General features: G+C 34.5%; 2 protein-coding genes across 4 annotated transcripts; one reads left to right on the forward strand and one right to left on the reverse strand.

Annotated features, from left to right (window-relative positions):
• Window positions 1-3,687: 3,687 nt before the first annotated feature.
• On the reverse strand, window positions 3,688-23,595 carry Slc35a5 (solute carrier family 35 member A5). 3 transcript variants are annotated; one of them, XM_076867599.1, is made up of 7 exons: window positions 23,374-23,595; window positions 22,416-22,564; window positions 20,946-21,044; window positions 19,555-19,688; window positions 16,349-16,416; window positions 8,774-9,554; window positions 3,688-5,146 (listed from the first exon to the last, which is right to left on the reverse strand). In XM_076867599.1, the coding sequence occupies exons 2-7, from the start codon at window positions 22,543-22,545 to the stop codon at window positions 5,081-5,083; spliced, it is 1,278 nt and encodes a 425-aa protein (XP_076723714.1). In that variant the 5' UTR covers window positions 22,546-22,564; window positions 23,374-23,595; the 3' UTR covers window positions 3,688-5,080. The 3 variants fall into 3 exon arrangements, with proteins under 3 accessions (XP_076723714.1, XP_076723713.1, XP_076723711.1); XM_076867598.1 differs by lacking the exon at window positions 23,374-23,595 and adding an exon at window positions 23,142-23,256; XM_076867596.1 differs by lacking the exon at window positions 23,374-23,595 and having other exon boundaries at window positions 22,416-22,587.
• A 143-nt stretch (window positions 23,596-23,738) lies between these two features.
• On the forward strand, window positions 23,739-49,135 carry Atg3 (autophagy related 3). The gene is made up of 12 exons (XM_076867906.1): window positions 23,739-24,178; window positions 26,924-26,965; window positions 30,553-30,602; window positions 33,341-33,411; window positions 34,617-34,724; window positions 38,195-38,244; window positions 41,158-41,239; window positions 45,282-45,316; window positions 45,558-45,713; window positions 46,868-46,995; window positions 47,480-47,548; window positions 48,861-49,135. The coding sequence occupies exons 1-12, from the start codon at window positions 24,107-24,109 to the stop codon at window positions 48,940-48,942; spliced, it is 945 nt and encodes a 314-aa protein (XP_076724021.1). The 5' UTR covers window positions 23,739-24,106; the 3' UTR covers window positions 48,943-49,135.
• The last annotated feature ends 22,954 nt before the right edge of the window (window positions 49,136-72,089 follow it).

A 72,089-nucleotide genomic window follows, 5' to 3' on the forward strand; every position in this document is an offset into this window, starting at 1 on the left:
GGACTTAAATAGGCATTTCTCCAAGACATACAATGGCCAATTAGCACACGAAAAAATGATTACCATCACTAATACTAGGAAAAAGCAAGTCAAATTTATAAGGAAATGCCATCTTATACTCATTAGGATGGCTATTATTAAAAAAAACTAACATCAGAAAACAAGTGTCAGTGAGAATATGGAGAAACTGGAACATTATTGGTAGCAATGTAAAATGGTATAGCCTCCATGGAAAAACAGTGTGGAAATTCCTCAAAATGTTAAAAATAGAAAGAATCACCACATGATATAGCAATTCTACTTCTAGGTCTACATTCAGGAACTGATAGTAGGGTCTTGAAGAAACATGTATACCCCCATGTTAACAGTAGCATTATTTACAAGAGTCAAAATATGAAAGCAATCCACCAACAGATAGATAAGCAAAATGTGGTCTATACAAATAAGGGAACAGATAGCCTTAAAAGCAAGAAAATTCTGACATGCTACCACATAGTAATTGAAATAAGTCAATCACAAAAGACAAATATTATAAAATTTCAATTATATAAAATACATAAGAGCAGTCAGACTCATACAGACAGAACTAAAATGGAAGTTGCAAGGGCTAAGGGGACAGGTATTGGGGAATTATTCTTTAATTGATGTAAAGTTTCAATTTTGCAAGAAGAAAAGCATTCTAGAGATGGAAATGATATTCTACAATATGAAAATGTACTTGGTACCATTGAACTATACACTTAAAAATGTTAAGATACTAAATTTTATATTATATATATTTTGCCACAGTAAAAAGTCTGGAAAAAATTAAATAGAAATAACTAACATAAAAATAGATAAACCGATAAAAAAATAAACCATTCATATGTAAGACTAAGAAAGAAAATACCAGCAATAGAGGAAATTAAAGAAATTAAGAGACTGATTTGCAGCAACTAAGTCATTCAGGGTTACCCCAGTAAATTGGGTTGGCACGAAGTAATCACATCGAGACAGGGAAAATACCTTTTTCTTGGGATTCTTTAGCGATGACCCCTCTGCTCCAGCTCCCACAATGGTCTGAAGCCCCTTTTTATTGAGGGAAGACACTGGAGAAAGTTCCACCCCAATGAGGGGGGTCTGGTTTCATGGGGTTGAGTCTAGCTTCCTGATGTCTAGTGGTCAGCAGATAGACATCTCAGAAGGCCACGCCCATCTGGTGCTGTGTGGGGATCATAGGCAGAGCTATCCCACACAGAGAGGCAACATCAGTCCAGTCCCCTCATGTACTAATGCTCATAGTTCACACACACATAGCCCATGGCTGACCAGCGACAATGATTCATACATTCTTATTAAAATAAATTTAAAAATCTGATTGGTTAGTTTGCAAAATATAAATGACTTAAGAGTAAACCAAGAAGAGGATAAGAGATAATGTTGTATGTGTGTGTGTTGGGGGGGAAGTACTCCTCCTTAAAAATAAAAATGTAAACCCAGGCAATTTTACTGGTGAGTTCTTTCAGAACATCAGGGAACACATAAAGCTAATGTTTTAAAAACCTTTCCAGCACTCAGGCCAGTAGGAATTGGCAGCCTGGCCATGCCACATCTGTGTGGGATTGTTGGAGACATGGTTTGATAAACCCCTGCAGGATTAAACGTATTACTAGCAATATCAGCAGGTTTCAGTAATTTTAGCAGAGACATGTTGGTTCTTGAAGCAACTAAACAGCAATAGGGGAAGAAATTCTGTAGGGCTGTTAGGGGGTCTATTGTGAATCTATTGACCAAAACTTTATTAAATTCATATTTGAATTTAGAATTTATTGGTTTTATAGCTTTGTATCTTATTTAGTAAATTTGTTTTGGTTTTCATATGTAAGTATAAGCAAGCACCTATTATATTTTTTTTGTGTGTGTACTTAAATAATAGTAAAATAGAAAAAAAAATGTTCAACCTGAGATTTGTAAGAATTTTTTTTCCCCCTTTAAATGGAGAATGTATATTATTCAATTTCAGAAACTCTGTTCTTGGTTTTAGAAAAGAAAAAAATCACCCTCTTTTCATTGCAGTTAATATTTTCTGCCTCCTTCCCCTACTGGAATGTAAGAACTTATGGACAAAATCAAGACACAGTAAAAGGAAAAGGAGTCAACGATGTGGCTGTGCTTCATTCACCTGTTGGAAATGTTTGAAAGTGAAAGGATTCTCTGCAATAATAGCTTTTACAGAACTACAAAATCTACCCCACTTTACTAGTGGCAGGGCACCCACAAAGGGAGGCAAAAAAAAAAAAAGCCTTAGCTATAAGCAGAGTTAGTTCTGCCCAAGGTGTTTTCTACATGTGGACCTTAAGCACCTATGACTGCAGGATGCAGCTGGCCAAGGATTTGGTATCCTGGTCTTAGCCACCTTTTCCCCTATAACCAGTAGCAATGCTCCTGCTTCTCTCTGGACAGCAAGAAATTCAGTTCTAGGACAAATAACAGAGCTGGATCAGGTTATTCATTGCAGGCAGTATCTTGTGCCAACCAATGGCTATTCAGAAGCCATGGAGTAGATTCAGTGCATTAGTTCTGAGTCATAACTGCATAGAAGAGAATCTAAATACAGAAAGGGATTTTAGAAATTATTTGATCCAATTTCTATACCAATGAAGAAGTCTCTTCTAAAACATCCCAATAGGGGCTGGGGTTGTGGCTCAGTGGTACAGGGCTTGCCTAGCATGTGTGAGAATTGGGTTTGATTCTCAGCACTGCATATAAATAAATAAATAAATATAATCTCTCCCTAAAAACTTCAATGTCAATTTACTAGTACTTTTTATTCTTCAGGAATGCTTTTTCTACAGAAAAAAATGTAATTTGTTGAGAGTATTTATAATGTTACTCTATCACCCTCACTGGAATTTAGTTTCTCAAAGTTGGAAAGATGCCTACATGATACTCTTCCCTCCAGGTTATACAATCCCTTGATTCCAAGAGCATCTAGGATATGGTTTCTAGACCTCACTTTCAAACCATCCTCTTTTAAAAGTATGCCCATGAAGTACTCTAGGGCATCCACATCAGAACCTATCATTTTACCTTAGCTTTCCCTCTCTCCTTTCTTTCATTAAGTGGTCAGTTAACACAGTAGACTTGACATTGAGCAATAAATACTTTCTATAAAGGAGGGTGGAAAAAAAGTAAGAAAACCTTACCTCCATGCACTTCTGAAATTTGCTATTTAATGTATTCTATATGATTATTATTATTTTTTAACTTCGGATCAAACCTAGGAGCATTCTACCTCTGAACTATAATCCTAGCTCTTTTTTAATTTTTATTTTGAGATAGATTCTCATTAAGTTTACCCAGGCTAGCCTCAGAATTGGGATCTGGGATTACAGGTATGTGTCTCCATGCCCAACTTAAAACAAAACAAAACAAAACATTGTATGCTGTATTTCCTAAAAGTTAGATCCTATACTTGGTGTTCATTAACTTCAAAATGGATTGCCATAATAGATATCATCTTCATATTTCATGAATGCTTATATTCTATGTTAAGGTATGTAGTTTTGCTATTTTTAGATGTAAAAATATACTCAATGAGTTTTCAAAGTTGTTTCAGTTTTTGCCTCATTCCATTTTTTTGAAATTAAAAAGTTTCCACATCCCACCTCATATGAAAGAATGGTGACACAAGATACAGGTTTAATAATTAATTTAATTACAAATGTGACCAATTCTTGACAGTCATATTATTCAGGATATCACAGATGGATTATATAATAGCATTATCTTACATATATAAAAATTAAGAGGAAGTAAAGAAGAAATGTGTAGGCTCCATGACACCTTATCACTTAAATTTACAGTATAGAACTTTGTAAACATACAGTGTTATAAGCTAAAGCCTGTCCTCCTATCACCATTCAGCTGCATGACCTTGAACAAATCACCGTTTTCTTGTTTTTAAATTATCTATCACCTGATTGCTCTATCTAATAGAGTCAATTGGCTGCATGCAAAAGTACCTTTAAAAATACCATGCACTTATGAGAACAATTACTGTAAAGTGATTTCCTATTTTTAGAGTTATACTATTCATATTTCATTAAAAGTCAACATTTATTTGCAAAAGCATCTTTTTTAAAGGAATTCTTTGGCATTAGTCTTAGTTATAATCTTGTAATGATTTTGAAGCCAGTGTTTTGACTCTCAGAAACAGAATATGATATGAAGACATATTAACAGTCACAAGCTTTAATTAGTAACTAATACAACAAAATGCCTTCATATTTATTTTCCAAAATGTAATAATCCAAAAGCAATGATGCAAAGATGTTGAGATATACAAATTGAAGAGGAAGGAACAAAAAACTCACAATGGTTTGCTTAAATACAAGTGCTGACTGTGGTAACTTGGGAACCAACTTCACTTACACAAAGCTTACTTGTATATAAAACACTGAAAGATAATTACAAAAAAAATTTTCTGTAAATTCCTAAAAACTAAAATTCTGAGATTTTGTTTCAGAAAAGTTACTTTTCCAGCAAAACATTTAGCACAGACTACAACATCCTGAAACTATGGCACAGTCAGATAGGCCCTCCAGGCAAAATTTTTACTTTCATTGCTTTTTAATTGCAAAATGACTATCTCTACTCTACAGACTCTAAATTGGGGAGAAAAACCTATGTTATTTATGATAAAAAAGAGAAGACTGTCACATGCAGACTAGAACCACATAATTATGAATGTCTGGCAAACTGATCTCTATCTGTATATTTATAGGATCTAGCTAACATGATTACTTCAAGTTTGGAAACTTGGAGTACAAGGAAAATAATGTGCAAATATTTGTTGCTGACTTACCAAACACTGGGTTATTAATATAGTCTCTATGCTATGATATCTGTGTCATTTCCTGGGAAATTTTTCACACTTTGGGTACTTTAAGCCTTGGGATGAAACCCTTTTAGGAGCGATAGACACAAAAAGGGTTATGCTTTAGTGCATTCTTGGTTTATCAAAATGAAAACATAAATATTACAAATATTGAAAATGTGAAAATACAATTGTGAGAGCTGCCAACTATTTGGGTACCAATCAGAAATTATCTTCATCTGATTCATCACTCTTGGGCTTGGTAAGCCTTTCCAGTTCCTCTCCATCCTATAAGGAAACAGACAAAATTAGTAATTAATTAAAACAAAATTCAAAAGGTCAAATTTAGATTAGTAAAGAGAAGTCTTACTTAACATGTAAATCAGTATCCTATTTCATTAAGTTGTGAATATCATCTGGTCAAGTTAGATAAGTACTTGGAAAGTTAACTTTAGAAGCACAATGAGGAATAAAAGGAACTTACCTCAATATTACAAAGGATATATGTGGCAAACCCAAAGCCAATATCAAACTGAACAGAAAAATACTGAAAGCATTTCCTCTAAAATGAGGAACAAGACAAGATGTCCACTCTCACCACTTCTATTTATAGTTCATAAAAACTCTAGTCAAAGCAAACAGGCAAGAGAAGAAAATTAAAGGATACAAATAAGAAAAGAAGACATCAAATTATCTGTTTGCTGATGTCATGATCCTATATCCAGAAGACCCCCAAAACTCCACTAGACTTCTAGAGCTGATAAATGAATTTGGCAAAGTAGCAGGATACAGATCGATATTCATAATTCAATAGATGGCCTATATTCTAATAGTGATTCTGCTGAGAAATAAATCAGGGAAACTATCCTGTTCACAATAACTTAAAAAAAAAAAAACAAGAAACATCAAAACCAAAAAAACCTTGAGAATTAATTTAATCAAGGGTGAAAGATCTCTACTAAGAAAATTATGCTGAACATAAAATTATGAAAATTATGCTAACACTGAAGAAAAATTGAAGAAGCCCTTAGAAGATGGAAAGACCTCCCATGTTCTTGGATAGGCAGAATTAACATTGTCAAATAGCTATCCTACCAAAATCAATATAAGATTCAATGCAATTCCCATCAAAATATCAATGACATTCTTCACAGAACTAGAAAAGCAGTCTTAAAATTTATCTGGAATAATAATAAAAGACCCAGAATATCCAAAGCCACCCTGAGCAAGAAGAATAGTGCTGGAGACATCATAATATTTAATCTCAAATTATACTACAGAGCTATAGTAATAAAAGCAGCATGGTACCAGCATTAAAATAGACATGAAGACTGATGGAACAGAAGACAGAGAGACAAACCCACACAGATACACAGTCATCTGATACTTGACAAAGGAATCAAAAACATGTGTCAGAGAAAAGATAGCCTTTTTAACAACTAGTACTAGGAAAACTTAATAGAAATATGAAACTAGATCCCTATTTCTTGCCCTGCCCCCAAATAAAATCAAAGTGGATCAAAGACTTAGGAATTAGACCAGAAATTTTGCAACTGCTACACGAAAACAAAATTAACACTTCATCATATTGATGCAGGCACTGACTTCCTTAACAAGACCACTAAAGCTCAAGAAATAAAACCAACAAGCAATAAGTGTTCAGTATAGCAAAGAAAAAGATTAAGAGCATGAATAGGGACCCCATAGAATCAGAGAAAATCTTCGCAAGCTACTTCTCTGACAGGGAATTAATATCCAGAATATATTAAAAAACTCAAAAAGATTAACCTCAAAGAAACAAATAACCCAAATCAATACATGAGAAAAACAACTAAAACACATTTCTCAAAAGAAGAAAAACAAATAGCCAACAAATATATGAAAAAATGTTCAACGATATCTAAGGAAAACACAAATCAAAACTACACTAAGTTGCCATCTTGCTCCAGTTTGAATCGCGATTATCAAGAATACAAGTAATAAATAAATGTGGGGAAAAAAATGACACCTAAACATTGTTGATGGGATTGCATTTTAGTATAACCACTCTTGGAAGCAGAACAAAGATTTCTCAAAAGACTAGGAATGGAACCACCATTTGGCTCCACTATCCCACTACTTGGTATTTATCCAAAATAACTAAAATCAGCATACTACAGTGATACAGTCACATCAATGTCTACAGCAGCACAATTAAAAATAACTAAATTATGGAACTAGCTCAGGTGCCTATTAACAGATTAATGGATTAACAAAATGTGGAATATATACACAATGGAGTTTTACTCAGCCACAAAGGATGATGAAATTATGGCATTTGCTAGTAAGTGGATAGAAACAGAAAACATCATGCAAAGCGAAATAAGCCAGACTCAGAAAATCAAAGTTGAATGTTTTCTCTCATATGTGGAAGTTAGGGCAAATAAGTGTGGGGGGGGAATCGGGTATCATAAAGATAAAGGGAAGTTCAGTGGAGTAGGAGATTGGGGGGGAGGATAGGAAAGGGGAGAAAATGCATAAATGAATTTAACAAAATCACACTATGTGCATATATAAATACACCACAGTGAATTCCACCTTTATGTATATGTCAAAAGCACCAATCAAAAATAAACAAATGTGCAAAACAAAGATCAGTAGAGTAGACAAAGAATAGGAAAAGGGAGGAGGGAAGGGAAGCAGGAAGACAGGGATCTAAATGGAATAAATCAAATTCCATGCTTGTATGATTTTGTCAAAATGAATCCAACTACTAAGTATAACTATAATGTTGTAATAAAAAATTAAACTTAAAAAAAGTAAAATGTACTCCAAAGTTAACAACATGAGTAAAGTAAGGAGCACCACCTGCTGGTCTTGAGGTGAAACAATTAAAGGATGGAGGAAAAAATATAAACTTGTCTTACTACCTAAATTGATGTTATTTTACTTAAAAGTTGGGGCAAACATCATTATCAGTCCATTGTGGGGGGAAAAGAGGAATTCTGAATGTATACTGGTGGGACTGGGGCATCTGGGATGTAAACTTCTAAATTTTTCATCTTCAGATTTGTTTTATTACTACCTGAGAGGCATGACACAGAAGGTCTGCCGATGCTAGTAACAGATTTTCCCAAAGGGTGAACATGTAAATGTGTTCACTGCGTGAAACAGTACATATTTTGTATAATCATGAAAATTGTAAAGCTAAAGCTATATAGAAGAGTTCATTGCATTTTTCATCTAACCATATATTTAACTCCTTAATAGAGTCTCCAAGATTATGAATTTACTTATAACATGACTGAAATATCCTTCCACATGATTATAAGCAACTGGCATATATTCAGAATAACTACATATGTGTTTTTCTAGAAATTTTTTTCTCCTACTTGTAAAGATCTTTTTGAAAACTACCTTCCTTAGTGAATTAAAAGAAACTGTCTTTCTGGCACATTGTGGTTTATAAATAACTACAAGAAAAATTAAAGAGCTAGGTTTTCCATGTAAGAAGAGTGATGAAAGTAAAAGATAAACTTCTTTTTATGAATGAGGCTTATTTTTCCACCTATTGTGCAGTGGAAAGAGCAAGAGACTAGGAGTCAGACCTCATGGGTTTAATATTAACTCTTTCACTTATTACCTGTAAAACACTTAGCCAGTTTCTTCAATCATAAAGGTAGGGAAACTGGACAAGACCTGGGAAGCATCTTCCAGGTCAGTGATAAAATCAACACATAAAGTCCTTGAGAGATGATTTAAACTTTTTCTCGATCCCTGATAGCATTTATCATGAGTCCTTGCAAACATCAATGCACATCTGTTGACTGCTTTCCAACAGTCACAGAGATCTAATACTTTTCTTATTTTTCCTTGAATAAACATGTTTTCAATTTGGGGAAGAACAAGAAAAAAGCAGTATCCTCACAAACTTACCCCACTGGAACGCTCCCAAAGATTGCCACTTAGATCTCTGACCCTCTCTTGCCTAGGTGGATATTCCAGGCTTTGAGGCTTGCTGGCATTATAAATAAAAATGGAGAGAAGGACTGAAGGGGCTTCCAAGAAAAACTCCAGGGAGGGCCTGAAGTCAAAGACCAGGACAGATACTGCTGTGATGATGACAGTGGTGATCTGAGCCATCAAGACATGGAACATGTTATCCAGGAACTTGAGAATGAAAGCCACTGAAAGGCCCTGGAATGCAGTTACAAAAATAAGGGCTACTGAAAATACATTGTGTCCATAAAAAAATCCACAGTTCTTAATCTGATCACGGTTACTGCTCTGAAGGCCCAGTGTCAGTCCATTAAAAAGAATGCCAAAGAAATAGAGTTTGCTGTTCTGTATGAAGATGTTTTCAGTGAGCTGGTTCCCTTCCTTCAATATTTTTTCATTATAAATATTGGCCATTGAAGAAATAAAACACTGTACTATAATAAGGATATGGCCCAAGCCAAGGCGAATGTGACTGAAAACTCTAGCTGTGGTGTTCCATTTAGTTTCAGGAAAAGTCCACTCCTTTGCTGTACAATTGTCTTTTCTGGAACATTCACTTCTGAAATGAAGGCATGAATTGGATGGGGTGAAGAAGGCATCATGATGAAATCCATGTCCTGCCAGGTTATGCTGTGAAGTTTTAGTGCCAGCAGTTAGGGCCACAATAGACAAGAAGAGAATCAGGAGGGAAGCCCACTGTGTCCAATTTAGATGCCGCCTGTTCCAAAGATGAAAAACAAGATTTTACTACTGTCTTTCCACCTGTATCCATTGTTTCTACTGAAAACCCAGAAACTCAAGTGCTTGTTGAATAAACTATACCCAGTTTTGCTAGCATTCCCCACACTTCAAGTTCAAAGAAAACCTGCTGGTGGTATCTCTGTGTCTCAAATTTGACATTTTAATTTGCTTTCATAATAACTTCCCTTAAGGCCATTCAATCATTTCTTCTTCTTGTAGGTTTCCTTTTAGTCAGCAAGTTTAACAAAGCACCATCTCTACATCCAGAGCTATCTTGGTACAGAAACCTCTGTGCTACAAGATTGGTTACAGCAGTGATTCTCAAATTGGTTTCTAAAGAAAAAATGCAGAGTAGCTTCAGAAATCTTCTATATAGATGAATCCCACCCACCAGCCCCCTGAAAGGAGATCTATTCTTCAGAAGTGTTCATGACCCAAAAAATATTTAAGGAAGCTAGCTCCTGAAAGAAGGTCCTAATCAGAAAAGCATTATATTGTTAACTACTGGCTGATAAGGCAAGGAAAAAAAAGATTTTTGGGGTAGTATTTCAGTTTAAAAATCTAACAAAGCTTTATTTATTTATTTTACCTTACAACAGACTTGTGAGATACAGGAGATATGAATTATTATTCCATTTTGCTTAATCATTCAGTTCAACAGACATTTAATATGCAGCTACTACATGCCAGGCAAACTGAGGAGATAAAGACTTGATCTTTCTCCTTAATGAATTTATGCTTTAATAAGGAGAGTTATAAACCAAATAATGGTAGTAGAATGTGTGACAAATGATACATGGAACCACTGAAGTACACTGAGAAAGGAGCATTTGAATCTGTAAACAAAGTCAGGTATGGCTTCAATGAGAAAATGACACTTGAGATGAAAAACATCTAAATGGACATTGGTCATCTCCAGGCAGAGTGACATATCTATACAAAGGCAACAATCATTTACAATGTTAATGAAGAACAAAGAAATATCTCAGGTTGTGGTACTCTGGGATTCTTCTGGAGAGAACAAAATCTTGATGCTAGAAGATCAATTAGGTTAAAGAAGGGAGAAGCCAAGAAAAGAAAATGACATAAGTAAAGGCAGAAGAGTAAAGTTATATATGAGAACCAGAAGTCCTAAAAATTTTATTGGAGTACTTATTGAGCACCTACTTTTGGGGGTCAGGCTCTGAGGGAGGAAAGCTGTCTTGAAAGGTTGACTGTTTTCCCCAAGGTCTATATTATGAAGGAGTAAGAAAGGGATTTGAGTCATAGTTTTGTATGTTCTAGATCATCACAATTTTTTAAGAATAATTCTGAGGGATGGGGATGTAGCTCAGTGGTAGTGTGCTTACATATCATGCTCAAGGCCCTGAGTTCAATCCCCATACTGCTAAAAAAACTAAAACCAAAACAAAATAACAACAAAAAAACTTCAGAAATAATTCTGAGCTCCCATGATATATATATGAAGGGTAAACACACAGGTCTGATTCCACTAATAATTCTATATAGCTTCATGCTCTGACACTGTGAAATCCATACCAGTCTAGACAGCAACACACCTGTCTGCACACTCTCATGTCTTCTCATTTACATAATTTTCTAATTAACTAAAACTAGAGCTCGGTGATGGGGTTAGCTATAGCTCTATGTCATGAGGTCAAAAATTGTGAACTAGTTTCCTAAATTTCTGAAGGTGCAGCTGGTACATACTAAGTAGTAGAAAGCAAACAGAAATGGTAAGAGAAAATTACAGAGATGAAAAATGGATGTCTGATTTATTAAAATAATTATATAAACAAATATTATACATAAGAATTGAGGCAAAAACAGTATCTTTAGAAATTTTCAATTCTTGGAGATACAGACTCTCCCTTAATATTGACATTGCAAATAAAGAATCTAAGGAAACAAACTATTAAACTAAATAATACCTACTCTAAACAATTACTCACCTGAGGTAATATTTCAGAGAAGGTAAAAATTATTAAAAATTATTATTAAGAAATTGTATGCTTTCCAAAAAAATATAAAGCTTCATAAATTATCCTGCAAAATTAGCTAAGGACTTGTGTATTTATAAATGATGACCAATTCTGCATGGAAAAGTTTATTCTTCAGCTTAATTAATGTAATAAAATAGTTCACTTATCTAATTCTTCCTCTGTTCAAGTAAAACAGAGTCAATCACTACTAGGAGCTGACTGCTAAGTGAATTGAGTGGCTAAAAGACCACTTTTCCTGATGGTCTCTGCTCCCAAATCTCTGTACCCAAATGTGTTTTTACCTGGTGACCTCCTTATTGTCATAACATATTTTAACAACTACATAAATGATAAACTATGAAAAGGGATACTGTTTTATTTAAAACTGAGTTGAAACTTTTAGAAAGACTAGGTAAAGGCAAATAATTCAGAATATAAAAAGCTGGTTGTAAATTATATATAGGTAAGCTAATTGTAAAGGTTAGGGAAAAATAATAAAAATCTTGATGAGTTATCTTTCTTAGAAGTATTTTCAAATACTTGATGTGCTTTAAGGTAACTGAAACCAGAAGTCATGGATCATAAGTGACTATAGCTTCATACAAGAAAGAAACCAAAGAACTCCAATTAGCAAACCCTACATGTACTCAATGGAAAAACCCTAGCTCAACAACAGAAAGATGTTCATCAAAAGGATGAAAAGATAAACAAAAGTTAAAATAAATTTAGATTTACACACATACACTATCCCCATTTGCAGTTTTGTTTCTCATGCAAACCCAAAACTAATAAATGAAAAACAAAACCATATATAAGTTTCAAATTCTCTGATGTTGTAGGCAGGATAAAATCTCATTACAGCAAGTATGTCCCACCTTAATATGAATCATCCCCTTTCCCTGTGTATCTGTGTTGTATATGCTACCCACCCATCAGTCAGTTATCATATTGACACTTGAGGTATCACAGTGCTTGTGCTCAAGTAATGCTCATTTTACTTAGTAATAGCTTTAAGGGTCAAGAGTAATGATGCCAACAATTCAGAAATGCCAAAGAGATGCTTTAAAGCACTAGCTTTAGGTGAAAAGGTTAAAGTTCTCAACAGGGGTGGGGAGGGAAGGAAAACAAAATACATGTTTTGTTGCCAAACTTCAAACTGCAAAAATTGTACTCACAGTATATGGCAAATATTTAGTCAAGATGGAATGTATATGTATATAGAGAAAAAACTACTGTAACAGGGTTCAGCACTATCTAGTTTCAGGCAACCACTGGGAGTATTAGAATGTCTATCTCCCATAGATAAGGGGGGGGAATTACTGTTTTTGCAGTTAGCCCTCTGTATGCATAAGTGCTGCATCAATAGATTCAACTAACTGCAAATCAAAAATATTTTTAAAATTTTTTATCTGATCATGTACAAACTTCATGATTTCCTAAACAGTACAGTATGATAACAATTTACAAAACATTTACATTGTATTAAGTATTTTAAGTAATCTAGAAATGACGGAGTATATGGTAGGTTACATGCAAATACTAAGAGACCTGAACATCCATAAATTTGGTATCTGCAGGGGTTCTGGAACCAATCTGCTATGGATATCTACGGATGACTATATATTGAGATTCTCCATTATGAGTTTACCTAATAACTGAACAATCACATTCAAATTGTGTCAGAAAAAAATAATTCTACCATCTTTCTACCATATTGGGAAATATGGTAGAAAGATGATAGAATAGTAAATATGGGAGATAGTAAATCAAGGCAGAGCATCAAAACAATTTAGTAGGTTATGAAACAATTTATTTTCTCAAGGCACTGTACAAAATACATTTCCTAGTAGCAAAGAGATCAACTGGAGTAGACTTAAGAGAAATCATAAAGCTTTGTAAAGTAAACAAATAATTTTGAAGAAAATGCTTACAATCCTGAGTAGGATATTTCTTAATTCTTCTGCTGGTTGGGACAGGGTATGTATCAAAATGTGTTTGTTAATGATCTTTTCCCACAGCTTTGCTTTGGTAACATCAGAGAACCTTATACATATAAGTAGGTAAAAATAACTGCTAATCATGGTTATTTTGCTGTAAAATATAAATTTCCAGGTTGATGCTGTTATTTTCCAAAGCCAAAGCAAACAAGATTAAACAACTCTGCTAAGGTACAAGAGCAAACCAATGAGGCAGGCTTGAAGGCAGAATGTCTGCCACCAGTTTCCACTTTGAATTAGTGGCTACATTTCAAAGAATAAATCTATATTCACATAGAGTTTCTTTAGAAAAGCCAATAGGACATTTAAATGGTATTTTCCTCCCACTTTCAAATTCCTCCAACTAATTCTTGCATTAATCACCACCTAATTTTTTTACTTTTGCAGCCTTATTATACCTGTATAGAAAAGTTGTTTGATGGCTCTGTTAGAGTCAAGTATAAAACAACTAAATATTCTAAATGAAAAATGAGTTATGGCAAACAAACCAAGAACATGTGATAGAACCCTTAAGTTGCTACTCCAAAGTCAAAATTTCATGGCAAAGGGCAAAGGAACGATCATATGACCCACAAAGAGTAATATTAAACAGGGAAAAACAAACAACATATACCACCAATGACAAAATGATTAAAAGAGAACACAGTTAAGGTGAAGAGAGGAAAATTATTCAGCTTCTAAAAAGATGGAAATCCTGTTGCATGCTACAACACAGAAGAACTCTGAGAACATAAATAAGTGCAAGAAGCCAGTCACAAAAAGAGAACGTATGATTCCATTGGCATGAGGTTTCTAAAGCGGTCAAATTCACAGAAACAAAAAGTAGAATGAATGGTGTTACCAAGCGTGAGAGGAAGAAAAAGAGAATTGTTTAATGCGTGCAGAGTTTCAAAACTGTAAGTTGGAAAGCATGATTGGTTGCACAATAAAATGAATATGCCTAATATACAGAATCATATAATAAAAAAATGGTTAAGATGGCAAATATGCTGTGTTTTTAACAATTAGAAAAGTTAAAAATGTAATAAAAGCTAATACTAAATAAAAAAATACTTAAAAGTCATGCTCATAAAGACAATATTAATTAGCACACTATTGTGGCTTTATTATTTAGAGATGCCTCAGTGCTAATTTTTGAATTAGTACAATTAAGACCCACTCAGGTTGCTAATTTAGCTTTCCTGGAAGAAATAAAACTGGAGTGGTTTTATTATTCTTTACTATAAATACTTCCAAGGGCTCAAAACAGAGATATTTATTAACATGTCTAAGAACCAATATTATTGTTCTGAAAATAAGAGGTGAAGTGCATGGAAAATATTTTTAGCTTTAGTTCATAAATGTAATTATTAAAATTTGCAAAATATAATTATTATAATTAATGTTAAAACAATTAAAATTTACAGTACAAGTAGATCTGGATTTCTTATATGAAGAATTAACTTTCTTAATACAAACAGTTAAATGCTTAAAAATTTAACTAGATTTACTAGAGGGTAAAGTTAGAACAACTAACGAATGAATTTCAAATCATATAATTTGGCAAATGAAGTTTTAATGTAATCTGAATATAAAACTTGTATATTATCTAATAACTTAAGTATTATACTATGTGTCCTAATGAACTGTCATTTCACTGGAAAAAATTTGAGGCATCTACTCCCTTATTAAACTGTGAACATTTTATTAAATGTTGGAACCAGTTTTGTTTTTTTTTTTGGTTCATGGAAATACATCTCCATTTTATCACAAGAACTAAATACAAAAATATTATCACTTACACAAATTCTCCTAGAATCCAATTTTTTACAAAGTGAATTTCATGTTGATTTCAAAGGCTTCAAAACATTTTTTGGAATCGCATTCTTTTAACTTGCTAGTTATAGAATTATTTTTGCAATTCACAACTAAAGTGAAGAACATCATGCACAAAGCAAATTTCAATGTATTCTAACACTTAAACTATACTAAGTGTACTGTTAATTTTTAAAAATATCTCACATTAACTATAAGGAACACCTATCACATAACACATAAATAAGAAATTAAGAAGATAAAAAGAATGTAAAATTTAAAAACCATCATGACAAATATAACAAAAAGTTAATTTTATTCTTTTATCATCATTAACAAATTCATTTGAGATTAAGTACCTACCATCTTTATATCAGCCTACTTCAGACTAGGATATTTTGCTTTTTGCTTTGTAGCAGAGCCTATTTACTGAAAAATGTTTATACTACTCAGTGGTCCTCCTGGATATTGTAAAGATGGGTGAAAACATTTTTAAGTCTAAAAGCCCATCATTCTTATTCATTTTGACTAGATTCTTCAAACAAATTGTCTTCCAGTTAGGGATCAAATCATGAACTTATCTCAAAGGGTTAAAAAAAGAATTTGCCACTCTATCATCTCCAAAGAACTAATGTATTAAATATCTTAGGAACCTCCTGGTTCCCTATTAAGTGTCCAATCGCCTGTATTTAAAAAGCTTATGAATTCTTTCTTGAAAATCTGGCACTAAAAATTAAAGTACTAATTATAGCCCAATTAATTATCTTATTTTTGAGATGCTCAAGACATTTTACATATATCTGATCACAGAAGTTTTAGACAGGCTATCACTGGAGTTGCTTTCAACATGGGTTAAACAATGTGCCCAATACACAAAGGCAATTAGGAACAAAATCCTGGTCTTGGGATTCAGAGGGCTCAGTGCCCCGGGTATATCATCTGAAACCAGGCTGTGCCATTTTAAAGTATGATATATGCTTTCACAGCAAGCTACTTACTTCAGCACTATCCTGAATAGAAGAGCTGTTGTTATAATGCTAAAATTTGAGAAGATAACAGCCATGGCCTAGAAAGAAAGAGAAGATAGAATTACAATCCAAACAGAGTACTGACCTAAGAAATCTCCCAGTTTGGTAATTCACCTGACAAAAAAAGCTTTTTAGTAAAAAACCAGAGGGGTTATTAGGGCAGCTATTTCACTAGAGGATTAAATTCCATTTTTATTGCTTGTTAAATTTACGGAGATATGATCAAATTATTGTTCAGGCTTTGAAACTGTGTGTTTGAGTTCAGGCAATGCCTGTGTAAATAATCTTTATGTGTAGATCTGGAAATACTTATGACTTGTAAAGGTTTAGGTCTAGAAATTAACAGCTACCATGCCTATGAAATATACTTTCCATTGCTTTCAACACACTTTATAGATTTTTAATACTGCTTCTATAGGTGAGTAGAAAGGAAGTACTGTTAGGCCCATTTATATGGTAATAAAATTTAGATAGATTTTTAAGCATCTTTACTGTTCTAGAAATTGAATCAATTTTCCAGCTTGAACTGACATGACTCAAAATCAAACTCCTCCCTTTGGACTGATCCAAGTTATTCTAAACACTTAGAAATATGTTAGCCAGATTTTATAGTGGTCTGTTTTTGTGAATTCTGTCACACTTCATAGGAACAGTATTAATCTGAATATGTATATAGTTTGCTCAGAAAGCATGAAAATCTATCACTGCTCTATACAACTGGACCTGACAATATCAATAATTTTTAAAATAAATCCTATGATTTGATTCACCCTGCTTTCTTCCTTGCTTTCACAGCAAGCTACTATCAATTTAAGTTGATTGAACTCCACAGAGAGCCAGGTGTAGTGGCACATCCTTGTAATCCCAGTGAATCTAAAGGCAAAGGCAGGTGGTTTGCAAGTTCAAGGCCAGCGTGGGCAACTTGGCAAAACCTTGTCTCAAAAAAAAAGGGTTTGAGAAGTAGTTCAGTGGTAGAGCACTCCTGATTCCAATCCCTAGTACCAAAAGTATAATAAAAACTAAAAATAAACTCCAAAGAGCACAAGCAGTCTTATGTAACCACTAATGATAGAAAACATGGCTAATAAGCAGCTACATTAAAACTGAAAAAGAATAATTCAAAAAAACTAACAATAATTCGAAGAATATACCATTGTTGCTTTTCTACTAAATTTTTAAAAATTTTCATTGATGTGCAATAATTGTAAATATTTATGGGGTACATAAAGGGTGATAATTTGATACATATATAATGTAATATAATATGTGCAATATAATGTAATGATCAAATCAAGGTGATTAGCATTTCTACCTTCTTAACCATTTATCTTTTCTTATTGGAAAACTTTGAATTGGGTTTTTTCTGAGTATGTCTCTGTAAGACAAATTCTTGTGAACCCCCAGTTAAAAGAGAAAACTAAGATGAGGAAAATGTTTGTTAAGAGTAAAGAAGTGGTGGTACTGGATAAATACACCAAGGGCAATGCAAACACACCTAACTAACAGCCTGGTTGGTTTGAGGAATTCTAAACACTGTTACCATATAGTACTATAGAATAAATCAAACATAAGAGCTATTTGCCCCTAAATTTCCACGTATCTCCATTTAATTCTCTCAATAGGCTCAAATAGAAACACAAGAGTATGTCATGTGGTTTGTTGTATAATATCTGTGTTTGTACATTATTGGGAAGGAAAAGCAAAACAATAAATACAGAGGAAAAAGAAGAAACATGCAGCAGGCATGGTGGCGCACACCAGTGATCCCAGTGGCTTGGGAGGCTGAGACAGGAGGATCCCAAGTTCAAAGTCAGTCTCAACAACTTACTGAGGATCTAAACAACTTAGGATGACCCTGTCTCAAAATAAAAAATAAAAAGGGCTAGGGATATGACTCAGTGGTTAAGTAGCCTGGTATCCAAAAAAAAAAAAAAAAAAGAGAGGGAGAGAAGGAGAGGGAGAGGGAGAGGGAGAGGGAGAGGGAGAGGGAGAGGGAGAGGGAGAGGGAGAGGGAGAGGGAGAGGGAGAGGGAGAAGGAAAGGGGTATAAATTTAGAGTTTCTCTGTTGGATACAAAAAAATACAACAAATATTTATTTACTGAATGTGAATAATTATATTGTTAGGCACAGGAATTCTCAAATCTAAAAAAAGAAGTGGAAACAAGAATTTATGAGAAGACACGTTTTAGATGGACTGAGCACTAACTACCAACATGGGTCAAGGAGCTAAAAGTAACCTCAACTGATCAACTAGTCCAGATTCCTGCTTTTGACCTAGATTAGTTTATTTCTACTTAATAAATAGAGTAACCGAAACTTAGAGCAGTTAGGGCCTAACTTGTTACATAGCTTTAAAGTTGTGAAAAAAATGTTAAAATCTCCTATTTCCTACTATAGTGCTATTGCGCCTTTTCATCCTGTTCTAAAATTCACCTGGTTACATGTAACAGGTTTCACAGAGATCAGTGCCAATAAAAATCCTACTTACAACCAAAATGCCCACTTTAACCTTTTAAAGAAACTTAAAACACATTTTGGCAATAAAGGCAATAGAGATACTCATTTTATAAGATGTTAATAGGAATACATATTTGAGTATCAAACTGAGTAACGGGTAAAAGCAGAAGACCAAACTTCAATGTTGATTACTGATGGCTTTCCAAAGTTACACAAAGGCTTTTTCAGTTGGGAGGATACAATCCTTACTCTCAAAGAATTTGCTGGTTAAATGATAAAATTAATAAAAAAGAAAATCTACACAAATAGAAAGCATTTAAACTACATTAGAACAGGTGTAAGAGAGATATTTTCTGTGTTAATAATGGAAGTCTGCTTGGATGTTGAGATTGAGATTAGAGGTTGATTACAGTATGGCTCAGAATATAGGCAGCCTGACTAAAGTTACACAAAGAGGCATGGCTTCAGATCTCTTGGGACAAGAAGCAACTCCACCATAGTAGTCAGTACACTTTAATATAGTAATCTCTAACAGTGACAGAACCTGGCAAGCAGATCCATAATTTCACTTTCTAATGAATCTGGGAAAATTTCAGCAAGGTCAGTCAAAAGAAACTAAAACAGTTGAGGAAAATGATGGGAAAAAAAAAAAGGAAGATACTTTCTGGGACTCATTTCTCTGTTATCATTTCAATGGCATTCTGTCATATTTACTTACAGGCTGAAGATAGGATAGGACATAGAAGACAATCAAGTTGTCCAGGAAATAGAGAAAGGCAGGAATGGACCACTTCATGAAATTAGAGAATTCCTTCCAGGAAGCACATCTCAAATTTCTACTTCGATGAGGTTCTACAGAAAAAAACAGAGCAATAAATAAATAATCTTGATGAGAAAGCCTATATTTTTAGAGAAAGTACATTATATCTGATCACTGATAGAATTTGTCAAAAGGGGTTTTATAAGCTTGCTTCCTAAGTGGTCATTAGCCTATAAAAAAAAGATAATATGGAACTTTACTAGTCTTTCTCTAACCCACCTTTGTGTCCCATCACTGACAATCAGCAACATCCTTATTAGGATAATACTGATTATCCTAATTCCTGTTAACTTAAAGCAGAAGTATTGTTTAAGTTGACTCAAGATACACATGTAGTTTCTCTTATATCTCTGAGAGCATAAGAGTAAGAGAAAAATCAATGTTAGAATAAGTGTGTTGGGGAAACAAGTTTCATGTTGGGATTCCTTCCTACTCTGCAGAAGACCAGGAAATGGAATTAATATGTAGAAATTTAAACATATGGAACTAAAAGCAATTAAAATTAACTTTTACTAATTCTAGTGTGAGTTTTTATCCAGTTCCAGACTGCCAAACACTGCAACAGAGAGAATGTAAAATGAAAAGAGAAGCTAACAGTTTAAACTCTGCAAGTAATGCTTGAGTTTCATGAAATTAAAACTAACTAGTATTCCACTAACTAGAAACTCTACACAGATTGAAACGCTTGAATGTTAAAAGTCATGTTCCCAGGCAATCACTTTAATGCTTTACATTTTATGTTTACCTCATCTGAGAAGGCAGATCAAAGAAGCAGAGGGTTAAGGGTTCATAACTGGGGAAATGAGGTGAAGAATTACAACAAAGACCTGTGCATTCCATAAAGGGTAATACTTTTACACTTGAGGAAAGGATTACTATTCCTATTTAATAGTTCTACCTCAAAACATAGTACCTCTTTGACTCCAGAGTTACTATGGTGACTTCCCTGTACAAAATGGGAACTGTTTTGCAATATGATGCATAGCACCTCACATTAGCAGTGATTTAGAAAATCCTGAATTTAGATAAAAAACCAACGGGCTCGTGAAACCATAACAAGAATAAGTATGAGGGAAAGCAGTGGACAGGATGTGTGGGTTCGTGTACTAGCTTTGTCCTTTCTAGCACAGCTCTACAGAATACTTTGAGCATACTTCTCTACCTATAACACAATTATGTTAGTGTCTTAGCTTCCTCAGATATAAAAAGGACCAGAATAATATAAACTGTCATTTCCAGTTCTAATGTTTTTTGATTCTGCGATTACATAGTACCATTTCAAGACTCACCTTTCTTTATAACACAGAAGGACACAAGCACACAGAAAACTAGCTTCACCAGTTCTGAGCATACATTCACAGTAGTTGGTAGATAATCATACTTGTTCTCTGAAATATAACAGAAATGTTTTCTTAACTATACTTTTTATTCTATATGTTTGTATGCAGTTAATAATTATAATTGTTTTTAAACTTAAAAGCTGGCTTTGCACTGACTGCAATAAATTTCTTACCATTTGCTTTGCTTTTATGAAATTTTGAAACAGTTCATCCAGTGTATTAGCTATCTCTCTTTTATTTAGCTTTAAGTTATAAAGCATGCCTAATGCTTTCATTCATGTTACTAATAAATATGTTGAAGAGACTAGGGCCAATAGCAAAGAAAGCTCTGTGGCAAGGCATTGCAGACTGCCTTCTAAATTGACCATTTAATTGACACTTGGGAGTCTGACTAACCAAGCTGTTATGATTTTACTTGCTGTATTATTACTCAGTTTATGGTTCTTCTTATGTGACCTTTCTACCTTATTAAAATCAAGGTATACTTTATCAATGACATTTCCTTAGCTCAGAATTTTCCAGTGTGTTTCATATCATAGTACACACAGAAAACACTTTTAGCCTTTTTATCCACTGTCTCTGCATCTTTGCCATATTTCTATTTCTATTTTCACAATGTGTTTCTATGTATGTCTCCCCAAATAAAGTGAGTTCTTAAGGATAAGGTCAATAGCTTATGCACTTTGAATTCATATCACTAAGACTTAGCCTAAGACCTGACAGAAGTTAACTGACATTGAGACACACAACTCGCCAAGCAGATCATTTAGAGTGATGATATCATGGTTTTGAGTGTTATCAATAAGTAGTGAGAAGTACTCATAACAATTTTATGGAATTGACGTATTTGCTTAAATTCTTACATTTTAAAAAGTAATAATTTATTGGGCACATACTTATCAAACCTTATAAACTATATTAACCCATTGATATAATAATTATACCTCAAAAACAGCAAGTGACCAAATATATTCTCCCATCTACTTCAAAATAGGCTGAAATTATACATTTTGTTATATGCCCAGAAACACCTGCTGATTGAAGCAGTAATCAGATGTTGTAAGATGTTCTGTACAAAGAGTTTGATTTGGTGCTTGCCTGAACCAGACTGCACTATCAAATTTTTTTCTTGCTGAGTAATGAAAGGTTAAAGAATAATACTTAAATATGCTTTATCATTCATATGAAGGAAAGCACTTCATAAGGTTTTATTATCTCCATTTTATACACAAGGAAACCAAAGACAGGAGAGAATGTGTGATTAAGTATTCTATATAGTTCTCCTCTTGCCCCTGTAAGAGTTATTTCTATTTTTCACACTTGAATAAATTCTACTCCTTCAACTCTCTCTCCCTCTCTCTCTCTCTCTCACACACACACACAAAAGGATTCTATATGGACTTGTAAGTCTTAACTTACCTTCATTGGCAGAGTATTTTACCAGTAAGATGCGACTTGAGCTTAAAGCAATGAATAAGGCACCTAGCAGGAATGTATACATTGTTGAGAAGGGCCATAACCCAGGCCGCCTACAGCACTTTCTTTCCATTGTACTGATTTTAAATTGCCTTAAAGAGAAGAACACTTTCATGAGTAACCCTGTTGTCAGACCTAGAGATTAAACATAATGTAAATATCACTGACTGTGCAGACTAGGAAATTTTCAGTAATCTGGCTATGGCTATATCAGAATCAAAAAACTTGAATACAGGAGAAAAATGGGGAAAGGAAATGAAAAATCAAAATCAAAATCTGTTAAGAGGGGGTACTCGAGAAAGAAAAACGGCAGGGCCGGATTAGAAATGCTGACCAATCGTAGCATGTGAGAATCTGACATTTTGGTACTGCAGAAAAGCAGTCCAACTCATCAGCAACTTTTCCCTGAAACCAGAAACAGGATTTTGGAATTATATTTTGAGTATCAGCTCTTCCCTCAGATGAAGAAAAGGGGTTTTCTGGGAGAGATTTCGTTGTCATAATGACCAAAATGAAAATGTCTAAAACACAGCTGCTAATTTTTACTCCACTGGTGTGGGAAACAGAAGAGCCAATCTTTGGGTTCAATGAGTCTCAGGCCTCTTTTGACAGCTTGAGGACACGAAATCCCAGGCTGGGTGAGTACCTGCCCAAAGCCTCCCAGCATACCGGTAAGCACCGCACATGGAGCCCGGGACTGGAGAGAAAATGCCAATTCTACAGCGCAGCCAGGCACAAGCATGACAGAACCAAGGAGACACCTCCAGTTTACAAGGAGGCCAGGTTTCCCTCCACAGAGAGGGAAACCCTTTCATTACACCTGCGCAGTAAGGAGCTCGACTGGCAACACTCCCCCCCTTTCATGCGCACGCGCAATACTTTGCCTGCGGGGCGCGGTTACCTCAGCCGTCAGAAAAGCTTCTAGTGGAAGAACGCACATCATAGAGCTAAGACAGTGACTGTTTAGCTCCGTAATAGCAGCAGTAGGTTTTTACGGTCCATAGGAAGGGAAGCTATAAGAGGGAAACAGAGGCGAAAAAGCCTCTCCCCTCGGCTCCTTATTCCGGAACAAAAAGCAAGATAACGACTCGACCTGGATAGAGCGTACTCTGCGCCCATTGCGCAAGCGCGCTCAGTGTTAGGCTTCCGGCGGGAGGGGAGAAGTGGCGCGATCCCGCCCCGCGGGGCCTTTCTGGTGTCACGTGACGGGGGAGTCTGGTGTCACGTGAGGCCCAGGTGGCGGCGGAGCTGCTGCGAGTGTGAGAGGAAGGGGAAGTCGGAAGGGGTGCGAGTGAGGCAAGCGGGGCGGGGGGAAGACAGCTCCCGGGAGGGCCAGGGGTGCGTGTACATTTGCCTCTCCCTGTAGCTCTCCGATCGGCCCTACTTTGGTCGCTCGCAGCCAGGTGACAGCTGGGCCTGGCCGGTCGCGTGCTGCCTGGGGCGTGAGGAGCGCGCGCCCTGCCCTCTTGTGCGGCGCTCGTCGCCCCTCCCCCCGTCCGTCCCGTCGCTTCGGGTGCTGCCGTCTGGGTGCCTAGGCGAGTCGGCGGCATTGGGGACATCTTTTGACTTCCCGGCCCCTATCCCGGCTGCCCTCCCCATCCCATCGCGGGGCCGGCCGCTGTTCCGGCCCCAGGATGCAGAATGTGATTAACACGGTGAAGGGAAAGGCACTGGAAGTGGCTGAGTACCTGACCCCGGTCCTCAAGGTAAGCCGGGCGGGCTTGCCGGGGGCTGTCAGGCTCACGCTCAGCTCTGCAAGGACCGGCGCCAGAGGAGACCCCTATTATCCGACGGGGAACAGTGTAGGAAGGTGTAAGGGTGGGACGCACAGAAGGGGGAGCCCCCATCCCTGGTCTCCCCTTACCGTTCGGTAGGGCTTTCTGGCTCCTCACTGATAAACTTGGAGCGACGCTCTGTGTGTGTGTACTCGGGTCTCCACCCTTCACAACTCTGCGTCTGGGTGTGTAGGGTTGAAAGGTGGTCGGCAGCTAGGACGGTTTAACAATGTTAAATCCTAACATCGAAAGTTTAAAACATTTAACCAAGGATTTTGCTTATTTTGGTAGAATGAAATAAGTCTTGGTAGCAAAATGACATATGACACTCCCCCACCCTCAAGTTTCGGAGAAAGACTTTTTATAAGTATGAAATACGTAAATAGTGACTGAGGTTCCTATTCCTTAAGAGTTTAGAGGAACGAAGTGAAATTGGTAAGATTAACATTGTACTTGAACTAAAGAGCAGAACTATGCTTTCCCACGTTTTAAAAATATCAGTAACTGGTTTTTAATCTTGGACTTTCAGTGATAATAAAGAGCAGCTTGACTCGCTCGAATATATAATTTTTAGTATATTGGCAAAATACAGCACTTACAAAGTAAAAATTGTAACACATTAGCTGTTACAGCAGTGACTGGTTTGTTTCGTATTTTCAGAGATAAATTTCTAGAACTGCAGTCAAGTTTCTCTTATTCTGGGGTATCTTTATTTTTTGCACTTTTTCTGAAAAGTGCATCGTAATACTAAATGACTGGCAAATGCTCGCTTAGTTTTCTTTCATTTTGTTCTTTTATTAACTTTTGATTCGAATTTTATTAATCTTAGTGTGGGGATAAAATATTCTAATATAATAAGAGAAATGATTGGCAGTTTTACTTCCTTTCCTTGACATAGAGAAATGTTAGATCTGTATTTTTTTTTTTTTTTTTTAACATACTTCCAAGACTCGTTTTGAAATGAGTCCTTGTTGGGCCAAGTAAGAAAAAAGTCAGGTACAGTTAAATGGGATCCTAACTCTTGCTTTCATTTTGTTTGTTTACTGTGAAAGTCATTTTAGTTAATTAAGCTTTTTAAGTCAACTATTTAAAATTCAAAAATAATTTTGACATTGAATCAAATGTTTGTACTTCATCTTATGTTATACCTTTTCAGAATACCATGTTTACCTAGGTATACAGCATTTTAACAATCCACAGTTGTTACAAATTTTTAGTTTCAATGAGAGATGAATTAAAGATCTCTTAAATATAAAAGTTATTTAATAGTCTGATTGTATTTTATTGAATTTATGACATAGATTGTTTTGAAAGATCATTTTACTTGTTTCTCAACTGGAAAGAAGTGTTAACTTGTTAGTATGTAAGGTGTATATTTTTACTATAAAGGAAAGCAGAATTATGACCCTCTCCTGTCACTGCTTTGCTCTTGGTTTACAGAGAGAATAAGTCCTTAAAGTTTCCTGCTAAATGAGGGAAGGAGAAAAAAGGGAAAATTCCTAAGAAAGAAATAATGAATTCTGCTAAACTTAAGAAAAAAATCATGTTTTGTTTAGGGAACATACATACAGTAAAAACTTAAGTCCTGATAATGATTTTCAAGGCTGTACTTAATCGGTAGAAATTGCAATCTCAAGTACTACTCTGTCTCATGAACACTTTTGCTTTAAGTCAACTTGACCTCTTTAGCACTCCATCAAACACAGTCCTGCTTCTAAGCTTTTGCATTTGCTCTTCTCAGCTTGAAATGCTCTCCCTCCAGATGGCTTTATGGTTTGTTCATTGACATAGGTGGTTAAGTTACTTATCTTTATTCTCTTATTTCAATTTTTTTGTTTGTTTGTTTTGGTGGTGCTGGATATTGAACCCAGGGTCTTGTGCATGCAAGACAAGCACTCTACCAGCTGAGCTATATCCTCATCTCTTATTTCAATTTTTCATGGCCATCTCCCTACCACCTGGCAGATATTCCTCTTTGCTTCATTTTTTTTAATAGTATGCTATTCATTATCATTTGACTTTTTTTTCCTCACCTAGAATTAAAATAGTTTTTGAGAGCAAAGATGAGTTTGGTCTTTTTTATTTATACATACATACCATTGCCTGGCACAAAGTAGTTGGTAAATATTTGTTGAATGAGTAATGTTTATAAATGAGTCTTTTCATTTTTTGTAGTCTACCACAAAATCTTACTTATAGCTTAAAATTTAGAAAAATTTTTAATAAATACCAAACCTACTTAGAGGAAAGAATATTGTTTTAATATCTTGGTGGAGAGTAATGGGAAATATTAAATGATTCCTACATTTGATTTCTAATATTACTCAATTTAAATAAGATTTGTTAAGATTCTTAAACATCTTTGAGTCATTTTTATGATGCTGTTAAATAAAGATATTTGTTCATTGCACAGAATCATTGTAAAGCTTCATGCTTATTTAAACGTTTGAATGTTTTTTCTTAGAACTGTGATCAAATTATTTTATTATTATTTTCATTTAAGTTTTCTACATTAGGCTTTTATATATCTTTGTGGTCAAGTACCAGTGACATACACAATATGCTCAGTGTATAATTTTTTGAATGTACTCCATTGTGTAGAAGAACATTGCCCCTGCAACATTTTGTAATTGAAATTGAAAGATATTATTATATTATTGTTTTTGCTTTCTTTAGGAATCAAAATTTAAGGAAACGGGTGTAATCACCCCAGAAGAGGTAAGTGTTTGAGATATTTTAAAATCTTTATTTTCTAAAATTGTATTAAACTGGATTTTTGCTTTGTGAGAGAACATCTTGAACTTTTTGATTTGACTACAGTTAGATTTTGGTGATTTATGGGAATTTCTGCTTCCTATAGAAGAGAAGATGTAACTTCCTTCTCAGTTTGCAACTTCTCCTATTTCTCTGTAGTTCCTCTTTATATAGAAATGAAGGTGTTTGAGGGAATGGGAAAGATTCCTATGGTCACACCCTTTATTCATATTTATTATTGTATTGAGCTTTGCAGTGGGCTCGTAGGGTTGCTGTGTCAGGCTCTGTCTATACCAAATGTGAATTTTTATAGCTTTCTGTCTGGAAACTTTACTCATTGCTAAAATTTTCTCTTAATATTCAGAATAAATATATTGTTACCTACGGGGCGCTCATTTAGTTTACCTTTTCTACTAAACAAGTAATGTTGAAACTACTTGGTACTGGAACTAACAGCTATGTGATAGGTCAGTTGTATTTTATTGAACTTTAAACATAGAATTATGTTTTGAAGAATCATTTCACTTATTGACCAAATCTGTATGACAAGAGTTCTCTTTCATTATGTATTTTATCCCTAGAAAAGTTAAGTATATACTGAGCTAAAAGCCCTTTTTGGTTCCAGCTTTGTATCAGATTTATTTTGTTTTTTAAGTAAAAGGCAAGGGATTTATTTAAGTTTGATCTTGAACTCACTGGAAACACTGTTCATTGGCAATCTACATTCATTATTTTAAAAGAAATGTTTTGAAATAAGTTATATTACATGATGGGACCACTGTTGCAGCTATACCTTCCAGGTCCTCAGGCCAGAGAATTAACTAATCTATCAGTTTTCATTATGATGGCATCTTCCCAGTCCCAAATCCTTCTGAGATTTAAGAATGGTTTCTTAAACTGATCTTTTATCTAAAACTGCCTTTAATTTTAATGAAGACACATGGTAGAATGAAAAAAAAAAAAAAAAAAAAAGCCTAGAACACCTACTTTCTAGACCCATTTCTCCAATTTCTACTTATTTTGGCACAACGATTAAGCTATCTAAGTCCAGGCCTCATGTTTCCTCATCGGTAAGAAGAAGAGCTTGAGCTAGACATTCTCTGAAGAATTTATTCTACCTTAGGCTTCATGAGTTTAATACCTTAAATACCCCCCCAAAAAATAAACAAACAAAAAACAAACGAAATTTATGATCAAAAGGCTAACATTTTCTTGCCAACCAGAATTATAATGTAGACATGGCTCTTTAAGTATCTGAAATCAAGAGCAGAGATGAGCATTTGTTGTTCTTGCACTCTTCAGGCTTTATCTTGACTACATGAAGATGACTAATTATTAGTGGATGTTAGAGATGCAATCTATGGTTGTTGAATAGAATTAAGCTTAAGATAGGAATTCGTCCTAAAATGAGTAGCTGTTATACTTGATTCCATGAAAAAAGTTAGGTATTTTTTTCTTAAAAAATAATCAAGACAAAACTACCCAACTTGGGTACCATCCACATAATGTTGGGTTGGGATAGAGCACAATTACAGGATTTAGGTTAGTTTAAAATGATACTGGAGAAAGAAAATGGGAAGACAGTATTTGCTTTGAGTAAATACTGTATACAAAATTCATTTGTTTTTCCTGTTTCTGGGCTTCTTACTGTCAGTCTCCAACTATCTTTTTGTTTTCTTTGAGAGGTGTAAAAGTATTTGTGTTTAAAAAGGGACAGCCAGTGTCTAACATGATATTGTCTGGGAAAAAAATAATGTTGGATGTGTGTAATGACTTGATTAATTAGAATTCTATTAATAAAGGGTAGGTTGAGGAATAAAATTGCTCATCAAAATGTAAATATTGGTTCTATCATATTGAAGTTATTCTTTATTATCTATTGACAAATAGAAAATATTTAATCAGAAAGAGAAAGATACAGAAAACGGTTGATAATTTGAAATTTGATTATATTTTACACGTTATTTCATTTGAAAATGCAAAGCAAGTAATAATGGCCATTGCTAATGAGAGTAACTGTACACATGTGCTAATTATTGGTATAATTCTGTGTTCTTCAAAATAGTTTTCCTTACTTTCTAGTGTTTTTTTTTTTTTTCCTTTTTAATGAATGGATACCAGTAGAGTGACCCAGGAATAAAATTAGTCTTGTGACTTCAAGGCAATAAGAATTTTTATTTTTAATTACTTAATTTAACTTCCATTTTGTTAAATTATTACTTTTTAAAAATGTATGAATTATTTATTTCTGGAATTTTCCATTTACTATTTTCAGACTACATTGCACTATGGGTAACAGAAACCGTACAAAAGAATACTGTGGATAAAAGGGGTAAATTCTTTCTTTTGCTGCTGATAACCACAGAGCTAAAGTAGCATTTGTTCCAGTGACCCCAAAATGCTTGACTTAAGAACAAAACTATTGTTTTCATTTTGATTTTTGTCCTTACTTAACTAGTTTAAATAATAAAAAGATTATATGAGATGAAAGAAAAGAAACACTGAGAAATTTCCTATGGGAATATAGTTGATATATCTTGATAATATGTCATCTTAAAATAGGTTATTCTCAAAATTTTTACTTGATAGGAGTTTTACTCTCAAAAGAGTATTTTATATAGGTATACTTTCTCAGGGAAGCATTAGAAGACTAAATATATTGTGATTTTTTTTAGCTGTTTAATAAACCCATAAACAATGCAATATTTTAAGTTAGAGCTGTTGTGAAATAGAAGCAATTGGGAAAGTATGTGCCTATATTGCTTGAGTTTGGACACTGTAGTTATGCTTCTTCCGTTTTCTGCTCAAAAATAAGTGGATTACTGTCCTTTAGTAAAATCACCTTAAGTCCATATGAACTGGAAATTTTCAAAAGTTTCAGTTATTTCTTAGTCTTTTTTTTTTTCTGAAGGAAATAAAATGCATATTGTGTTCAACCTGCTGTAAAGCCTAAGGATTAGAGTTTCATTTCTTAGTTTTTTTATGTGTTTTCAGTATAAGTTCAATAATTTTTAACTTTTCCCCCATTGTTTGGCACTACATTTTTGTTATTAATGATTTCTTAAATAAATATGTACATCTACACCCATATATACATATATATTTACATATACAGAAATATTAATTATATAAATAAAAGAAGCATACACTGTGATGTAAGTGTAGTATTACATCTGATACCTGTACCTATTTAGTTATTTTTTCAAAGGTTTACACTGAGTTTTTCAGTCATTACCAAGAATCTCTATATTTTATTAATCAATATTAATAATCAGGGCTGGGATTATGGCTCAGTGGTAGAATGCTTGCCTGGCATGTGTGAGGCACTGAGTTAAACTCTAAGCACCGCATATAAATAAACAAAATAAAGTACAGTAATAATAGTCAAAAATAAGTGTTGGAGCTGATAGAGCAGGTTTGGTGCTTTTTACACCTTAATTGATTGATGGGTATCAAGGTTACCCAGAGTGATCAGTCTGGTATTTTGCAACCCCACATTTAGTGATGTTCCATTTTTCTTTTTCCCTCTTTCATATTCCTTCCACATCAAGTTTGTGGCAGCTGGAGATCACTTAGTACACCACTGTCCAACATGGCAATGGTAAGTAATCTTAAGTGAAAAATAGAAAACTAGAAAAAGAATGACTTCAGAATTATGGCAGTTTGCAAAATAGGTTAATGTATGGAAATTAGAATAACAAGCTTAACCTACTTCCTGAAGATTTTTTTCAAACAATACCCCAGTGATAGTCAAAGTAAAATGAAGGAAGAAAATGGTGTTGTACCTTTTTATTTTGCTCCATTAACACAAAAGATGGACATATTGGAGATTTATCTGTTTACCTTCTTTACTAGTATTCCCTTTGTAGTGTCTGTGTCTAATTTTGTGGTTCTTTAAAAAATTATGTTCAGGTGTTTAATAAATTTAATTAGTTTCTTTATTCAATTTAACAAATGTTTATTGAACATTTTTTATGACAACAAATATAAATATTTGGTATCCTTTTATGGTTTTTAAAACATAAAGTATGAACATTTTTATTAAGGTTGAAAAGTATGTACCCTCTTTACAAATTGCCAAAGTTAAAAAAGGTTCATGCTACTAATTAAGATCTTGACTATAAATGTACTTATGATAGACTTAAAGCTTTTATTTTCTTTATTAACTCATAATTAATAAAGTAATTAAATACAACATATACTTTGAAATATTCTGAAAAAGAACAAAGTTTTTAAAGCAAACGAAATTTTATTACTTCAAGTACTAATTAATGGTTACAGTTTATAGAAAAAAAGATCCCAATACTAGCAGATGTATTTATTCAGTTTAGAATTGTTTGGAATTAATCATCTTGTGTGAATGTATCTGTTTCAATTTATTGTGATTTTTTTTTCTTAGTAAATTTTTTTTTAATTTGTAGCTGAAAGATACAGATTTGTTTGGGGGCAGTGGTTCTAGAATTAACAAGGTTTTAATTGACAATGTTTTTTTCTTAATTTCTAAAGAACTTAAATAGTTTAAGTACTTTAAGCTAGTTTTATTCTCCTTTATATTTACCATGTACCTGAAACACTGGTTGTTGCTTTTTCTCAGTTTTTATATTTTAGGGCATTGTTTTTTATGTACCAAGAAAAGCCAAAATATCATCAGCTATATCTATTTTTATGTCTTTTTCTTTTATACTTGTATCTCTGTTCCATATTTAACAAAATTAAATTCATATCATAGAAGTTCTTTGATTCAAGAAAGTTATGGGTTTTTTTTCCCCTTACATTCTAAGCTTTTTTTGAAAAGTAGGTTCTGATCTATAATTTAATATATTTCAATACAAATAGATATAAAATATTAATGTTTCTTTTGTGAACATATGACATTCATTTTCTATATTGAAATTTCTTTATTGTAAACTTTAATTGTCTAAGTTTAGCTATCTGATTGATAGCATTGTGATAGGGGTTTGTATATAAGGACAGGATCTTCTAGTAGTAAATCTATTTTATGAATAGGGGTTAATAGAGTTCTAGTTTATGAATTATGATTGTTGAAATAATTTTTTTGTAACTTAGAACACAATTATATTCCACCCAGTGTCCATGCTTCTGACTGAATTTCTGAGGCCAAAGGAATAATCTTAAATCATTGATAGAAACATATTATTTCTATGTCAGTACTTGTCATATGCTCAAGTGCTATCATGAACTTTTTTTAAACTTTTTCCTTCATAACCTTAGGCATTGTCATCGTATTGTTGAATTTGACAACTGAGATTAGTTGAAAGAAGAGATGTTAAATGTATTAGGGCATTTCCTGGTTTTATCTTGTGCTCCAGACTATGGCTCAAAATTTCTGCAGAAGCTTAAAAAGGCAGTCAAACTCCCAAGTTTGTGTTCTTACATTTGTGAAGAAAACATGTGCCATCTTGGTTCTGGCTAAGCCTAGTAGATAGCCCACAAATTCTTGATGAGAAATGTCAGAATAGCTAAAAAAAAAAAAAAAAAAAAAATGTTACAATTGGTTCTGACCCACAGAAAAAGTAATTTAAGAGTAGAAATCCTGGAGTTGCTTGGCTTGATCCTCTTTCTTTACACCTTCTGGTTTTGTGACTGTGGGCAACCTGACCCCTTTAAGCTTTAGTTTACCTGCCTATAAAATGGCATATTAGCTACGTCTTAATATTAGCTATGTCTTAGACTTATGAAAATTAATTAATAATAGTGTATGTTTGAGTTCTAACATCCAATAAAAGAAACTTTTTAAAGCATTATTGTTCTCAATATTATCATCTTGTGATTCAAAGTCATCTTTTCTTAGTTCCAATTTTAATACAGTCGTAGGAACAGGGATCTTGCCAACCACCTACTTTGTTATGTAATGACATGCAACTTTTTTTTTTTCTTCCTTCCTTCCTTCCTTCCTTCCTTCCTTCCTTCCTTCCTTCCTTTCTCTCTGTCTTTTCTTGATTCTCAAGATGAACTACAATTTGGATTGATAAAGTGAAAGATTATTCAATGAAATACAGCTCCCTGAGAGCAGCATTTTCTTTGCTTAGAGGCGAGATATAATGGTTGCTTGATAGTTCTATTATCTTAGGGTTTTTGTCAAATATTTAATCCAAATTCTCTGAAGTCTGTCTGCATCTGTTAGTATATTTCATTTATGTTATTGTTATGCTTTTCTGTGTCTTGACACAATCAGTTAAAGACATTTTTCCCCAATCAATCCTAAAACAATTCCCATAGTAGTGTGGATTCTATAGTTTTGAGATTTACTTTTATATCTTCTGTTCCATATTTGATAAAATATATTTTGTATTTTGGTGCTTTTCACTATTTTTAAAGGGCTACAGGGGAAGAATTGAAAGTGAAGGCATACCTACCAACAGGCAAACAATTTTTGGTAACCAAAAATGGTAAGAATTATGTTGTATACATTGGTAAACTTTGCACAGTTATATTAAAAACAACAGTTGACACTTACCAGATTTCTAATTTATTCCTAAAACTGATCTAAAAGCTTTTTCAGACAGAAATGAGGAAATTTTATGAAGCTCTAAATTTTCTATTCTTGGAGTCATTTTTCTTAGTTGATTTTTGTCTCCTCTTCCTTTTTGTTATTTATTTTTGCCAAAAAAGAAAAAAAATTGGTTGTCAAGATATGGAGGAAGAGGGTCCTAAGAAAAGTTGGATTTCTCCCAATTGGATATTTAACTGATACTACTGCCTACCTTTGACGTTTAAAAGTTCAAAGCTAAATATTTTATCTTCCATGTGCTATTGAAGGATTGCCTGTAGGAAAAAAAAAAAAATGTTTTGAAGCAGATATTTTATTTATGAAGTTAAAATAGCACTAAAAGTTTATGATAGTCTTTAAATAATCACGTAACAATATATTGATTTTCATTCCAACTTATCCCATATGGGAAAGGAAAAATAATACGTAAAAAAAAAAAAACAGTATTTTTTATTCCCTTCAGTATATGTATTTTTAGAATTACTATTTATATTCTGATTAAGTAAATCAGGAGATTCATAGCAATTTGTTTACCCTACATCATGTTCTTACCTTATAATTGTTCAATTTTAAGGCTTATGAGTAAAAATACTTATTGACACATTTGCTTTGTGAAAAACTGGTCACCAATATTGAATAAGGGAGTAAAATTTAGCAGTTTGCTTAATTTTAAACTGTTTTATCCATTAGAATAACTAGAACTTAAATATGAATTCTGACGTGTGGTACTGCCATGTTCTGAGAGTAAAGCCATTACTTCAAGGTTATTGTTGGATTAGCCTGAAATTGAACAGTGCCATCTAACTTCAGCCTATAGTTCTTTACAGACCGTTATGGTAAAGAAATATGTAGAACACTCCCACCAGAGCCTTTCTACTTGTCTTCTGACAAAATCATTCATGGAAAGATAAATGTGGTCAAATAATTAGTTATATGTCTATGGGCTGAATGTAATTCTTAACCACTTTCATTTGAAGTGAAATATATTCACTTAATAATTTGATAGCATAAATAAATATAATGGAATAAGCATTCTCTTCTTTTTAACAGATTTGTGGTTAACAGATAGTGTACTAGTAACTGTGTTTTCCTTTTTTTTTATAGTGCCATGCTACAAGCGGTGCAAACAGATGGAATATTCAGATGAATTGGAAGCTATCATTGAAGAAGATGATGGTGATGGGGGATGGGTAGATACATATCACAACACAGGTAACAAGAGAATAGAATGACATATATTTAAATTTTATTGAACTTTTCAAAAGCCTTCATTGTGACAGTTTTCATAAGAAAAAGAGGTATTATCCCAGTAGACTTTTACCTGAAAGAAGTAGGAGGACATATTATGGGGGAAAAGAGTTAAAAAAAAAAAGAATCGTTGGAGTATATTAAATTTCTTTAGTGCCTGCTGTTTCAGTTGCAATTTGAAATATCCATGTTATTTTTGTTATTTCTAAGTTATAGGCAAAAATAAAACCATTCAAAAATACTAAAACTTTGCTATAGAAAATCTCTTATTTACATGTTGTAGCATTATGGGATTATGAGCTCCTTTATGATGGGAACTCTTCTATACTCATACTGATTTATTACATGCAGAGAACTAGCATCTTGAAGAAATTTAAGTATTGTGAGCTTCACGAGGGATTCATTGTTGAATCCTCAGTATCTATCTTAGTGTCTAACATAGAAGTTGTTCAATAAGTATTTGTTAATTGAATTATAGGGATTTTTAAGTGTATGTTTTGCGTTATTTGAAACACTGAATAAACTTTATTATTACAAATTATAAAAAATTCTATTTTGCCGCTGTGTTTATGTATCTTTAAAAAATACATATTATTATGTGCTGCTGTAGCTACCACTTATTACTTAGTTTTAATAAAGAAAATGTGTTCTAAGTTTAAGTGCATGATCTAAAACCAAGTTTTCTCTCCCTGAATCCTAGAGACAAATAGGTTTATCCTACAGCTGTGTTTCTCAACCTCAACACTATTGACACAATTGACATTTAGACCTGGATAATTTTTTGTTGTAGCCTTTCTCGTGCATTATAGAATGTTTAATAGTATCTTTGTCCTCTGCCTACTAGATGCCAGTAGCATCCCCCAGTTACAACCCAAAATACCTCCAGACATTGCTACATCTTTCATGATTAGCAAATTGTTGCTCTTAATTGTGATTTATTGCAGTAGACAATAGATTAAGTCTCTGTACAAGTAAAAGTACCACCTTAGAGGTCAATTTCTCCTCTACTCTAAATGAAGAACACTGCCATCTGTTTTCTTATGAAAATATAGGCACAAATCCAGGACTTGAACTTCTCAAACTTGTTTGTTGCTTAATGAGTTGAGTGATGTTATGTCAAAGCTTAGAGGAAATAACCGATTCAGCAGCTTTTTTTTAATATTTACTTTTTAGTTATAGATGGACACAATATCTTTATTTTTATGTGGTACCTTTCAAACTTCAACTGTTACACTAATTTTTTTTTTCAAACCCATGCTAGACAAGCGCTCTACCGCTAAGTCACAACCCCAGCCCTCAGCAGCTTTTTATAATAATTTTTTAAATGATCCTCTTTTTTCCCCCACCAATTAATGCTATTAGACTTCTTTTTTTCCTGATCTTTACAAAATCTTCTAATTGTTTTACTTTAATTTTCCCATGACTGGAAGATGTAGTCAGCCCATTGTTACTAAATTTACTATTGACTGACTAGAACAGTTGGTTATAAAGCACTGTTTCTGAAGTCAACATAATAGGTTACTCTATTTTTTAGTTGTATTCTATTTCATATTCATTATTGCAAACTCCAGGGGTGTATTTACAATATCATTTGTCTCAGAGATAAGTTGGTGTCAGTATGATTGGAGTAACAAAAATCTTTAGAAATTCGACAGGTGAAAAATAGTGCTGTAGTGATAGAGAACAGGCAGTGTCATTTTTGCATGTGAAAAATAGCACAGTATTTTATTTCTGTTAATGTAAATTCTAATTATTTATGAGATGTAAAACTTTAGCATATTCAGTGGATCATTTTGTAATGTCAATTTGATATGTTAAGATTTGGGTTTTACATATCATTTAAGATATAGAGTATAAGATGGATTCTATATAATACTATGAATATTTAAGGTAAATACCATTTATGGATCTCTAACTGGTGCCCATCCAATAACTACTATGATGAGAGCTGTTGTTTTACCTTTCAAACTTCAACTGTTACACTGATTCTTTTTTTTTTTTTTTTTTAGTTGTAGTTGGACACAATATCTTTATTTTTTTTATTAGTTGCTCGAGACAGTACAATGATCTTGACATATCATACATTTGATTCAAATAGGGTATGAATTCTCATTTTTCCATGTGTACAGATTGCAGGATCACATTGGTTATACATCCATGTGTATACATAGAGCAATCCTAGTGTCAGTTGTATTCTGCTGCCTTCCCTATCCCCCCTCCCCTCCCTTCCCCTCCCATCACCTCTCTCTACCCATTCTACTGTGACACTTATCTCTCTCTCTTTTTTTTCTTCCCTTCCCCCTCACACATCCTATATGTATTTTGTGTAACCATGAGGGTCTCCTTTCATCTTCCATGCAATTCCCCTTCTCCCTCCCATTCCCTCCCACCTCTTTTCCTTGTTTCGTGGTAATATTCTTCTCATGCTCTTCCTCCCTACTCTGTTTTGAGTCACCTCCTTTATATCAGAGAAGACATTAGGCATTTGTTTTTTAGGGATTGGCTAAATGACATCTTCTATTTGTGAAAGTGAGTATATTAAACAGATGTATTAAAGTTTTAGAGGATGAATATGCTTATTAGGAGCTAAGCATATATTGTATTTAAGATATTTTTTTCCCTGTAGTATCTTTAACTACTCTCATCTTAATTAGTTGTCTATCCTTGTTAAACAGTCTGATTAAGAATGTTGACAGGTATTTTGAACTAGAAATATTATTTAGCTGACTAGATATATTGCCACCTGCTTAATACTTCCGTTGAGACAAAGGAAGTTCTGAGGAATTTGCTTTGTGAGGTGCAATGGAGAATCATTGAACCAAATGTCAACTCATATGTATTTTAAGCCCAGCTTCTTCATAACTGTGAGACTCAAGCAGGGCATTTTGCCTCTCCAGTGACTTCATTTCTGCATAAGGAGAAATTATTATTATAATTGCTTTAGAAGCTAGTATTTAGAAGAATTAAATAGAATGTGTAAACACTTGGCAAAGCAGTAAGCCATATGTAAATGTAAAATGGTATTATCAAATATTCTAAGTTTCTGAACCAAATAGCATATTTTAAATATTTGAAGTAAATAGCATATTAATATAGCCATACCTAGTTGAGAAAATTTGGATACAGGTTTAATCAAAATGTAAATGTGAGTACTGTAATCTCTTAATTGTTTCACTTTCTTAGAATGTATTGTGATAAACTAAGTGAGGAATAGTAAATAAAGGATGAGAAGGATAAGTCATGTCGAACATTAAATTAGTTTATATTTTTAGTTTGAGACAGCATCTTTGGGATTATATTTGTATTTACCTCTTTACTTCAGATCAGTTATGAGAATTTAGATAATTTTAAGTGTTTTTATGTTGCTTTATTCAAATGAATATGATGTTTACAGTTTAATTTTGGTTACTCTTTTTCTGCTGAATTGTAAACAGGTATTGCAGGAATAACTGAAGCAGTTAAGGAGATTACATTGGAAAACAAGGTACTGGTTCGTTAATATTTCTAAAATCAGTGACCTAGTTATTTGCATATGTAATATGTCTATATTTATATATCTATGTTGAAATCATTCATCTTTCTTATCCACACTTACCATTATCAAACTCATTTAAATTCCAACTATTCCCCACCCCTCATTTTTCTGCATTAGCATATACTAGAACACTACTGCTTCTTTATACTTCCCTTACTTTTCTTTCTTTTTGTTTCTTTTTTTATTTTTGCAGTGCAGGGGATCAAACCCAAGGCCTGACCTCATGCATACTAGGAAAAATCTCTGCCACTGAGCCACAATACAGCCCTCCCTTATTTTACTTGTAGTATGACTTAAAAACCATTCTGGGGCTCTGGGTTGTAACTCAGTGGTAGAGCCCTTACTCAGCATGTGCCAGGCCCTGGGTACAATTGCTAGCACCATTAATAAAAAAAAAGAAGAAAATGCAAGAAAAAACATTTTTAAGATTGTTACTACTACTACAAACTACTACTACTACTACTACTACTACTACTACTATTTTTCATTAATTGGAAAGACTTAAGATAGTTGAAGTGATTTTGTTTTTAAGTATACTCATTACTAGATGCTAATGGTATCTTAATATTTAAACTTTGTACTCTAAATGTTACATAAGTAATTATTCTCAGTTTTCTTAAATTACTGACAATGTGGGGTTTTTTTGGCTTTCATTTTTGAAAATTTAAGTGTATACTTCAGCTTAGCATCACCAAAAATCATGATATTTTGAATGACTAGAAGCTAAGTTAGTTAATTTTTATTATATGATTTATTTGGGGGGAGGATAAAATATATAATTGGGTAGAATTATACTGCTTGTAAGTTTTCATTTAATTCAAGTTGCATATATTATGTTGGCTTTCCATTTCTTGGAATAATTGAAATTGTTTGCAGATTTTTGTATAGTCATTTAAAATTATATAAAAAATACAAAATGTCCTCACTTTGATCTTTTCTTAATTATTTCTTTTAATCACCAAGTCTCTTGGAGGATAGACTGTTTGAATGGAATAATTGTGTCCCTGTTGTTCTTAGGAACATTCCCTAAAACAGTTACTAATTTAAGACATTCTTTGTATTTTTGTCATTTCCTCTTTGGAAATTTTTAATTGCAGCTTAACAGAAGTATAAGAAAGTAAAATAACTTCTGTTTTTCAGTTTTATACTAGGGATTAAGGTTTGATTCATTGACCTGAGAATTCATCCTTTTGATTTTTTACTTTTGGAAAAGTTTGATTGAGGAGCAATCACACAAATGGTTTTGCTGCTTCAGATGACTTTATTTGCTCTATTAGTATGTATGCTTCAAATTTAAATAAGTGGACAGTTTTTTTTTTGATATGTTTATGGTAATTCAAGAAATTTTTAACAAATAATGGTTATTGTAATGCTTGGCATCCCACTTAACATTATTATGTGATGCTAAAGAATGAATGCTCATAATTGAAAACTGGGATATATCTTTCATATCATTTTTTAATTAACACTATATAGAATTTATATTATTTTAAAAATAACAGTCCTGAGAATATTTGACATTTAGACCGAAGTATTAATTTTGTTTTTTGTTTAGATAATTGGCCCTGAAGATTGAACCTAGGGCCTCACATATGCTGAGCTCATGCTCCTTCACTGAACTACTCCTCTAAGCCTAAGAATAATCTTGGTTCTTGATTTTTTTTTAACTTTGTTTTTCTATATCAAGTATGACTATTACCAGCATGATTAAAATTTTTCTTAATAATCAGTTTGTTAGATATTAGCTCATTTAATAATTATCCAGACATAGTATAATCTATTTACTTTTACTTACATTTTGAGTATAATTAGGGTGCATTTGATTTAAATTTCTAGAGGTAAATAAAACTCTTCTAAGTAAAAAGTAGCCTAAATGAAACTAGATGTCTATTCACTTACTTTTATCAATTTCATATTTTTAGAATATTAGTTTTGTGTATATTATGCATACCACTGGTTAGCATTAATCTTTCATAAGAGACATTACAGTTAAAATATTCAATGGAAATCTTATGTGTTATAATAACTAAAGTTTGATAATTTTGGATTAGTTCAGCAATTTTGGATTTATTAACAAATGAGAAATAGTGGGGTTTCTTGTTTTTTTTTTGTTTTGGTGCTAGGAATTGAGCCCATGGGTGTTTAATCACTGAGCCACATCCCTAGCCTGTTTTATTTTTCACTTAGCAGGGTCTTGCTAAGTTGCTTAGGACCTCACTAAATTGCTGAGACTGGCCTTGAACTTAAAAATCCTCCTGCCTCATCCTCCCCTGCTGCTGGGAGGCTATTCCACCATACTCAGCTAGAATATAAAAGTGTTTGATTTATAAAATTTTTAGCTTATAAATGTGTTGTGATTTACAAATTTTTCTTCTTTATACAATTTAACAAAAATTTTAAGTGATTTTCTCATACTAATAATTGGTTAACTAAAAAAATTATTTTATTGGGAGTTCAACTGTCAGCTGTTTTAAAAATAATATCTTATTTGACTCTTGGTGTTCCCAAAATACCTTTGAATATTATTCAGTCACAACACTTAGCACATTACTTTCAATGATTGACTTATGGATTTGTCATCTCCACCCGTGGTGTTTGAATTTCTTGAGGATAAGAACTGCTTTACCTTTCTTATTTTCACAGTGGTTAGTTAGCACTGTGCTAGTATGATTGTTCAATGTTTGAACTAATGAACTTATTTAGGTAACTTTAAATAAAATTAACTTTGAATGGGGGTGTAACTCAGTGGTAGAACACTTGCCTAGCATGGTTGAGGCTCTTGGTTTGATCCTCAGCACTGCAAAATAAATAAATAAATAAACAAACAAACAAACAAAAAAACAAATGTAATTAATTTCAAAGGACAGTATAAAACTCCAAGATTGCTCGGTGCTTTGTGAAGAGGAAGAAGAAGAAGATGAAGGAGAAGCTGCAGACATGGAAGGTATTTGTGCTCTAGATTTGCTTTAATCATACTAAAATACTGATTCTACAATATTTATAATTTCTGTGGATTAAGAATTTTATACTCTAAGCTGTGTCTCTCCTTCTGGAGATGGTCCACATTTTCACTTGAATGTAAGTTCCTTGTTTTACTCCAGAAGTTTCTCACTGTCCAGATGGCTGGCATTTTCTCTTAAATATGTATTTTTTTATACTCTACCCTCAAAGACTTCTCTCCCTTGAGATAGGCCACATTCTTCCTTGAAATGTAATGTGATTTTACATAAATATGTGACTTAAAAAAAAATTTTCTATCCCTTTGAATTTTAAGTTTAAAATTTGACATTTAGCAGCCTAGGGAATATTTTGTTTAAATTTCATCAATATAAAACTTCCTTTGATCTTAGACTCTTACATAGTCTTGACAGCATTATTTCTGCTGGAATAAATGTCAAGTCATAAATCTTTAATGCTGGATGTAGCTGCAAAATACTAGTTTTTTAAAATTGGTTCAGAGCAACTTTGTATTTTGTTTCTCCTTTGTTGTTTTTGTTGTTGTTTTGGTACTAGGGATTGAACCTATAGGTGACTAAGCACTGAGTCACATCTCCATCTCATTTTGTATTTTTGAGAAAGGGTCTCACTGAGTTGCTTAGATCTTCACTAAGTTGCTGAGGCTGGCTTTGAACTTGGCAGTCCTCCTGCTGCAGCCTCCTGAGCTGCTAGAATTACAAGCATGCGCCATCACACCCTCCTATTTCTCCTTTTTAATAGCATCTTTTAATTAAAACATTAAGATAGTGATTTTTTTTTTTTTTCTGAGTTGGGGATCTTGCTATGTTGCCTGGGCTTGTCTTGAACTCCTGGGCTCAAAGGATCCTCCTGCCTCAGCCACATGAGTATTGAGACTCCAGGTGTGTGCCACCAGACCTGGCAAAATAGGAATTCTTACTGAAGCCTTTTTGGCCACACACAATGCCCTCACCGTTCCTTAAAATTCTGAAATGTCCTCTTGGGGTTACCAGTTAAGAATCATTGCATTAGAAAATCATTGTTACAAGATATGCATTAAAAGTTAGAAAAAGGAAGAATATGAAAAAGGGGGGACACAGGCATTGAAGTCTATAAAGCAGCTACATCCCCAAAATACATAAAATTTAGTTAGTTGTATATTGTAACATGTAAAAATAGAAGATGGTGTCAGAGTTGAAACACCATAAAGGCAAGTAGTTTTTACTGAACTATAAGTACTTTTCAGGTTTTTTACCCAAATTGCTTTCAAGTATTCATAAAAATCTAGCTGGATATCTGTTTCTAAATTTTTGTGCAATTCTGTTCCTTATTTCCACACCAAAGTATTGTCCCTGAAATCCATGAGTTTGGTCACAGAAACTTCATATAAAATTTCTATGCTCTGGACTCCCATATTTAAACCTTCAACCTAGATCTCAACTTCAAACTGTTTGGTTGTTTTTATTTCCAGTTGGATGTCTCACAACTGATAAAAACTGAACTTACCCTTTTCTTGCACAATTACTTTTTCTGGTTCAGTTTCTGTCCAGTCTGGGATGGGGTTGCGGTGGTAGAGAGGAAACCACTGTTTTTAAAGTACAAGCTATGGGACTCCCTTAAATATTTGACAGCCTTTTAGTATTGTTTATTACATTTTTCTTAGATAGAGTTAAAGAACTACTAATGTGGAATTTTGCTCATAAACAATATTGATGGTATGAATATAAAAAGTAATTTTTACTCATTTAGTCAACAGATGTTAATTATTGAGCAATATAGTATCTGTGTATTAGGAATGGTTCTTGGTGCTGCAGAAAAACAGTAGACATGATCTCTTTAAACTTATGACACTTGAGTGTCTGGAAAGATTCTAATCAGGGGATATGAAAATAGATAAAATACATAATGTGTTAGATTTATATCAGTGATAAGGAGAAAAGTGAGGAAAGGGCATAAGTTTTTTGGGGGGCAACTTTTTTAAGTAAATTGTTCAAGGAAAACCTTATTGAGAGTATGCCATTTGAGTAAAATGTGGTAGGAAGTGAGTAAACAATCTATTTGGTTATCTGGGAAAGAGTGCAAAAGCCCTGAGGTGATAATATGTGTGACTTACAATATTTCATATAATATTGTAAGGAATTTTCTCTGTCCAGAGAGAGAAGAGTAATAAAGAGTGGACTCAGGGAGATTAACAGGCCCAGATTGTGCAGGGTCCTAACTAAGACTAAGACAAGCAGCCATTTTTCTAACAATTTAATATTTTAACAGTATCACTGTAACTGCAATGAGAACATGTTGAAGGGGAAAAGAGACAACAATTAGGATGTATTTTGATAATCTTGGCAATAAATAATAATGTTTTGGACTACGGTTATAATATTGGTAGTGATAAGAAACAATAGAATTCTGGACATATTTTGAGGGTAGGGCCAAAGGGATTTGCTACTAGATTGAGCATGGGATATAAAAGGTAGAGTAGTCAAGTATGACTCCATGGTCTTTGACTTGAGTGTCTGGAAAGATTCCATTGACTGAGGGTGGCTGGCAGGTGTGGGGATTCACAATGATTAGCTTTGGAGAGGGAGTGTCAGTTTTAGACATGTGATACTTAGGGTGCCCATTAATCATCCAGTAGAATCATAAACAATTATATATCCATGTTTAAAGAAATACATGTGGGATTCATCAGTATTTGAAGCCATCAAGACTAATAAATTCATCACTGGAGTAAATGTGGGTAGAGAAGAGACAAGATCTAAGAATTGAGCTGTTAGTTACTGCCCTACTATTGTATTTATATCCAGAATTTCTAATTGCAGCCTCAAATATCATTTGTGATATGTGAAGAACGTATTAAAAGAGCAGCCAGTGAGGTGTGAGGAAAGCCAAGAAAATATTATATCTTAAGAACCAAGGAAAGAAAATGTTCCAAGGAGGAGAGAATAAATCATGTCAGATATTCCTAAGAGGTCAACATTCAACATTACTATTGAATGTAGAAAAGTGGAAATCATTGATAATATAATGAGCATATTTTATGTAGTTATAGTCATCCCCCCTTATCTGTCATTTTGCTTTCTTGTTGTTTCAGTTATCCAAGGTTAGCTGCATTCTGAAAATATTAATGGAAAATTCCAGAAATAGAAGTCATAAGTTTTAAATTGCATGCCATTCTTAGTAATGTGATGAAATCTCATGCCGTCCCACTGTGTTCCATCCTTGACAAGAATTATCCATTTGTTTATCCATGTTTCTTGCCCTTTAGTCACTTAGTAGCCATCTCATTTATCAGATCAACTGTTGCAGTATCACCTTACTTGTGCTCAGGTGACCCTTATTTTACTAAAAAATGATCCCCAAACACAAAAGTAGTGATGCTGGCAATTCAGATATCAAAGACAAGTTGTAGAATGTGTTCTCTAAGTGAAAAAGTGGAGGTTCTTGACAGTAATGAAAGAAAAAAAAAAAAAATCTTATACTGAGGTTGCAAAGACCTAAAGTAAGAATCTCTCCGTAAAATTGTGAAAAACAAAAAAGTTCCTCTTAGTTAGGCTGATGCTCCTCAGACTGCAAAAGTTAAAGCCACATGCGTGATACCTTCTTGAGACAGAGGAGGCATCAAATTATAGAGTTTAATACTGTCTAGTTTCAGGCATCCACTGAGATTCTTGAAGCATATAACCTTCAGGTAAGAGGGAAGGGGTTGCTGTATACAATGGCCTTTACCAAGGAGTCACCAAGAACCCTTCAGTATTATTATGCCGGTTGATATTTCTAATAGACTGCAGCACAGACCAGGCCTTAAATATGCTGACTTTTTCTGAGCTTTTGTCATGCAAGGTATCTGCTGGTTTGGAAATACAGAATTATTCTACTCATTTATATTGCTTCATTATCTTCGGTTAAAAACAAGCAAACCCCAGTTTTTGAGTGATACTCTGAACTAATATTTAATATATAATATGTATAAAAATACATAAACAAAATTTAATGAATCTTGAACTTGATTCAATCTTTTATTTTTATAACAGAATACGAAGAGAGTGGATTATTGGAAACAGATGAGGTTTGTAAATTGTTTTCTCAGTTAATTTTTAAAGAGTATACTTGAGGATTAATAGTATTGTTAATGACATATCACTCTTTCAAAGAAATTTTTAAATATTTATAACACAAAATTTTATCCATGAATTTTAAGTTCATTTACTTTTAAGGAAAAAAGATATAGAATAGAAAAAATAGATTTTTTTAGAATGTCACATTCTTATTAATATAATGGCTGTCAATTTTTCTCTATTATGTGCCAGGCTACCCTAGACACAAGGAAAATAGTAGAAGCTTGTAAAGCTAAAACTGATGCTGGAGGTGAAGATGCTATTTTGCAAACCAGAACTTATGACCTGTACATCACTTATGATAAATATTACCAGACCCCACGATTATGGTTGTTTGGCTATGATGAGGTAAAAATAAAGAAAAATGTATTTCAGTATAAATATTTTAAGTTGTTGGGTTTAATTCCTTAGTTAAGTACTTGGTTATATGATCTTTTAAATTTTAGAAATCATTTATTTTACAGTTTTATGGTTGATATTGAACTTGTTTTTTATTTTGAATAAACTGAATTATTCAATGTGACACTAATGCTAATTAAACACAAATGATCTGTTATAAGCGTATACCTTTGCCGCTAAGCTTATCTCTTCAAAATATGGGGGAAATTCAACTGGGTATATTTTCTTAACTTTTGTTTGGGATTACATCTGTTGGATGTTTAAGCATTTGCAAACTGATCATGTCACATGAATTTGTCCTTAAGACCATTTAAATTCATGTGTTTAATGGAATTAAATGAAAGAGTAATTAAAGTAAAATTAACTTTTTGTTGTTGCTCTTTTGGTATTGGGGATTGAACCCAGGGTCACTTTACCACTGAACTGCATCCCCAGTCAGTTGTCCTTTATTTTTTTGAGACAGGGTCTCTTATGTTGTTGAGATTGGCTTCAAATTTGCCATCCTCTGTCCTCAGTCTCCTAAGTCACTGGGATTACCGGTGTGCACCATCATGCCTGGCTCAACTTGTTTAACCTATTATTCCTATGACTGTAAATAGGAAACAAGAAAATAAAACAAATTTGAAATGAATTGAATTTTGAAATGTTTTGGCAGCCACATTCTTGCCTTTTAAAATATATATATATATATATATATACACACACATATATATATATATATATATATATATATATATTTTTTTTTTTTTTTTTTTTTTTTTACTTGTAGTTGGATATAATATCTTTATTTTTATGTGGTGCTGAGGATTGAACCCAGGGCCTTGCACATGCTAGGCGAGCGCTCTACCGCTGAGCCACAACCCCAGCCTCCATACTTGCCTTTTTGTGGAATCTTTTCAGCATTAGGTGGTGACTGATATTGGATAGCCTGGATATGTAGGCTCCTTTTCTGCTCCGTGCCTTGATCTAAATGTTGTAAACTTTACCCCAATTCTCAATAACCTGCAATTCTAAATTGTAGTTAAAGTTAGATGGGAGAATAAGTATATTAAAGATATGAAAGCTTTTAAAGAGTACTTTCAAAGCATTTTTTACGATTTCAGCAACGACAGCCTTTAACAGTTGAGCACATGTATGAAGACATCAGTCAAGATCATGTGAAGAAAACAGTGACCATTGAAAATCATCCTCATCTCCCACCACCTCCCATGTGTTCTGTTCACCCATGCAGGTCTGTATATATAGAGAGAGTGTATGTATATTTCATAGGATTATTATTTGGGAACCTATAAATATAGAAAAAGAAAAATTCATGAGTAAATAAACTTTTCAGATTCTTTAGAAATATTCTTGCACTTAAATATGTGAAAGAAAGGAAGAAAACCTCTTGTTTAATACATTAAGAACTTTTTTGTTCCGTTAAAGTATTTACGTATAGAAGAGATCTTTGTGATCTTCCTCTTTGTAGCTTGGAAGATCTGTTTTGAACTTAAAATTACTTATCATTATGATTTGCATTATTGACAGTGCATCTTTCTATGAATGTGTAGTATAAAATTGAACCCAACACTCTAGTGAAGATTAAAGGGGGGAATATTTTATGACTATTACATGTTAAAAAATTCACCAACAACAGGTTTCTTTACAAGTGGATGTGTGTTTTTCCTGTTTTCATCTATTTCATCTACACTAATAAGATTTGCTTTTGCTTTCAGGCATGCTGAAGTGATGAAGAAAATCATTGAAACTGTTGCAGAAGGAGGGGGAGAGCTTGGTGTTCATATGTATCCTTTCCTGTGCATATGATTGATGGCAAAATGGGTTGTAGGATTTTTTTTTTTTTTTTTTTTTTTGGGAAATTAGTGACAAAAACCTTTATGACTTAGTACTTATAACTTGTTTTGGCTCCTCATGTCTGAAAGTCCTAATGGGAGTCTAATTTACTTAGGGTATGTTATATTGTGATACACCATATTCGTTGGGTAGAACATGTCCCTGTGCATTGGTTATCTTTGCCTTGTTACACAGGTAACCTGCTAATTTAGAATAACATAAATATCTTTTCTTTAAATATATTTCCAATTTAACATGTTACCAAAAATATGCTTTCCCATCATGTAAGAGTAAAGTTGGGTTGTATCAATTTGAAGTCTCCCTGAAGCAAAGAATTCAACTTTAAAACACTTTGGTTAATTAAAAATTAAAGTACAAGAAGTGCTTTAGATATTTAAAAAAATACTATTTTCTTTTTCTCCAGTGAAAATTATCTATCTAGTATTTTACTGTGGTTCCCTGGAGTTGCCAAGAGCATTAAATGAAAGTCAGTTTCCCAGTACATTGTTGGATTCTGAGATACGTGTATCTATAGTCATAGAAATATTCAGATTCAACAATTTAGATGCCATATAGCTTGAATTAGTTTGTTTTGGGGTTGCAGTTTAAGTGGTTAGTTCAGAGCACTCAGTGTTAGATGTAGACTGAGGGGTCATGAATATCATGAAGTGCAGATAACTTTAAACGTTGATAATAAAGCTTAAGTCCCTCAGAGAAACTTGGGGCATATCTGACATTGAAATAAACCAACAACTTTCTTGTTACATATAATTTTCTCATTCCTCTCTATATTGGAGGCTAGGTAGCAACTTGGAATACTCTGTGTAATTCGTTACAGAGTCATTATTTCTCCAGTAAACCTTAACTCACAGTGTTTTCCAGTGCAATAGAACATTTTTTTAAAAAAATTGCAAGATTTCATTAAATATAGATCAATATAGAAGTTCTAGCAAATTTATAAGCTATAAAGGGATAAAGAAAATGAATAAATTTTATACTTATTTAAACATGGGTAACTTTGTCCTTATTTTTATATCAAAGGGACCTATATGAACTTCTATATATTAAGAAGTTTAAATTCAAATATTGGAATAGGTAGTCAGGCAGTCTTAAAGTTCTATGATTAATTTTCTTTAATGAAATCGAAAAAGATTTTGTCATTTTTTTCTAAGGAACTATTGCTTAATAAAATGGATAATTACAATATGGATTTAAAACATAAACCATTTACAAGTCTTATTTTCCTTAGCTAAAGGCCTTCAGGTATCTTCTAATTTTTTTGAAATTTGTACAAGCTGTCATTCCAACAATAGAATATGACTACACAAGACACTTCACAATGTAATGAAGAGAACATAGAATCTATTCCTAATTATTGGTTCTGATTTTTAAATAATTAACACATAGGTGTGACCATTGACCATATTCACCAATATGTATAATTTCTCTATTAAAGGGACTTATATGTTTATGCATTAAATAAAAAAATGTTCCACTACCAGCCTTACTTGTTTAATAAAAATGTGTGTAAAGAGACAGTTTTTCTCAGTTCTTATCAAAAGGTCAGAGGATTTCCCCTGAATAACAGCTCTTTAAGTGAAGATGTGTCTAATTTAGAATCATGGCAGTATTTTGGGTTTATATTTATTAGAAAGGCATTAAAGCTATAATAATGTCAAAGCTATTACTAAAAAATATTACCTGCAGGACTGTCTTTCCTTCTACTCTTCATTATTGTTCCTTTTGTTTTCCTTCTCAGCAGTCATCTATCTGCTAATAGTATTTATAAAGCACTTACTATATGCCAGAAAATACACTTAGTACAATTACACATCTTGTTTCCTGATTATAGGAGTTCAGAACAACACTTAAGGCCCAAGAGTAGAACCCAGCCCTTTCACACTTCCTTTTTTTACATTCTCTTTATGTCCTTGCATTGTCATCCTGGAGTGATAATTTTTCCCCTCAAGAAACTTTTTTTTTTTTTCCTTATCTTTCAAGAATATTCTCCTCACCTTTAATGCCTCTATTTTCCTTTCTTTTCCAATTGTTGTTCAGTTCTTATATTACATAAGGAAAGTTCCATAAGAAAAGTTCTGATAGAGTGGAGGTAATGTGGTATTTTTGGTTGGTATACACGAAGATATAAAAGCAGATGTCATCCTCTGTTGTACTTCAAATATCCTGCTTGCTTATGTAGCCAGCAAGGTAGCCTGCTTTAATAATTTAAATTAATCTTCCAAACTGATTTTACCAGAATATTTTATTTTTTAATACCTTTAATTACCTCTATTACAGATATTATCAAATTTTTAGCATTTTTTCATGGTTTTAAGACTTCTTCTTCTTTTTTTTTTTTTTCTTTTATACTGGGGATTGAACTCAGCAACATCCCCAACCCTTTTTATTTTTTATTTTGAGACAGGAATTCACTTAATTGCTTACGGCCTCACAAAGTTGCTCAGGGCTTCACCAAGTTGCTGAGGCTTACTTTGAACTTATGATCTTCCTGCCTTAGCCTACTGAGCTGCTGAAATTATAGGCATGCACTATCATGCCTAGCAATACTTAACTTATCATAAGTACGGAGACCCTCAATTCTTTTGTTTGTTTTTTAGTCAGGAAAATAGTCATATTTATCTCAGTCACCATGAGGTAACATAAATATTTTTGGTCCAACCTTTGTACTTTCAGGGTTTTTTCCCAATTGAAATTTTTATATGGATTCTCAGTATATATGCAAAAGATTAGTGGCATAAGTGTATTTTTTATGAAGTGAACAGTTGATGAGCTTAAAATTGAAATTTCAGATTCTGGTTAAATAAGAAGTCTTAATTTATTTTAGTTTCATAGTATTTTAAAACATCTAATTTACAAAAGTAGCAGCAAATGGTGATTCATGTTTTTAACTTTTCATTTTGAAATATTTTTTAGATTTATAGAACTGTTCCAAAGGTAGCAGAGAATCCTGTAATCCTTCACCTAGCTTCCTCTAATGTAAATATTTTACATAATCATGATGTAGTATTAGCAAAACTAAGAAATTGTCATTGATATATTATCTAAATTTTATTCTTACTTCACCAGGTTTTCCACTAATTTTTTTTCTATTCCAGAATTCGAATAAGATACCGCTTTACATTTATTTAGCTGTCATTTGTCTTAGTCTCTAACAGTCTGCCACAGTATCCTTGTCTTTTTTTCTTTCATGACCTTGATACTTTTGAAGAGTAATGGTCAGAAATTGTGGATGAAATCTCAGTTTGTCTGATATTTTCTCATGATTAGCCTGAGGTTATGAATTTTTTAAAATACCACCATAGTGATGAGCCCTTCTCTTTGTATTATGTCAGGGAGTGCTTTGTTAAGCTGTATCTGCTAAGGTTTTCTACTGTAGGTTAGTATTTGTTGTCTAGCATTGTTATAAATGAATGGATGAGTATATACAAGTTTATAGCCTCAAGGGAAAAGAGATTAGTCTTTGCTTCCTGGAGAGATGCATATGAAAGAACATGTGGCTATGTTGAAACCACCACAAGAATTAGTACATTTTGGGAGATATGAGGTAGCACAAAAAACCAGTTTCTCACTTAATTTAGTTTTATCCAGTTGTTAACATTGAGTGGATATTGCCTGCAATAACTATTACTATGGTGTTCTAATGGTGTGCCTGTTCTCTTGCCTATCCCACACTGCCTTGATTAAGGTAGTAAACCTTGATATTGGGTAATGTGAGACTTCCAAATTTTTTCTTTTAAAGAATTGTTTTCACCATTATGGTTTATTTACCTTTTCATGTAAATTTTAGAATGAACTTGTATATACAAAAATGCTTGCTGGGCCTTTGATTGAAAGTGCCTTGAGTCTATGGATGAAATAAGGGGAATTTACATCTCAACAAGATTGTCTTTATGAATCTTTCTCTACCTTTATTTATATTTTTAATAATTTTCATCCTATACATATTTTGATATATTTATACCTAAGGACTTTGTTGTTTTTTTGGTACAATTATACATTTTTTAAAAAATTTCAAATCACAGTTTTTTATTTCTTATATATGTAGGAATACAATTGACTTTCATATACTGACTGCTCATATGTCCTGCAACCTTACTAAAGTCATTTTTAATTCTAAATAGTTTATTGTAGCTCCTTTCAGAGTTTCTCCATGAAATATGTCACATGAAAGTATTACAGTTTTACCTTTCAATATGTCACATAAAAGTATTTACAGATTTTATTAGGTTTTTTAAAATTCTAATTTGTTATATATGACACCAGAATGCAATTCAATTCATATTACACAAATAGAGCACAATTTTTCATGTCTGGTTGTACACAAAGTAGAGTCACACCATTTGTGTTTTCATACATGTACTTAGGGTAATGATGTCCACCTCATTCCACCATGTTTCCTGCCCCCGTGTCCTCTCCCTTCACCTTCCTCCCCTCTTCCCTATCTGAAGTTTGTCTATTCCTCCCATGCTCCACCCCCACATCCTCATTATGAGTCAGCATCCTTATATCAGAGAAGACATTTGGGTTTTGGGGATTAGCTAACTTCACTTAGCATTATATGCTCCAACTCCATCCATTTACTTGCAAATGCCATGATTTTATTCTCTTTTAATGCAGAATAATATTCCATTGTTTATATATACCACATTTTCTTTATCCATTCATCTACTGAAGGGCATCTAGGTTGGTTCCACAGTTTAGCTATTGTGAATTAAGCTGCTGTAAAATATTGATGTGGCTGTGTCCCTGTAGTATGCTGTTTTTAAGTTCTTTGAGTGTAGGCAAAGGAGAGGGATAACTGGGTCAAATGATGGCTCCATTCCAAATTTCATAAGGAACCTCCATACTGCTTTCCATATAGGCTGCACCAATTTGCAGTCCCACTAGCAGTGTATAAGTGTGCCTTTTCCCCCACATCCTCGCCAATACTTATTGTTGTTCTTAATAGCTGCCATTCTGACCAGAGTGAGATAAAATCTTAGAGTAGTTTTGATTTGCATTTCTCTAATTTGCGAGAGATGTTGAACATTTTTTCATATGTTTGTTGACTGATTGTATATCTTCTGAGAAGTGTCTGTTCATCTTCTGAGAAGTGTCTGTTCAGTTCCTTGGCCCATTTATTGATTGGGTTGTTTTTATGGTGTTAAGATTTTTGAGTTCTCTATATATCCTAGAGATTAGTACTCTATCTGATGTGTGTGTGGTAAAAATTTTCTCCCAAAATGTAGGCTCTGTATTTACCTCACTGGTTGTTTCTTTTGCTGAGAAGAAGCTTTTTAGTTTGAATCCATTCCATTTATTGACTATTGATTTTAATTAATGAGCTATAGGAGTCTTATTACGGAAATTGGGGCCTAATCTGACACGATGGAGATTTGAGCCTACTTTTTCTTTTAATAGGTGCAGTGTCTCTGGCTTAATTTCTAGGTCCTTGATCCACTTTGAGTTGAATTTTGTTCATGGTGAGAGTTAGGGGCTTAATTTTATTTTGTTCCATATGGATTTTCAGTTTTCCCAGCACCATTTCTTCAAGAGGCTATCTTTTCTCCTTTGGTACCTTTGTCTAATATAAGATGACTGTATTTAAAATCTGTATATGTTTTTGTTAGTGTGGTCATTTTGACAATATTAATTCCACCTATCCAAGAACAAGGGAGATATTTCCATCTTCTAAGCTCTTCTTTAATTTCTTTCTTTAGCATTCTGTAGTTTTCATTGTATAGGTCTTTCACTAAGTTGAGTCCCTGGTATTTTATTTTTTTATTTTTATTTTTTAAGGCTATTGTAAATGGGGTGGTTTTCCTCATTTCTCTTTCAGAGGATTTGTCACTGATACACAGAAATGTGTTTGCTTTATGGGTGTTTATTTTATATTGTGCTACTTTGCTGAATTCATTTATTAGTTTTAGAAGTTTTCTGGTGGAATTTTTTGGGTCTTCTATGAGTAGAATCATATCATCAGCAAATAGGCTAATTTGAGTTCTTTTCCTATCTGTATCCCTTAAATTTCTTTCGTCTAATTGCTGTGACTAGTCTTTCAACAACTGTGTTAAATAAAAGTGGTGAAAGAGAGCATCCCTGTCTTATTCCAGGTTTTAGAGGGAATGCTTTCAATTTTTCTCCATTTAGAATGATGTTGGGCTGGGGCTTAGCATAGATAGCTTTTACAATGTTGAGCTAAGTACCTGTTTTCCCTAGTTTTTCTAGTGTTTTGAACATGAAATATTCGACAATATTTATCAAATGCTTTTTCCACATCTATTGAGATGATCATATGGTTCTTATCTTTAAGTTTATGGATGTGATGGATTGCATTTATTGATTTCCGTATGTTGAACCAGCCTTGCATCTCTGGGATGAACCCCTCCTGCCCCTTGATCGGGATGCACTATTTTTTTGATATGTTTTTGTATTCAATTTGCCAGAATTTTATTGAGAATATTTGCATCTATCTGAGAATGTTTCACTAGAGATATTGGTCTGAAGTTCTCTTTCTTTGATGTATCTTTGCCACGTTTTGGAATCAGGGTAATATTGACCTCATAGAATGAGTTTGGAAGTGTTCCTTCTTTTTCTATTTTATGAAATAATTTGAGGAGTATTGGTATTAGTTCTTTGAAAGTCTTATAGAACTCAGCTGTGTATCCATCTAGTCCTGGGCTTTTCTTGGTTGGTAGGCCTCTGATGGTATCTTCTGTTTCATTGCTTTTAATTGATCTGTTTAAATTGTGTATATCATCCCCTCTGCCCTATCTAAATCATGTGACTATAGAAATTTGTCGATGCCTTCAGTATCTTTTATTTTATTGAAGTACAAACTTTCAAAATAATTTCTAATTATCTTCTGTATTTCTGTACTGTCTGTCATGATGTTTCCTTTTTCATTACAGATGTTAGTAATTTGAGTTTTCTCTCTCCTCTTTGTCAGCATGGCTAAAAGTTTATCAATTTTATTTATTTTTTCAAAGAACCAACTTTTCATTTTGTCAATTTTTTCAATTATTTCTTTTGTTTCAATTTCATTGATTTCAGCTCTAATTTTAATTGTTTCCTGTCTTTTACTGCTTTTGGTGTTGATTTGTTCTTTTTCTAGGGCTTTGAAATGTAACATTAGATCATTTATTTGTTGACCTTTTCTTCTTTTAAGGAATGAATTCCATGCAATGAACTTTCCTTTTATTAACTGCCTTCATAGTGTCCCAGAGATTTCAATATGCTGTATCACTGTTCTCAATTTCCTCTAAGAATTTTTTAATCTTTTCTTTGATGTCTTTTGCAATCCATCGTTCATTCAATAGCATATTATTTAGTCTCCGGGTGTTAGAGTGGCTTTTATTTTTTATTTGATCTTTGATTTCTAATTTCAATCCATTATGATCTGATAGAATGCAGGGTAGTATCTCTACTATTTTGTATTTGCTAAGAGTTGCTTTGTGGCATAATATAAGGTCTGTTTTAGAGAAGGATCCATGTGCTGCTGAAAAGAAGGTATATTCGATCATTGATGGATAAATATTCTATATATGTCAGTTAAGTGTAAGTTACTGATTGTTTTATTGAGTTCTATAGTTTCTTTGTTCAGCTTTTGTTTGGGTGATCTATCCAGTGGTGAAAGAGGTGTGTTAAAGTTATTCAGAATTACTGTGTTGTAATCTATTTGATTCTTCAAGTTGACAAAGAGTTTGTTTGATGAAAGTAGATGCTCCATTGTTTGGGGCATACATATTTATAATTGTTATGTCTTATTGATGAATGGTTCCTTTGAGCAGTATGAAGTGTCCTTCTTTTTATCCCTTTTGATTAATTTTGGCTTGAAGTCTACTTGATTTGATATGAGGATGGAAACCCCTGCTTGTTTCTGAAGTCCATGTGAGTGGTATGTTTTTTTCTCAACCTTTCACCTTCAATCTGTGGATGTCTTTTCCTATGAGATGAATCTCTTGGAAGCAGCATATTATTGGATTTTTAAATCCAATCTGCCATTCTATGTCTTTTGATTTGTGAGTTTAGGTCATTAACATTCAGGGTTATTATTGAGACATGATTTGTATTTGCAGCCATTCTTGTTTATTTTTGGTATTTAACTGACTTGGTTTCTCCTTTGATTTTTCCTGTAGTGTAATACCTCCCTCTGCTGATTTTCATTGTTGTTTTTCATTTCCTCCTCATGGAATATTTGCCGAGGGTATTCTGTAGTGCAGGCTTTCTAGTTATAAATTCTTTTAACTTTTGTTTATTAAAAGGTTTTTATTTCATCATCAAATCTAAAGCTTAATTTTGCTGGATATAAGATTCTTGGTGGACAGTTATTTTTCTTTCATTGCTTGGTATATGTTTTTCAGGATCTTCTTCTAGCTTTCAGGGTCTGGGTTGAAAAATCTGCAGATATCCTAATTGGTTTCCCTCGTATGTAACCTGATTTCTTTCTTGTGGTTTTTAAGATTCTTTCCTTTTTCTGTATGATAGACATTTTCATTATAATGTGCCTTGGCGTGGATCTGTTGTGATTTTATACATCTGGCATCCTATAAGCCTCTTGTATTTGGTTTTCTAATTCATTCTTCGTGTTTGGGAAATTTTCTGATATTATTTCATTGAATAGATTTCTTATTCCTTTGGTTTGGAACTATGCCTTCCTCTATCCCAATAACTCTTGAATTTGATCTTTTTTGTTATCTCATATTTCTTGAGTATTCTGCTCGTGGTTTTTTTTACCATCTTCACTGTGTGATATACATTCTTTTGAGATTATATATTTTGTCTTCATTGTCAGGTCCTGTCTTCCAAGTGGTCTAATCTGTTAGGGATGCATTCTACTGAGGTTTTAATTTGGTTTATTGTTTCTTTCATTTCAAGGATTTCTGTTTGTTTTTTTAGAACCTCTCCATTTCCTTATTGAAGTAATCTTTTGATTCCTGTATTTGCTTATGTAATTCTTTATCGAAATGATCTTTTGCTGCCTGTATTTGTTCTCTTATGTTATCCTTTAATTCACAGAATGTTTTAATTATGTACATCCTGAACTCCTTCTCTGCCATTTCTTCTGTTGTGCTAACAATGTATTCTAATAATTTAGTATCTTGACTTATTTGGGGCACTTTTTTCCCTTCCTTTTTCATGTTCGTGTGTCTTTCCTTCTAGCATTGCAGATCCAGGGCATTACCATTTTTTACACCTTTGGCTTGTGCCCCTGCAGATTTCCAATACTTCTCCTTTGAGGGGAAGAACAATGTTAACAGATCCCAATATGCAACCTTAAATCAAATGGTTGCTATGAAGGCGTTTATAGTTTGTCACAATATACAGAAATGGTGAGTTGAATTAATTTCTACAATACAAACAGTAGGTTTGCAAGTTTCTGATGGGAGACAAAGAACCGGGGTGTGGTATAAGATGAGATGTTGAGGGGGTAGGAGGTGAGGATATAGAGTTATTAGATCTTAGAAAGCATGAAAGAGGAATCTAAAGAAGATGGTTAGTAGCAGGGGAAGAGAGAGGAAGTGATTTTGGGGAGACAATAGAGAATACAAAACAAACATATTAAGAAAAATAAAAAAGGTAAAAATAAGAGATAAAAGAACATACAACCCAACTGTAATATACTATTCAGACATCCCCATCCTCAGTATCCTAATTCATGCAAAGTACTTTGTTTCACAAATGTTGGAGATGTGAGGGCAAGAGAATAGAGGGAGGGAAAAAAAAAGTCTTGAAGAAACAAGGATTGTTTTGGTTGGAGATCAGTATCTTTTCTGCTTCCCTTCTCATCCAATAGGTAGTGTTTTCTGTTATTTGCTGGTATCTCCACTCTCAGGATGTTGAAGGTTACCAGGGTGGGAGGGTTGGTCTTGGGTGCAGGGCACCTGGAGGTGGGATATGGCACCAGTCGGTGTTTAGAGCCACAGCCGAAGGGGCCCCAGCAAACTTCCAGCTGCCAGCTGATGATTGGCTCACAGCGGCCCCAGCAAACTTCTAGCTGCCAACTGATTGACTCCTCTGCGGTGATGCTCATTGGGCTGTTTCCCCGCCCTTTCAGACCATGGAGCTTCTCATTGGGGGACTTTTTTTGGCTCCGCCCATGCGACCCAGCCAATCGGCCTCAAGAGCAGGAGGAGTGGGGGAGGTTGAGAGGCTTGTGGGAAGCCAGTGGTGGCAGTTGGGCTCTGAGGGTTTTTCCTGAGGAGCTGTGTGGTGTGGTGTGTGCTAAAAATAAAGTTCGTTTCTTTTGACAAGTAGCTCCTGAATTGTGCCCAGCCAGATTGCGGCATTTGGTGGCCTGTACGGGGATTGAACCCTCGACCTTGGTGTTATCAGCACCAAGCTCTGATGAATCCAAATTTAAAAAGTTTAGAGTAAAAGGGTTATTTTAAGTTTATCTTTGGGGGATATATACCCCTTCCCAATTCCTTCTTTTTGCTTTAATAAGTACATTTTAATAGTTTGATGAGCTCTTTCAACTATGCCTTGTCCCTGTGGACTGTATGGGATTCCTGTTATATGAGTAATGCCAAATGATGCAAAATTGTTTAAAAGAGGTGGAAGTATAACCAGGGGCATTATCTGTTTTTAACTGCTTTGGAATGCCCACAGTGGCAAAATTTTGTAAGCAGTGAGCTATAATATCTTAGTAAATACTGGAATAGATTCTCCAGTCCACACAGCTGGGTGTACCAGGGGTGGATCTGGGAAATATGTCCAGTAAGTGTCTATCTGATTCCCCTTTACCTGACAGCCCAGCAGGGCAATTACTGTTGCTACCATCATCACTGAGGTCCTATTCTTTCCTAGGAGTCGAAGTATTCAGGAAGCCTGTGTTTACGTCTTCCCATGAAATCAGCTTTTCGGCTGGGTCAATCTGGTTTTTCTTCATCTTTTTCCGATATCTCTTCCTTTTGGATGGGGGCTTCTCTGGGTCGATCTTCAGTCATTTGAATCTCGGTTCTATCTCTTCCATGTCTGATAGCGCGTTCAGGAACCCAAATAGGACGAAAAGCACTTTCTGGAAAGATACAAGTATGACCTCTGCCCCACATAAGCACTGGGTCTGGGCCTTTCCATTGACCGGTCTGTAAATCTTTCCACAAAACTCTGCCTAAAGGGCCTGTTACTGAGGGAGACATTTGCCTCTCAGCAGCAGTGCGACCTTCTGCGACACAGTTTAAAAAATTTAAAATGAACAAAGCATGATTAAGGCTATTTTGGGAAGTCATAACCCTATTCCCCCCCTTTAATTTTTGTAATTGAAGCTTAATAGATAACTGAGCTCGTTCCACAATGGCTTGACCTTGGGGGTTATAAGGAATTTCTGTTTTATGATTAATTTGAAACTCTTAGCAAAATTGTTGAAAAGAAGAGCTTACATAAGCTGGAGCATTATCTGTTTTAATCTGCATAGGGCACCCTAACACACTAAAAGCTGCTAGGCAATGAGAAATTACATGTTGAGTATTTTCCTTAGTACATGCTGTGGCAAAAATAAATCTGGAATAAGTGTCCACTATGACATGCACATAACATTGCTTACCAAATTGAGGAATATGAATTACATCCATTTGCCATATTTGATTTGGTTTTAATCCATGGGGATTTACCCCTGATGGTGGAGATGGAGTGTGAATAACACACTTAGGGCATTGGCTTACAATTTGACGAGCTTGTTCTCTGGTAATACTAAATTTTTTACATAAGCTAGAAGCATTTTGATGATGCAAGGAATGGGAAGCTTGTGCACAGTCATATGAAGACATCTGTTGACAAAAGCTACTAATTTATCAATTTTGTCATTACCTGAAACTAAGAGTCCTGGAAGATTAGTATGAGCTCGTATGTGTCCTATGAAACATGGGTATTTTCACATTAGCACTGCCTTCTGTAAATTATGAAATAATTCAAATAACTCTTGTGATAAAGTATACCCAATAACTGAAGTTTCAATATTTTTGGTAACTCCGACTGCATATAAACTTTCAGAATAAATATTAATAGGCTCATTTGAAAAGTAATTTAAGGCACAAATCAGAGCTTGAAGCTCTGCTCTTTGAGCAGAAGTTTAAGAAGTTTGCATTACCTCTGTGTGAACACGACTATAAAAACCTGCTTTACCTGAGCTTGAACTATCAGTTAACACCGATAAAGCTTCATCTATAGGACGTGCACGTACAATCTTTGGAAAAATAAGTGACGTTAATGATGCAAATTGGATAATCTTATCACGAGGATAATGGCTATCTATCTAGCCAGGAAAATCAGCAAAAGCTATCTGCCATGAGCTAGAAGTTTGAAAAAGTCAATTAGTCTGTTGAACATAAAATGAATAATTATGATATCAGGCTCAGATCCAATTAACTGTAAAATCCTACTTCTGCCTTTAATTACTAATTGAGCTATAAAGTCATGAAAAGGAATTAATGTTTTTTGAGGGGAGTGGGATAAATAAATCCACTCAATAATTACTAATCTTTGCCATATGGCTCCTGTTGGGGTATGCTCAGTTGGAAATATTAATAAATACAGTATTTCTTTAGGATCAACTCTAGTAAGCTGTGCATTTTTAATTGCATTTTCAACTCTCTTTAACGCTGTTTTAGCCTCTAAGGTTAGCTGACGTGGAGAGGTTGGAGAAGGATTTCCTTGTAATATCTGAAATAAAGGACTTAAATCAGAAGTAGTTAGTTTTAAGGATGGCCTCAGCCAATTAATATCTCCAAAAAGCTTTTGAAAATCATTAAGGGTATGTAACTCCTTAACTCTTATCTGAAGATTTTGAGGACGGATTGTATGTCCTTGAATTATCTGACCTAGATATTGAAAAGGAGGCACCTTTTGAATTTTTTGAGGAGCAATGCATAAACCCATTGCTGTAAGCGAAGCCTCTAACTGAGTAAAAATTTCTGAAAGTACCTCTGGATTAGCATGAGCCAATAATATATCATCCATAAAATGAATAATATACGCATCAGGAAAGCTATTTCTTATGGGATCTATCGCCTGGTTGACATATTTTTGGCACAAGGTAGGACTATTACGCATTCCCTGGGGGAGTACTTTCCAACAATATCTTTTAACAGGTTCCTTAAAATTAATTGCTGGGACAGTGAAAGCAAATCTTTCACAATCTCCAGGATGTAACCTTATAGAGAAAAAACAATCTTTTAAATCTATTACCATCAAGCTATAGTCTAAAGGGATGGCTGTCGGGGAGGGAAGTCCTGGCTATAATGATCCCATAGGCCGAATTACATGATTTATCGCCCTTAAATCCTGTAGCAATCTCCAATTTCCTGACTTTTTCTTAATGACAAAAATAGGTGTGTTCCAAGGACTAAGTGTTGGTTCTATATGACCAGCCTGAAGTTGTTCCTCCACTAACCTATGAATTATTTTAAGTTTTTCCCCTGAGATGGGCCTCTGAGAAATCCATATAGGCTCCTCTGTGAGCCAGGTGATTTTTTCAGCTGTCTTAGTGATCAGGAAAGTACTCAGGGCCCCTAGTAAAAATTTTGGCTTGGAGCATTTACTAATCTTTGTTGTGGAGACTGGTTTGTAAATAGATACTCTTCCTGAAGGGTCTCCTTATCATCTCCAGGAAAATACCTCTGATTAACTTCCTCAACTGACCTTATAGAATTTGGAGTAACTAATAACAATCCCATTTTGGCTAAAATATCCTTTCCCCATAGGTTAGCTGGTAAAGACTCTAACACATAAGGTTTAAAGACTCCACTGTTCCCATCAGAATCTTCCCAACGGAGATAATTGGCACTTTGAGCAGGCTGTGAAATTTGTCCAATTCCCTCTAGGTTAGCTGGTGCTACATGTAAGGGCCAATTCCTAGGCCAGAATCTACTAGAAAAGACCGAGATGTCAGCCCCCGTGTCTAGGATCCCTAGGAACCTTTTATTATTAATTTTAAGTTCTAATAAAGGGTGTTCTTGTTGCACTAACTGAGGCCAGTACACTCTGTCCGGCAGTTTAGAAACTGAATTTACTGGTGGGTGTTTCTCTGAATCACAGGGCAATAAAATCAATTGGGCAAATGTATCCTTTGGAGTGAGCCTTAGGGCATAATTGGACCTTACAGTAACATTTAATTGTCCTTTAAAATTTGAATCTATCACACCAGGTATCACCTCAATGGCTCCCTTTAAATTATTACTTCCCAAAATTAAATCTATAGTATTATCAGGAAGTAGCCCGAAAATCCCAGTAGGGATTTTTTTGGCCCTGATTCAGGATTCAATTCAACTGTCATTGAGGGTCCTAAGAAAACTGTCTGAGATCTACGTTCCGGTAAAAATCGCGGGCCATCCTGGTCGACGCCAGTGACATCACACTGTGCGACTTCTCCTTGAATTCCCCGTATTGTTGCTCAGCCCAGGGAGGGGCCGACCGGAAGTTTTTTGTTCTCCCGCTAGGAGGAAATGACGGCGAGAAGGCGGGCTGATCCGCGCCATCTTGATCCACCACATGGGGTTGAGTCCTGCAATATCTATTATCACCAGTAGATGGAGCCCTGAACTTAAAATTGCGCGTGTGACATATGCACACAAAATGGTTATTTTTCCCGCAAACATAGCACCTCCCGCGGGGCTTTCGTACTAATTCCTGCGGCCTTAGTGTTTCCTTTAGTGCCTCAGCTAGGGCTACTGTCTGCAAATGGGTAGAGTCTGTTTCAGAACACAAGCGGATAAACTCAGAAACTGTTCCTTTTTTACTGTGCGGCCTAAGAACATCCTGACAATATTTATTTGCATTTTCAAATGCCAATTGCTTAACAATAAACTCGCACACCCCCGGGTCCCCGATTGACCTGTTTGCAGTCTGAAACAATCAGGCTACGAAATCTGAGTAAGGCTCACTCTCACCCTGCCTGATTTTAGTAAGAACTAAATTGGATTGGTCTTTAGAGACTATTTGCTTCCAGGCACGTTTAACACAATCAGTTATTTGATCATATACTACAAATTCATAATTTGTCTTTTTAAATCAGCAAATTCACCCATTCCTAAAAACATTTCTACTGGAGTTTGTAAATTCTGTCTTCTTTTCTGCCTGTTCAGTACAAAAATCAGTCCAACAAGAATGCCAAAGCAAGAAATCTCCTCCACTCAAACAAGATCTGGCTAACGAAATCCAATTACTAGGTGGGAGGGGCTGCGAGCAGATATTATCTATTAGACTCTGTACAAAAGGCGTATTCGGACCATAGGTCTCGCATGCACTTTTCAGTTCCTTAATGGTTTTAAATGGGATTACAACATGAACTCTAACTCTCTGATCTTGCTCATTAATCTGTTCAAAAACTGGAAAAAGTTGAAAACTGCTAGTATCTTCCCTGGCTTCCTGTGCTTTCGTAATACCTCACTGGAACGGGGTAAGAAAAGTCATTGTTAATTCAGAGTACCTGTTAAATTTTGTCCTTTTAGCAGGTAATGGCCGAATTCTAATAGTCTGGGCAGGCGGTGTTAAACGCAGCCTGTTAAAATTTCTCTGTAAGTCCTGAATTTCAACGTCTGATTCTTCTCCCTTGGACTGCGACTCGTGGGTAGAATCAGCGCTGTTGCTATTTTGAAATTGGGCTTCTAAGCCACGTGGCAGAGAAGAACTCTGTGCCTCTCTAAGAATCTCTTCCGGATTTTCCTCGTCTATCTCTTCCGGAGGACTTTCTAGGACTGCGGAGGTTTCTTCTCTATGACCATCTTCTCTATAATCTCCCTGCAGGCTAGCCTGATCATGCAAGTTTAATGTCACATTTCTAACTTTTGGTTTAGCCCCTAGAGCCTTTGTTTTTAAACGGCTCAAGGGAAAGGAAATTAACTTAGCCTCAGGTGGATTTTCCATTTGAATAGACCTAATAGCTCTTTGAATGCCTTTTAATAGATCTTCAAGGGGCCACGAACTCTGTCCCATATATTCAAAAAGACAAATTTCCAGAGCCATCCAAGTTTTCTGAATATTTTCTATACCTTGCTGGGAGCCATCAACCAAGTAGGTATGACAAATTCCTTGCCAGCTTACTCCCTTGCTGTCTAGTGGAAGGACTTCTGAAAGGTGACCTTGCTCAAGGACCAGGGCAGGATCCGTGTTTAGGGTGTTCCCCCTTTAGAATAGGGCGGTTTAGCATAATAGGAGATTAGGGTGTTCCCCCTTTAGAATAGGGCAGTTTAGCATAATAGGAGATTAGGGTGTTCCCCCTTTAGAATAGGGCGTATCCTGCTGCTGAGTTCCTCTTGAGTGCTTAGGGTCAGACAGTATATTTTGGGAGACAGAAGCCCATGTGGAGTGGATTTGGGCAGAGTAGTGGATTTGGGAGAAGTGGATTTGGGCAGAGAACGTGGATTCCCCCAGAACGTGTTTGTAGACGGCTGGTGTGAGTTCAGGAATAAAGAATTGCTGTTTGAATCTACAAGCTGTGTGGAGACTCGTGATTTGTGCCCAGCCAGAGACTGCGGCAATACCTCCTGGTAATTCATTAGAAAGACAAACTTTTTGTAACTTTCTCCCTAGTTTTTCCCAAGTAAGTAAATTTGGGGACTCTTGTTCACAAAACCAATATTCGCCTACAATCTTTAAGATTGTAATAACTGAGTTTTCTTTATCTGTTTTCCTTTCTGATTAATTATAGTGTCTAAAATAGTCAGATACATCTCCTTATCCATAGAAGTTGAATTTCCCATTTTAATTAATTTAACGTCTCTTTCCTTGAATATCTCCAGGTACTTTTGTGACCCAAAATTGTCACCAATTCCTTTATTTTTATAGCACGCTCCCACTCAATCTAGCTAATCTAGAATGCCCCCCTCGTGGGCGCCAAATTGCACCATGTGACCAGCGCACTGGTTTTATTAAAGAGGTTCTTGGCATAAAAGTTAGCTAGTGAGATCAAAATAAACACATAGACTCAATTACCTTTTTCTATGACCAGGTCCGAGACGGCTCCCCCTCTGGCTCTCACCTCGAACCACCTGGTAGGGCAGCAAGGCTTATTCAGGGCTAGCAGGAAAGAGAGAGAGCATGCCAGGGAATGGCCTTTTATTGGGGAACAAGAAATTCAGGGGAGAATTCCATCCAATGAAGGTTGAGGGGGGCAGCACTCCAAGGTCAGGGTCAGTGATTGGCCTCAGGGTCAGTGGTCAGTTACACCCCCACACAGACAGGCTCTCGCACTAGGGGAGGGTTGGGAAAGCTCCGACACAGTTTAGCCAGAGCGTTTCACACCCAATCCAGGAGTTTCCTAGTAATGTGTGAGAATGGCTCCCCACAGTTGACAGGGCTTCAGTTTTACTTTTTTTATGTATGTTTTTTCTTGCCTCATTGAACTGTCTAGCAAGTGTTGAGGAGAAATGATGAGATGGGACATCTTTGCGTTGTTTCTGATATTTGAAAGAGAAGTTTCTCGCTATTATGTAGAATGTTAGCTGCAACTTTTGAAGATTCCCTTTGCTGAGAGTTTTATCATTGAATGTTGATTTGGTCTATATTAGTGACCATATAGTTTTTTAAATTTTGGTTCTGTTAATTTGATAAATTACATTGATTATTGAGAGGGCCTTGCATTCTGTGGATGAATCCCATATTATGATTTTGTACATTGCTTGAATTCAGTTTTCTAAAGTTGTATTGATGACTTTTGCATCTGTGCTCATGAGAATTGGCCTGTGGTTTTCTTCTAGTGTCTGTTGGTTTTGGTTTTTGGGTAATGCTAGCCTCATAATATAAATTGGGAAGTGTTTTCTTTTTTATTTTCTGGAATGCATTATAAAGAATTAGAATATGCTTGATCAGAACTGGACATTTCATTTCCAAGGGCACTCATTCACACAACTGTCAAGTTGGTGTTGGCTGATCTTTCACCTTTGAACCTCTTCAGAAGGCTACTTAGTGTCCTTGGACTCATGGCAGTGGGCTTTTTCCAGAGCAAGACATCTAAGAAAATAGGTCAGAATCCATAATCTCTCTTATGAACTAGTCTCAGAAGTCACATACTATACTTTGCTCGGTATTCTGTTGGTTTCTCTGGTCAGTCTTTTCAGTGTGGGAGGGAACTATACAAGCAAGTGAATGCCAAGTGGCAAAGATCACCGTGGGTTGTGTTGGAGGACCACTGACATGGCCAGGAATCCCAACTTAAAGATGAAATATGAATAGGTAATTTACAGAAGAAGAAACCCAAAAGGTCAACACCTGTGTAAAAGTACCCAAACTTAGATGAATTAAAATAACCTGATACCTTTTATACTTATCCAGTTGGCAAAAATTAGGTTGTTTAATGATAAGCATTCAAAGACACGAGAAGATAGAGAAATGCTTATGCAGCGCTGATAGAGTACAGATTGTTGCAGCCATTTTGGTTAAAATTTTCACAGTACTTAGTTAAGTATATTCCACTCCCGAGTGTACACCCCAAAGGAATGGATGCAGAGGACTTACAGGAGAATGCTCATTGCTCTTTTGTTTGTGGTGGCAGGAGTTGGAAGCAATCTGGTCATTTATAACTGGTAGAATTACAAACTACTATGCAGCAATTAGAAACATACATGTGAGACAACAAGAATAGATATTAAATACAGACTGGAATTAAAAAAAATTACTTTGTGTATTATCTACTTGGCATCACAAACATAACACACCCAACCCCAAACTCCTAATTTTATGTCTACTGCCAAAATAACTACCACAAGTGAATTAACAATAAAAACCCATGCTCCTCTCCCAATCCTTCCCATCTCAATTGATGTTACTGCTGTCCAACCAGTTGCTTAGCCAAAAGTTCTAGAGTCATCTTTACTTAATTCCTCCTGGTCTTTCTGCGCCCCACCCATTAATCCCATTTCTAGCATCAAATCCTACCCTTTCCATCTTAAACACATTCTGTGGTCTGGAATTGAGGCATGGATCCCACTGGGTGAGAAACCTTCAGAAGCATTCTTTCCTACTCTCAAGAAAGAATTCATCCAGCAGAGGGCAGTGAAACAGCACAAGATTAAGCACATAAATATATTTTTATTTTAATGTCTGACGAGATGGGTGGTATTGGTGAACCTCTTATGTTTGAGAGGTGAGGAGTCATCTTTCTCTGATAAATTTGGGGCCTTCTCCAGAAAGAAAAGTTAATGGAACATGTAAATTTGGGGCTTTTTAGAATAAAGGTCATTTCATAATTGCATTGTTATTAATCAGTAGATATCAAGTGGTAATACCATTCAAGATTAATCACCAATGCAGTTGAAAAATCGAAATTTTATATTTGATGAACATAAGTTACAAATTACTGGTCTTTAGAAGCAATATTTAATTTTATTTTTTAGTTGTATGACCTTGATTGGTTTACTTACTTCTGAGCCTCCAGGTTCTTGACCAACAACGTGAGGATAAAGTATTCCAGCCATAGAGTAGTTAGGATTAAATGAGCTTAGGATGTAAGCATGTGACTCAGTGCTTGAGCTCAACAAAGCTACAGCTGGTATGATGATGGCAGTGATGGCTGTTCCCTGTGATTTGGACTATAGCTTCATTTTGAGGCCACAAATACTATGCTCATCCAGTAGAGGGCAGTGGAACAGCACAAAATTTAAGCACAGAAGTGTCAGATTTACCAAATATAGCTTCTCTTCTCAGGTTTATGGTTGTAATGTATGAGGTGAGGGACGAAATTTGTAAATCTCTGTTAAGTTTAAGAGTCTCACTCCTATATTTGTTGAAGGATTGTGGTGCATCCAGATATAACATTGGCTCGTAATTATTGGCAGTCTCACACTCCTAACATCTTTATGGTCCTTCACAGATATCTAATACAATTCACCCCAGGGTCCCATTTCTAAAATGAGGGGAATGGATTAAACAGCATTTAGTTTTTAAGTCCTGTTCCCAAGAGTGCTTGCTGTTACTGAGCTGTAAAGGGCTATCAGAGTTGGAAATGGCAGTTCTACTTCTCTCCCTACTACTGTCTTAACATGTGCATGTGTTTGATATGGTAATTTCTCCTAAAATTCTATATGGGGGTGTGGGTGCTTTAAACAATGGATGCCCACTCTGGGGCTGTAGCTCAGTGGCAGAGTGCTTGCCTAGCATGTGTGAGGCACTGGGTTCAATCCTGAGCACCACATACAAATAAATAAAATAAAGGCATTTTATCCATCTACAACTACCCCCCCCCCAAAGAAATACTTAATTAAAAAGTTCTGGATACTAAAAAAACTAAAAATTTGACACCCACTAAAATCCTTTCTAGCTCATTTTTGCTATATATCCAGTTGGTTAGGGTCTTTGTTGTTTCAACAAATATAGTATTTCTCACTAGCATTTTTCAACACTTGGGCAATTCATCGATTAAAAATCAGTTATGGTGGGCTGGGATTGTGGCTCAGTGGCAGAGCCTTTGCCTTGCAGGTATGAGGCTCTGGGTTTTATCCTCAGCACCATATAAAAATAAATAAATAAATGAAGGTATTGTGTCCATCTACAACTAAAAAAATTTTTTAAAACTCAGTTATTATTGTGAATTTTTATATGAATTAATGGAATATTATAATACAATTGAAAATATCAACATGCACTGACTGTACTAAGGGAAATTGTTTTAAAATGTTTCAGATATGATAAAATGAATTTATATTGTAGGTTGTGATCAGAAGTTTGAAAGCCATTGATGTGACTCCTTTTAACACAGTACTAATTTGCCAGGACTGCTCCAACAAAGTACCTATCCACACCTTATCTGTCCACTAACCCATGTTGAGAAACAGTTCAAAGGAATTTCAGGATATCCATAAAGTTTACCCAAACTACTTTAATGTGCTTATTATTAACTAGGGTTTAATGTTCTTTTAATTTTTATCTTGATGTAAGCTGTATTTACAATGGAATACACAATCCTTAAATTTCCTTTATTGAGGTTTAACAAACCCTTATGCCTGTGTAACCCAAATCGCTATCAAGATATAAACTTATCACCATAGAAAATTCTCTCAAGCCCCTTCCCAGTCAGTCCTTCCCCTCATTCCTCCAGCAACAACTTCTGCCCTGATTTTTTTCCCTAGAGCAGTTTTGTTAGATAATTTTATGTAAATGGAATAGCATGTACTTCTAAACTTCTTTCACTATGAATATATTGCTATATTGCAGACTAATATTTCATTTTATGAACATGTCAGTTTTTTTTAAGTTGTTATGTAAGTAGAGCATACTTAATTAAATGAGGGAAAATGCAGCTAAAAATTCAACATTTTTATTTGACCTAATCTGATTTAAACTTCTAGGAATCTCTTCTCACATTTCTAAAACTTAGGGGCTAAATTAGGAACACCTGAAATCTTCTTCAAAAAGAGTGAAATAATTTGTTAGCAGATCATCTGCTTTGAAAATGAACATGGTAAATTTTTGCTGTGCTATTATTTTTAACAAAAATCTTTTTAAATAGTTCAGTGCATGATGCAGTATTGTTAAGTATGGCCATAATGTTATACATCAGACCTCTAGAATTTATTCATTTTGTATAACTGAAATTTTATACATGTTGAAGAGTAACTCCCATTTTCCTCTCCCACAGTTCCTCACAACCACCATTTGACTCTTTTTCTATGAATTTGACTCTGTTAGCTGTACTTCATGTAAGTGGAATCATGCATTATTTGTCCTTCAGAGACTGACTTTTTAGCATACTGTCCTCAAGGTTCATCCACATTGTTCCATAAAGTAAGATTTCCTTCTTTTTTAAAGATGAATAATATTTCATGTTATATATATACCACATTTCTTTATTTACCCATTAATGGATATTTAGGTTATTTCTACATCCTGTGTATTGTGAATAATGCTTTAAACATGACAGTGCAGATATCTCTTCAAGATCCTGATTTCAATTCTTTGGATATATATCCAGAAGTAGATTGCTGGATCATATGGTAGTTCTAGTTTTAAAATTTTGAAGAATTTCCATACTGTTTTCCATAGTGGCTGCAATGTTTTACATTTCCATTAATGGTGTATAAGGGCTCAAATTTCTCCATATACTGACCAATATTTATCTTTTGATTTTTTAAGTTAGCCGTCCAGATACATTTTTTTTGTTGCTATGACAAAACACTTAAAGCTGATTACTTTATAAAGAAAAAAGTTTATTTAGCTCTTAATTCTGGAGGTTCAAGAGAATAACATCCATATCTGTTGGGTTCTGGTGAGGGCCTCATGACAGATGGCATCAAAATGGTGGCACATGTACAGAGAGATCACATGGTGAGAGAGCAAGCAGTAGAACAGGTAAGGGCTAGGCTCATTGAACCCAATGTGATTGAAATGAAATCCGTGGCCCAGTTACCTTCTACTAGGCCCCATCTCTTAAGGAAATTAAGCTCTCAGCACCTGAAATTTCCAGGGATACACTCAAACAGATCATAGTATTCCAGCACTGGCCCCCAAATTTCATGTCCTCACAATTCAGAATGCATTTATTTATGCCAAGAGTCCCCAGGGTTTTAACTGCTTCAAAACACTGAAGTCCAAAGTCTCACCTGGAACTCAAGGGTAACTTCTTTCAGCTGTGCCTGTAAAATCAAGAACAAGTTACATAGTCTAAGATAACAACAGTGGAATAGGCAAAAGGTAAACATTCTTAGACATAACCCGAAAGAAAGGAGTCACAGGCCCTCAACAAGACTGAAACTGAATAGGGAAGACAATAAATCTTAAAACTCCAGCTCTGGCGTCTTGTAAACCATTGGGCAGCTCTCCCTGTGGCTGTGTCAATGCAGCCAATCTCTTTGCTACTTCATAACAGAATGGGCTCTAGTTTCTAATGTGATATTCCCTATTTCCATCTGAAGCCTTGTCCACATGGCCTTTACTGTCCACATTTCTATCAGTATTCTGATCATGAGCACTCCACCAATCTCTAAGGAGTTCTAACTCTCCAGTTCTTCTCATTTGATCCTTTTTTGGAATTGTTCATAATACTCAAATGACTGTAAAAGTGTGGAAATATGAGAGTCTTTTCTTTTGTTCCTTTGATCTACTTGTCAATCCTTATGTCTTCATTGATACAGCTTTATAGGAAGATCTGAAATCAAGTAGCATATGTCCTCTAATTCTTTTTCTCAAGTTGAATGTTCTGAGTCCTTTGAATTTTCATATATAGTTTTAAATCAGTTTTTAATAGGAAAATCCAGTTGAAATATTGATTGGGATTGTAGATAGTGCAACTTGAAAGATAATTGACATTTTTAACAAGATCAAGTTTTTCAGTACATGAATGTGGTATATCTCTTTATTTAGGTTCTTGGATTTCGGCATTGAACCCAGGGATGCTTTACTACTGAGCTATATCTCCACTCCTTTTTGAGATAGGGTCTTGCCAAGTTTCTCAGAGTCTCACTAAATTGTCAAGGCTGGCCTCAAACTCTGAATCCTCCTGCCTCAGTCTCTGGAATCCCTGAAATTATGTGCCAACATATTCAGGTCTTTTATTTCAGCGGTACTTTTTAGTTTCTAGTGTACATGTTTTAAACATCTGAAATTTATTTCTAAATATTTTTAGAATTCCTTTTCATTGTTTGCTGCTAGTATGTAGAAGTACAAATTTTAAAATATTAAGCATTATCTTAGTTTGAACACGGGGTGGTTTAAACAACAAACACTTATTTCTCGCAGTCCTGGAAGTTAGGAAGTTCAAAAATTAAGGTGACTGGAGACTGTTGTCTGGTGAGGACACTATTCCTGGGTTGAAGATGACTATCATATATCCTCATGTGCCCAAGAGGGAAATGATCTGTTGCATTTCTGATAAAAGCACTTTTCCCCCTCATGAAGGCTCTAAAATCAAGGCCTAAATTACCTTCCAAAGACCCTGCCTCCTAATACCATCATGTTGTGTTCAATATATAACTTTGGAGAGACAAAAGAGTTAGGGCAGGGGAGGGGGAATGAGGGTGGGAAGGATGGTGAAAGGAGATGGACATTATTACCCTATATACATGTATGACTGACTACACTAAAGGTGTGACTCTGCACCATGTGCAGCCAGAGGAAGGAGAAGTTGTGCTCCATTTGTGTACAATGTGTCAAAATGCATTCTACTGTCACGTATAACTAATTATAACAAATTAAAAAATATATATAATAAAAAAGTATTGCACAAATACCATCTTAGTATGTAACCTTACTAAGTTCACTTATTTTTAGTAGTTTATATAGGTTCTTTAGGATTTTCCATGTAAAGAATTATATTCTCTGAATAGGGAGATAGTTTGCTTTTTTTTTAACACATCATGTTTTTATTTCTTTCTCTTATGTTATTACAATGAATAGGACCTCCAGAAAAATATTGAATTGAAATGATATAACTGCTCATACTTGTCTTGCTCTTGATTTTGTTTAAAAAGTATTTAGTATTTCATCATCAATTATGTTAGCTATGGTATAATATAGATTGCTCTTAGGAAAGAACTCTCATGTTGCTATATGGATTGTAAGCAGATA

This window comes from Callospermophilus lateralis, chromosome 10 (assembly GCF_048772815.1).
Source record: "Callospermophilus lateralis isolate mCalLat2 chromosome 10, mCalLat2.hap1, whole genome shotgun sequence".
Lineage (NCBI taxonomy): Eukaryota > Metazoa > Chordata > Mammalia > Rodentia > Sciuridae > Callospermophilus > Callospermophilus lateralis.

Excerpts from the sequence above, each read along its gene's own strand:
- Slc35a5 (XM_076867596.1), bottom strand. The coding sequence starts at position 22,587 with ATGAAAGTGTTCTTCTCTTTAAGGCAATTTAAAATCAGTACAATGGAA. Across the intron at positions 21,045-22,415 it reads AAAATACTCTGCCAATGAAG|AGAACAAGTATGATTATCTA; the intron begins GTAAGTTAAGAC and ends GTTATATTTCAG. Across the intron at positions 9,555-16,348 it reads CTATTCAGGATAGTGCTGAA|GCGGCATCTAAATTGGACAC; the intron begins GTAAGTAGCTTG and ends TCTTTGGAACAG.
- Atg3 (XM_076867906.1), top strand. The coding sequence starts at position 24,107 with ATGCAGAATGTGATTAACACGGTGAAGGGAAAGGCACTGGAAGTGGCT. Across the intron at positions 24,179-26,923 it reads ACCTGACCCCGGTCCTCAAG|GAATCAAAATTTAAGGAAAC; the intron begins GTAAGCCGGGCG and ends TGCTTTCTTTAG. Across the intron at positions 34,725-38,194 it reads AGATACATATCACAACACAG|GTATTGCAGGAATAACTGAA; the intron begins GTAACAAGAGAA and ends AATTGTAAACAG.